General features: G+C 36.3%; 1 protein-coding gene across 2 annotated transcripts; it reads left to right on the top strand.

Moving 5' to 3' along the window:
- The first annotated feature begins 22,763 nt into the window (after positions 1–22,763).
- Positions 22,764–71,243, top strand: FAM169A (family with sequence similarity 169 member A). 2 transcript variants are annotated; one of them, XM_063088197.1, is made up of 12 exons: positions 22,764–22,895; positions 23,957–24,056; positions 24,372–24,457; positions 28,224–28,395; positions 47,832–48,011; positions 59,090–59,218; positions 59,723–59,835; positions 62,791–62,830; positions 63,350–63,500; positions 67,045–67,201; positions 69,570–69,773; positions 70,695–71,243. In XM_063088197.1, the coding sequence occupies exons 1-12, from the start codon at positions 22,764–22,766 to the stop codon at positions 71,241–71,243; spliced, it is 2,013 nt and encodes a 670-aa protein (XP_062944267.1). The 2 variants fall into 2 exon arrangements, with proteins under 2 accessions (XP_062944267.1, XP_062944268.1); XM_063088198.1 differs by lacking the exons at positions 24,372–24,457; positions 28,224–28,395.
- Positions 71,244–72,089: the final 846 nt, after the last annotated feature.

The raw sequence follows: 72,089 nt of genomic DNA, 5'->3' as shown, positions 1-72,089 counted from the left end.
ACTCAATTCCCTCCTTCTCTTGGCTTCTATGATATCTTACTCTCCCTTATCTCTCTGCCCATGTCTGTTTCCCATGCAGGATGTCCTATGGTCCCCATTAGATTTTGGCTGGGCCTGTGGTTTGTTCTCCCATTCACCCTAAGCAAGCTCACTTATTCCATGGCTTCAATTACCATCCCCATGCTGATGACTCATCTATAAAAGATTGTACACCTTAAGTCTAGATATCTCTCCTGAGCTTCGGTCCTAAAAATCTCACTATTTCAGATGTCCCTAGCTGGATGTCTCACAAGCACGTAATGCTCAACACAGACAAAATGGAATTTATAATTTTATTCCCCATATCCTCAGTCTGCAGTGATTCCTATTGCAGTAAATAACGTCACTGTAATGGTTAATTTTAGGTGTCAGCTTGACTAGATTGAGGAATTCATAGAAACCTACCTGGTAAAGCATTATTTTGGGGTGTGTCTATGAGGGTGTTTCCAGAAGTGATTATCACGTGATCCTGAGTGGACTGGGTGGGAAAGGTCTACACTCAGTATGGGTCGGCACCATCCTGTCCTCTGGGGGCCCGGAGAAAACAAAAACAGAGGAAAATGCAAATCTTTCACTCTATTCTTCTGCAGCTGGGATGCACTCTTCTGTCCATGGACATCCAAACTTGAGACTCTCCAGCCTTTGACTTAAGACCAGCAGCACTCCTGGCTTTCAGGCCTTTGGCCTTGGACTAAGAACCACACCATCGGCTTCCCTGGTTCTGAGGTTTCCAGAAATGGACAGAGCCCCGTTACTGGCATCCAGTTTGTAGATGGCCTACGGTGGGACCCCTCACCCTTCATAATTGTGTGAGCTGATTCCCCTAATAAATCCCCTCTCATATATTTACATGCCTATCCTCTTGGTTCTGTCTCTACAGAACATTGACTAACAGGACCGCTATTTTTCCAGTGGCTCAAGCCAGAAACCTGGTGTCTTGCTTGTCTTTTCTATCACATCGCACATTTTGCCAAGTTCTGTTGGTTCTACTTTTCACCTTGGAGCTCTAGAATCTATGTGCTTCTCTTCATCTCACTGTCACCTCTGGACCAGACTGTCATCTCTTTGCTAACACGCCGATGTGGCCCTCTCACTCTGAAACTTAAACTCCTTAAATGGTTACCGATTGCCTTTGGGATTGGGTCCATGCTCCTTACCATGGCTGACCAGGACTTTTTAAAAGGCCATCTGGACCTGCCTGTTTCTCTAGCTTCATTTCTTGACACCCCATGCTCTGCAACAAGCCACTGTTCCACAAGCCAACTTCTTGTTGGTTCTACCTGTCACATTTTTCACATTATCCCATCACAGGATCTGTCTAACCCAGTGTCTGGAATAACAGTCATTTCAAAAGACATGTTGAGTTAATTAATGCATAAATATTGGCTAAGAGGGTGTTAATATAAATATTTTCCTGAAGCTGGATACATACTGATTTAGAGAGAATATAGTTAAGTCTATAGTCTACTCTCTAGAGTAATTCAGAACAAAGGTCAAATTCCTGCTGCACAACCTTGGGTCAATTTTTTCACTTCTGTAAACCTCAGTTTCCTCATCTGTGAAATGAAGATAATAATATCTACCTCCCATAGGTATTATGAGGATTAAATAACTTAAGTACAATGTCTGGCATATAAGTGTTTGATAAACGTAATACAGTGGCAATGACGATCGTGATCATGACCTCCAGATAGGCAGTTCCACTTTACACGCCAGACCATTACAGAGTGTGTAGCTGTTTCAATAAGCTTGCCAGTTGCTATTAGCAATTTTTAAAAATGTCCCTTGTTGCCTGCAATAATATAGGTAAAAAATTTGAATTTCTTTAACTAATATCAATATACCTATTATTAGACATTCATGGTATTTGTACATTTTGGCTTCCTTTAAAAGCATGTTTCAGTGACATCTTCCTACATGTAACTTTTTTCTGCTTCTTAAAGGATTCCTTTGGATAAACTTCCTGGAGTGGCATTATGGGTTACGCATTCACATTTTCATCACTTTTGATATGTATTGCCAGGTTGTTGTCTATGAATTAGACTACATATTCTAATTTTAGGATCTCTCTCTACATCATGATTCTTTTGTTTTTAATTAAAAATGAAAGACATAATTACATTTTTCTGTCTGTTCTTTATGTGCTTTGTGTGGTGATAACTTTGGCCGGTAACTTGTTTCTAGACTACTACAGCCACTTGTCATCCTTTACCACAGTGATATTAGAGACTTACTGAGGTAATGTGTAAGATGTATAAAATCAAATGGGCAATATGAATAAATATAAGATTTTTTTCATAGTCAGGAATTGGTGTGCCTTCTTTATCAAATACTAGGTAGGTAATTTTAGGTCCCTGGAACTGAAAACCTGACTTCTAGAAAGCCCCCACTCTTTGGTTTTGTTTCTCTAAGTTTTGTTTCTCTAAGTTTCTATCTCCCTAAGTCTCTGTTCCCATGAACAGGCAGTGGAGTGGAACATTGTGACCGTCATCCTAGGCTAGGCCAGATGCCAATCTTAACTCTATAAAAGAAGACACCCAATTGCCTCTTGGCGCTGACGCTATTTTTTGGCTCAGCCCAGCAGGTCTGCTTGCCGCTTGCTGATAAAATCCTCTTTTCCTCCTTTACCTGGCTAGTAGTGTCTCCTTCCTCAGTGACCTTACAGGTAAGCCACGAAGAGCACTAATTTTTCAAAGGGCAGTTACCTCACATAGCAGCAGAATCAAAGGATGGTGTGTGTTTATATATATATATATATATATATTTGGTATAGTACGTACATTATGGAAGTATTTCTTTTTTTCTAGCTATATCAAAGAAACAGCTTTTAACTTTGAATATCAGTTAGGATTGCGTTTGTTGGCAGGTAACAGAGAAGACTGGAGGCAGGCAGTCTGGAATTGCTATAGCAGCTCCATGACATCGTCTTTGTCCCAGGTTTTCATCTCTTGGATTCAGCATATTTAATACATGGATTTCATTTGCATGGTCAGCTCATGGTTATGAGGTGGCTACTCTACTCCCAGACTTAAGTCCTCCTTCCAGGCAGGAAGAAGGAAAAAGTACAAGTGGCAAAAGTCAAAAGTATACATGCCAGTTTAGTCTCCCTTTTCTATCAGAAAAACAAAGGCTTCCTTGGAAGCCATACCTAATGATCTCCTGCTGACGTCTCATTGACCAAAATGACCATATGGCCATTCCAGCTCCAACAAGAGCCTGGGGGAGGAAAATTGTTTTAGCTGGGCACATTGCCAGCCTGAACAAAACTGGGTCTGCCTGAAGAAAGGGAAGAATGGATAGTGACTAGGCAACTTGCAGTATCTACCATAGATGTAAGTATGTAATTTTTCATTAGTAATCTGAAAAGTTCCACATTATTTCTCTAAACCCAAATTAAACTTACCAAATACATTGTTCTTAAACTTCTACCTCATATTAAACCAAATCAAACCAGATAACAAATGTAACTGGATTTCTCAAACCTGGTGTTTCTCTTGTTCTTCACGTTTGTTTTTTTTTCCCCCAGTGCATAGCATCACTTGGGAATTTGAAATCTGCAGATATTAGTAGTATTTGACAAAGAAAACCCAACCAAAGTACTGCTTTTAATCCTAAGAGCATTCCTGTGACTTTTTTTTTTTTTTTTTTTTTAGAAATAAAGCTTTCTAAGATAGGGAGTCCCTTTTCTTCTTTTGGTGCCAGTAGGGAAGACTGCCTTCTCCTTTTTCCATTGCCACGGCTCACATTATTAGCTAACACATTAACTGATTGGCTGATATTTTAGATCTAAAAGTCCCTGGGCTGCCTCAGTCATTAAAACCTTCTCACTGTGATTTTACAAATTTAAAACATATATGATGGATCCTAATTTTACCTACTTAAGTCTTAATAGAGGGTCAGAGATGATAAATCTTTTCTGAGGAAATGAGTTTTTTCCATTCACTAAATAAATATAAATAAAACTTGTAATTATGCCCTGGAACCTGAAAAAAAACAAACTTAAAAAACTTAGAGAGCAATTACCCTTAAAAGATGTGAAAAAAATGTGTGTTTCAAAAACTAATAGATTACAAAAATTTGGTTAATATGTATCAGAGAAAGTCTTACAAGTTTTCTTCCTAAGAGTTTAATTCTCTCTTCATGTCCAGGAAAATACTTCTGAAATTATTTACATGTGAAGGTACCAGGTATTCAAAAGCAAAGTCCAATCCTATGGCATAGGATTTTGTGCACATTAAAGGCCCTATAAAATTTTGATGAAGGCAGTGTGCTCTTGGGCCAATGCACCAGGATTACTAGCTGTGTGACAATGGACAAATTTACTTATCTTCTATGTGTGCCTCACTCTCCCCTTAGGGAAACTGGGGATAACATTAATATATACTGTAGGGAAAATATAGGAAAATGGTCAAAGACCCTTAGATGTTCAGAATCTTGCCAAGCATTTGATGTAAATATGCACGTGTGCCCAGGTGTTCCTTGGTTATTGTCTAATGTAATTGCACATGTGCACCCAGATGTTCTGGGTTATGGACTTAAGTATAAAAGGATGAGTGGCTCTGTTTCACAGTACCTCCCCCCACCCCCCAGGATGTCCTGGGGGACCATGGGGAGGCTGCTACTGCTGCTGGAGGCTGTTGCTGCAAGCTATTGCTGCCAGGGCCCCCGGGACCCTCTCAGAGGGCACTGCTGCTGCTGTTGCTGAGGAAGCTGAGAACGGAGCTCGTATCATCTGCCAACAGCTCCCTGGATCTTTCCCAATTATCTAGCATGGACCTGTGTGTGAGGGCTCTGCTGACCCAGCCGGGCATGTGAGAGGTCTGGTGATCCAGTCTGTACAATGAGTTTGAAGGGTCTGTGGGTCCTAACCCCTAGTCCTGACAATACAAATGGAAAACTTAGTGTAACTAAAATAATGAAACATTTTGGCTTTAGTTATGAATTGCCTAGCCATGAAATTGGCTAGTCACTTAGAAATACAATTGGCTACACTGGCAGGATTCCGACAATAACCCCAAATAGACATTAGTGTAGCTATTGCTGTGACCCGACATGTACCCAGAACGATGGGTATGAAGATGAAATGAATCAGTTTCCACAAAGAAGTTAGTTGAGTGCCTGGCAATTTGTTAGCAGTCTAAAACATTTAGCCATGATTTTAGCCATTAGGAATTCTTCTTTTCCATTGTGATTTAAAGGCTCTTTTTTGGGTCATTGGTATCAGCAATCTTCAAAATCAGTGTTGTGGCAAGCTTCTCTTAAGATAGTTCCACTCCCCTTTAAATAACAAGGGTACTTCAAAAGATTCATGGAAAGATTTGTATTATCTTTTAATTCCATTTTTCCATGAAGTTTTTGAAGTACCCTTATATACTAAAAATGCAATGAGAACTCAATCTGTTTCCTTCTGTTTATAACATAAAATAATTAAAGCAAGCATACGCAACACAAAAGCCAAAGCAATAATCCTTTTATTCTCTAAAAATGTTTCAGACAAGAGACTCAAAGCATATTTCGAAATATTTTGGTAGCTTTTTACAGCATGTTTTGATCTGATACTCATGTCCACTAAGATAAGCAAGATTTAATGTATGTCAGCCAAAGATAGAAGTAAATGGTGATTTTTTTTTTTTTTTTTAAATAAAAACTCTTGCAGAGAGAAAGAGTCAAGCCAGAATGTCCTCATGGAAGCTGGATCCTTCTTTCCTCATTCACATAGGTAAGAAATAGTACTTTTTGAGTAAGTCTCAGCAGACAGGATCCTTGCCACTGGAAGAGGGCTGGGTTTAGCTGCCTGGAGGGTGGCCATTGGACCCTCTCTTTTAAGGGGTGGATTGAGTGTACTTCTGACATCTACCAGAGTGGCCAGGCATTTGGGAGCCAGGCCTCCCAGGCACAGTACCCACAGACTTTTACAATAATAGCTAAAAGCCAATCACACTCAGGCATTTCAAACATTGTAAACAAGTTGCATTGGTTAGCTTTACTCTGAGGCCCGAGGCTTCAACACCTGTAGGGGATAGTCTGATAGACAAATAAAGAATATCTTCCCAGAGTGGCATTGTTTGTTATTACCCTGGGGACTCTTACTTACATACAGCTCTAAAAATACAAACTCAAAGTTATATAACTTCATTCATTTATGACTGGCTATTCAAAATTACTCTTCAATTAAATCTAGTTCATTAAGTTCCACTAAAAATGGTAAATGTTTGATATGTAACACTCAAGATTTCTAATTATGTATTACAAATTCAACACAACAGATGTGAGGTTGATTCTTATGTGCAACTCGAGGCAGAAAAGCCTACTTGCAAAAATGAAAAAAGATCTGGGTCAAATATATCTCTATCAACAAGTATTCTTTGAAGTATTTATTGATCTTGATGTTTATTACTAAATTCGTGAACGGTTGGTATTGTGATTGCTAAATATTCCCCAGGAATGAAAGAAGCAATTTCAAATTTATCTGGATGGGCTGAAAATAACCCCACGGCTGGCTCTTGGATGATGAGTTTATTTTCCAGAATTTATGTATAAAGGGAAGTCTTAAAATTACTTAAATACAATACTGTTTCTCAATACATTTTATTAAGTACATTTAAACTATGGTGTGCACTACTTTAAAGGAAATTTTACCATGCTTTAAATGCTTGAAAGCTTATTTTTCGTCAGTGGGAATGTAGTTAGCAAAAGGGCCCTGGGCCCTAAGGCTGATGAAGTGAGTTGGGAGGAGAAGGGAGGAGGGGAGGGTGGAACCCGTCGTCCAGAGTCAGGGTTAGTTTGAATACGTTAGATTCTGAAAGAGAAAAAGGTCAGCGTAGGAATTTGGTGGTTCCTTGTCCGGGCTCTCGGGCTTCTCCGGATTGTGAAAGGAGCCCGCGATTTCCCTTCTCCCTTGCATGTTCCTAGGTGGCAGGAGCACAACCCTTAGGAGGGAGGTGGCGGGGCGGAGACCCGCGGTCCTCGGCCGCGCCCTCTGCATCCCTGTTTGGAGGCAGGTATGGCCGCGCCCACCCTAAGTAAATTTCCGGAGGGCCTACGCCGGCTGGAGGAGAGCTCCGATGGGGTGTGCAAATGCATCCTGCGAAGGTTCATATTAAAGGGACACTCAAATTCTGCGTCGTAGCCCCCGCGGCTTATCCGCATCTATTTTTATATCTAAGCCAAGGTCACTCTTTAATACCGGGGCGCAGCGCTGCCGGGTGACGGCGGCCGGGACACAGAGAGGGGCGCGGTGGCGAGGCGGGGGCCTCGCGGCGCCCCCCGGCTGGCAGATCCCGCACCTGCCGGGCGGGCAACTGACTGCCGGGCGCGGAGGGAGGCAGGGAGGCTTCCCCGGCGCCGAGGAGGGGCCGCGCCGCGCGGGCGGGCGGGCGGGGGGATCCGCGGTGGGCGCGGGCGCAGCGCGGCTGCAAAGGCTGGAGGCGCTGCGGCGCGAGTGCGTCACGCCGGCGGAGGGCACGGTGGGCTGCGGCCGACCCGCGGCGAGGAGCCGCGCGTCCGAGGCAGGGGGAGGCGATCGCACGCCCCTGGCAGTCGCGAGCCGCGCGGCCCGGGACCGGCCGGGGGTCGCCAGCGAGCAGCCGCCGGCTCCATTCATTCGCGCGGCTCCGCCTCCTTTCCAGGGCTCCGGCGGCTCCCGGGGCGCGTCCGAGGTGAGTGCGCTTGTCTGTCCCGGGCGGGGGCCGCGGCGTGAGGCCGAGGCTGCAGCGCCGGGCCCCGCGCCGCTCGGGTGGCGTTGCGGGCCGCCAGCAGCGGGAAGATCCCGCGGACTCGGCCCGGCCCGCATGAGCCGCCCGGGCCCGGGGCGCGCGTCCAGCTGGCGGCGGCCTGCGGGAGTCCGCAGGGACGTGTGGCGCCCCCAGGTGCGCCGGCCTCGCTCCAGCGCCACCATTTTGTGTGAGGGAATGCCTCCTTCTTCCTTCGCTCGCCTCTGACTGCGTTCCGTGTCGCAGCTGCTGCCGCCAGCCCCCTCCCCTCCCCCGTCCCCACCTGGAGCCTCTGTGTCGTTGCTGATTGCCTTGGCTCGGTGATCGGCGGACCCGGCGAGGAGTGGAACTGAAGCGTTTAGACTCGGGTTCAGCCAGCCAGGTGGCCTCCAGGGATGCACTGACCACCTCCCTTACCTTTAACTACTTTTTGAATAGGTATCGTATAGACTCTCCCTCCTCTAGAATTCATGTCATTGCAATCTCGTTCTAATTTTGTTCTCAGCTGTCCATTATGAAATTTTTCAAGAGGCCTGTGCCTCAGGAGATCGAAGGATGAAGGCTCAGGGGTCTGGATTACGTTTACTCCCGTTATTGTCCTTGGGGAGAGATGATGAAGCATCTCACTTGCTTTTCAGCTTCTGGAAATTGATGTGGGTATTTCATTAGGAGTAGATTCTAAGATAACCACCTGATGCAGGTCCCCCTTACCCTTTGGGAGATCCTTTCCAACCCTAAATTAAAACGCTCCTGTGCGAGGATTTTTGAGGGGGTTGGGACAGAAGGGACATGTTGCTAAAACATTACTCGAAGGAAAAGTTTGAATTGTGATTTCCTCAGAATTGTAACATAATTTGTCATTTTCAAGGTTCCTGAGAATTTGGTAATCCTTGTTTTAATTTGTTGTCTCTGGTTTACCGAGTGGATTATACCCATGCTATTTGTATTTTATCACTGCATCACAGACGGGGATTAAAATCTGGAATGGTGGCTGTTGCATAATACATACATTCGGGCCCTGGAGAGAATTCACCAAAATGGATCTGGTTTTGGTATGCTATGCGTTTTTATCAAAAAAAAAAAAAAAATTTTTTTTTTTTTGCACATCATGGGATGTACAGGTAGCCTTTGCAAACTATATCTTGTCCTATTATGAAGTATTGACAAGAGGAATGACTTTTAGTGACTAATATGGACCAGACTAAAAAAAAAAATTTTTTTTAAACTTTTGCTTGTTTTGGGAAGTGGAGGGTGGGCAGGAAATGAGATGGTGAGAGGCATCTGGGAAAAGTCCGTTTATAAGACTTCAAGTAGAAACAAAGTAAACATGATAGTTTTTCACGTAGCTGTCGTAGTGGACTCTTCTCTTTAAATTCATGATGAGGATTAGTTTGGGGAACTTCGAAACACCTTATGTGAGTAGCAACATCGACCTTCCACGTGAGTGATCATAAATTAAAGTGTTTTAGCTGTGGATTTTAGGTTCTAAAAGGCTTCAGATTAGTCTGAACTTTGAAATAGTATTCAGATAATTACAAATGGTATCATTTCTTTAATAAGGATGGACAAAGGATTTAACTCTGATTTGGAAAAAACAAAATATTTAGGTGCTTTGGAAATTAAAATTTCCATGTCATCCTCCTTGTTAAATTAATCTAAACTTTTTTTCTGTTGAAGAATTTCCCCTTAATTCTTTCTACAAACAAGTGATTCCATATTGTGTACCATACCTGGCAGAAATATCATACTTCCCATTTTTGATGTGTTTGTAGGGAGAATTACGGAGGTGAAAGGGACCTTGGACATTTAGAGATGAGTGTTGGTTTAGGGAATTTAAGTAAGCAAAGATTGCTTGCTGAGGATTGCAGGTGACCTGTCTGGACCTATCCTAGGCCCACAGGGAATGAGGTTGTTTTCTTCTGGCAAATTCAACACTGAGTCAAACACAACTTTACATTGTTTCTGTTTTTTTCCATTAGGTCCTACCTAAATAGCCCTTTTTGAGCCTTACATTTTAAAAAGCAATTAGGATATTAAGGGAATTGAGTATTCGGGCAGAGGTTTGAAAAATATCTGTTAAGGATTCTGTAGAAGGGATCGTTGGTTGGGTAGGAAGTTAGAACCTTGATGTTCCTTTCTATTTCTAAGATTTTATGTTTCTAGGTGGAAAAAAGGATGTGCGTGATCATTGTGTTTAAGACGATGTTCTCTTCATACATTATTAGGCTTCTGATCCTTTCTATATTTAACTCTAAAATTTAAGTTCTAAATTTGGTATGCCTCATTCATATTTAGAGGTATTTCACATTTCTTTTGATGCGGCAACAACAAAATTACTCAAGGTAGAATTTATTAAGGAAATGGTGTGATGATTTAAAGATAATCAAGGAAAAGCTGATAATTCACTAAAGACACCGTAAAATAATTATAAGACTCATGGAGTTTTAGAGCTGGTATATGATACCTTAAGGTTTATGTGCTTTGTACAGGGAACTACTCATCTAACCTAACCTATTTTTTTGGCCTATAAAGTTTGTGACTTACCTAGGTTCACTTTTTTTTTTTTTTTAGGAATATCACTTGCTTACTAGCTGTTCCAATAAGATATTTGTTTTAGATTAAACCAAAGGTAGCTTTCATTTGTTCAACAAACATTGAGTATCATATGTTGTAGGGCACAAAGAAACAGATACCCTCATGGAGTCTACGGTTTAGTGAAATATTGTGGATTAAAATTTTAAAGTTTCCTTAAAATCTAAATTCACAAGATATGAATTGGGAATAAACCAATTTAGTAATTTGCATTTTTAAAAATGCCAAATTTCATGTTGTCACACTTTATTTGTAACTTCTGAGGTATGAAAATAGTTCAATTTAGAAAATTCATTCCAGTAAGTACTTATAATGTGAGTCAGGCACTGTTAGGCTGGAGGCAAAAACATGAATGTGCATAGTAATCTGGAAATTCAGTCTCATAGGTGAGACAGGTGGACATTAAAGAGATAATTCTATCCTGTGAGTGAACTGAACAGAGTGATGTGGGGCATGCAGAGGAGGGTACATTAATTCTGTCTGAGTGAGTCCGGAAGGGCTTTATAGAGGCAATGACAGTTGAACTTGGTCTTGAACAATGGATGAATGAGAATTAGCCAGATGTTTTTGGGGGTGTGCGACATGATGAGAAACAGTCCTAGCAAATGCTAAAGCACAGAGTGATAACTGGTCCCGTTCTGAAAACAGTGATGTTAGTTGAGCTGGTGGGTTGGGGCCTGATTATGAATGTTTGTGTATGAGTTTTGCTCCATGGTGATGGGGGACCCTTAATCATTTTAGAAGGAGAGAGTTGACAGGATGGCTTTTTTTGTTTTGTTTTTCTTTTGTTTTCTTAAGGAAGATCATTCAATAGCTGTTTAAAGGCTAGATTGGAGTGAAGAAACCAGTTAGGAGCCCTTGTGATAATCTTTGCAAGGCTCTGAAGCAAGGCAGTGGCAAGGGAGGTAACAAAGGAAGATCTAGATTTGAGACACATTTGCTCAAGTAAAAAGGCAATGTGTTTGGGGTGGAAAGAGATGTGCTTTGGTGCCAGACTGATTGGGTTCAAATCAGGGAATCAGGGCCCTGCTACTTGTGGTCGTGTAAACTTGGGACAGTGACTTAAACTTTTCTGAGGTTTGGCTTTTTTTTTTTTTTTTTTTTTAGCTGTAAAATGAGTATAAGACATACGCTGCATGCTTATTGAAATCTCTCTCTCTGGCGAGAGATCTAGGTTGATAATACAGATTTGGAGGCTACCAGTGTATGTAGCTGGTAAATGGAGCCACTTGAGAGGGTAAGATTCCTAAGTAAGAGCATGTGGAGTGGCCAAAGCTTATAATTAGGTGAAATGGATTAAAATGTTAAAGGTGTCTTAAAGTCTAAATGTACAAAGATATTCGAAAACATGATTTGGGAACAAATCAATTTAGTAGATTGCATTTTTCAGAAAAAGTGCCAGATTGCATGTGAGGGAACCCCCGTGTTTATGGGTGTTCAGAGGAGAGGGTTCAGTTGCTGAAAGAAACTGAGGAGGAAAAGAAACTAAGAAGAATTGAAAGAGAGTATTGGGTGTCAAGGAAGGAGAGAAACAAATTTTAAGTGGCAGATGGTGGTCAGTTGGGAATGGTCTGTCATAAGGTCAAGGGGCGTGAGAATGAAAATAATCAATTGAATTCGGGAGTTGGAAGGTTATTGGAGGCCTTAAAAGAGGAGTAATTTTTTTTGGCTGGCCGGTAAGGGGATCCGAACTGTTGACGTTGGTGTTATCTGCACTACACCCTAACCGAGTGAGCTAACTGGCCAGCCAAAAAGAAGAGTAATATTAATACAATGGTAAGGACAGAAGCCACCTTAGTAATGAATAGGAGCAGAGAAAAAGTCAATGAGTTTGACTTGTTGCTGTACAATGATGGATAAGTAATAGCCTTTACTAATCAGGAATTTTACATTCTAAAATCTTTTATACATATATGCTAGTGCTTTCAAGTTTGGATTGGTCCCTGATATACCCGATGAACTTCTTCTGATACTTAACTGTAGTTATTACTTAGTATGGTTCTACAATTTAAGCCAAATAGGTTTAGGTTTGAATCCTCCTTTGCTGTTTCTAGCTGCCTGTCTTTTGTTAAGATACTTAATCTCTCTGGGCCTCAGTTTCTTCATCTATAAAAGAGTAAACAGAACCTATCTCAAAATGTTGTTGACAGAATTAAATATGACGTATCTAAAGGTGAGCTATCAGTACTATCATCAATGAAATTAGGATAGTTTTTAGTATGTAGTTCAGTGATCATCACCCTCTTTTCCCTCTTGGTATCTCCCTACACCCACCCCATGTATGAGACTTTGTTGAGGTACATTTCAAAGCAATAATTTACCTTATCATTTAAAAAATTAATTGTGATTTATCTACACCACTTATCAATCAGCAATTTTGATCTGCATGAGATAAAGTATAACCGCAATGAGTTGAGTTGATAGATTTCTAGTTAAAAATTAAGAAAACCTTCAGTTTTTGTTAGTTTTTGTATTAATATAGGGGAAATATACACTCTTTGAAAAATTGAAAATAATCCATATAAGCTTTCTTTATAGCTTTTGTGGATCCCAGACTAAGAGCCTACCTTCTTCTTTTTTTTTTTTTTTTTTTATCTTTTTCGTGACCTGCACTCAGCTAGTGAGTGCACCGGCCATTCCCATATAGGATCCGAACCCGCGGCGGGAGCGTCACCGCGCTCCCAGCGCCGCACTCTCCCGAGTGCGCCACGGGCTCGGCCCTAAGAGCCTACCTTCTAATTTTAGATCTGGTCCTGTTTTCTTTTAAATTATTAATACTCACAAGTGGAAAATATAGCTAAATTTAGCTAAAAGCCCCCAAATTTTAGATATATTAATGTTTGGCTTTGGAACATAGTACATATCTAAAGATACTTGAAATTAATTTCAAACTGGGAAGACATAAATTGAAGTGATTCTGAATAAATTTTGTTTGGAGAATACTAAATTAACTTTTGTATTTAAGTAGCTTCTAAGAATGGGAAAAAAGGCATAATTTTACATACAATTTCATATAAAAATGGGCACTCAATTGAAGTCTATGAACTCTCAGCCCTCCTTTCCAGAATTCTCTGATTCTGACTTGGATGGAGCCAAGGGAAGTTCTTGTGCCTTGTGAGAGTTCTTAAGAGTGGGGCAGAGAGAGGTTTCTTCTATCCCTAGTTGGAAACTTACCAGCTGTAACTAACAGTTTTCTTTGACCTGCCAGTTAGCTGGTCCTTGTTTTCATGCAGTGTAATTCATTTGGGGATAGAATTTGTTGTTGGAAAGTCCTGGTTGTTTTTGCTCTTTAGCGATACGCAGAATAAGTCTATTTTTATCAGCCTATTAATTTTTCAAATATTTGAAGGGCACCTTTCTTGCCTCCCTTCCCCACTGAGAATTATTTCTCCTGATTTCTGTTCCTTGTCTATTGTACCACGGTTTCAAGATCCTTTGCCATCATGGTGTTCTCCACTGAAAGCATTCCAGTTTTTCAGTGTGATTTTTCTTAAAATGTGTCCACTGGAATGGAATAAAATACTGCAGATGCTGTCTGATCCATGAAGAGTGCAGGGATACTTTTCCATCCCTGGATCTGGACAGTCATAACCCTGATAATGAAGTCCTATTCTGGAGTTATTTTGCCTTAACTTTTAAAAAAACATGGTTATAGTTCGTAGAGAATTTAGTGTCATCTAAATCTCAAGGTCTTATTTGTCTATGTCTTTCAGCAGTGGATAATTAAACTATAATGCAACTTAGTGAATTTCATTTTTTCCTTAGCTCTCTCTGTTTTGGAGTAACTCATTTACAAAATATTTGGTAAGCATTTTACTTTGTCAGTTTTTATGTTTCCCTTTTATTTATTTTTTAACTTCAGCTTTCAACTTTGTTTTTATAGTGTAGTAATCATTTAAAAATTCAGAAGAAGAGGGATCATAGTGATTAGAATAGACATAGAAAATCTGAAGAAACTATATTGCAAGGCTTTAAAAATCTAACTCTTAAGGGAATGACTGAACAGTATTATATTTTATAATAATTGTATTACACTTAGATACATCATGGTTATATTGGCCTTTTGTCTTGACCTGGGAACTTGGTCACCAGGTTAAACCCCTCTGGAGAGACAGATTGCGCACATTTAAGAGCCTGACTCTGCCACTTCCTGGCTGTGTGAACTTGGGCAGCTTACTTAACCTCTAGTCCTGAGGCCCCTCATTTGGTAAATGTGTATAGGGTTACCTGTGACATAGGGTCATTCAGAGGAATAAATGAGATAGTATGTGTAGGGTGTTTAGAACAATGCCTGGGGCAAGGTAAGCAGCCAGTAAAATGGTGGTTCTCTTATCATAATCATCAGAAAATGCATTCTGAATTTAAAAAATGGTTATAAATGAAATTTTGAGGATACAACCCCCTTTGTAAATTAACACCTTTCTTACTAGCTTTTCTTTCCAAGTAAGTTGTAAGTGCTTTGAAGGAAAGTAATCAAGTGTACATTGTTAATTAGAAGGGACATCGGGGATCTTTTGACCTGTTCTTACTGTTCACATGTGTGGAGAAAATGGATTCTGCCTCCCTGAAGTTCTGAGCCTAGTAGGATAGACAGATGTAGAAAAGTCAATCACATTGTTATATATGTTCTGTATTGTTACGTAATAAACATATTAAAAGAAGTGTGCACAAGGTGCTTACCATAACAGTCCCCCAACTTGTCTCCCTTCAGTTCTTCTGATCAATCCATTATACACATAGCTGTGGGATAAGTTGCTTAAAGCATAGCCTTGAATATCTCTTCCCTGCTCAAGGTCCTTTAATGGCCTTTTGCTTCTATACCAAATAAAGTCCAAACTCTTTAGTCTGGTATTCTTGGCCTGCTATGTTCTGTCCTCCATTTATTTTCCTAGTATTTCTACCACCAGTTGTCTTCATGTACCTTCACTCCGTCAGTAAATCCAACTACTTGCCATTCTCAGTATGTTTTCTGGCTTACATTTAGCATATTCCCTCTTTTCAGAGGGCCCTCTCCTTGATCTCTGCCTGTTGGAAGACTAACTATTGCTTTCGTCTCGTGGCATGTTTTTGAGTGTTCACCTGTGGCAGTTCTTCCTCCTAGCGCCAGTGTGTGATTTAATTATACAAACTTTATGTTTTGAAGTTAGATAGGAAGCCTACTGCTATCTGTTAGCCTGCTGCTAAGGGAGGTAAGAAAAGAATTTTACTTAATCTGGGTAAATAAGCCCACCTGAGTTAGCAAGAGAGTAGCAAGAGCAGGTGTAGCAGGTCATGGCTCCAAGTGCAGGGTTGGAGAGGGCTGGAAAAGAAAGAGAAATGGCTAGCCTGTGGTTCAGAGGCTGCGTTTTTGCAAATTGGTGTGATACTCTGCAGATAGTGGCAATCCTTGGTTACATTTCTTAGTTGTCTAATGAAAACATTGGGAATGGGGCTGGGTTGGTGGTAGTGATTGTGACTCAGCAGAATATTTCTTAAATAATATGCCAAAATTTAAGCACCAGGTTTTGTTTTGCTTTTTCTTTTGTTGTGAGCTAGATGTTTTCCTTTAAAATGAAAATATCAGTTTTCATGGTTCTAAATGAGGCAAACCTCTGTGATATTTTATCTTAAAGATGCATACAACAATGGGCACATGGTTTAGACTCCTGTTTAAAAAAATTATATCCTTGAGGTTTACTATGCCAAACCCTAGCCTACTTTTATAAAGCCCTGTAAAGTCAGATATATTATATGGTAAAAAAGCCAGGTATAAAGAATTTTAGATTGTCTCATGTTGAAACGAATAAAATTTTATGGTGTATTTATTTAAATAGTACTCATTTTGTCTTTCCTGAGCTTTGCAAATTGCTTCTGTGAGATTATAAGCAGTGTTCAGTAATCTGGGTCACGAGGTACTAGATTTGCTGACATGTTCTAGAGGCAGGTGTATTATTTTCTTTACTTCAGTATAGTAGGTAGTAGGGTCAGATGGAAGCTTCAGTTACAAGCCCATTTCTATTTCTTTCTCAAATATCACCTATTAATTTATTGTTAGACTTTTGAAATGTATATCCTGTTCTTAGTGTATAAAGAGTAAGATAAGGATTTATCATCCATTCCTGAGTGTGGAGATTTAGCATATATTTTGTGTTCTGTCAGGCACCTTTCAGACATCTTTGTTCATGAGTCTCATTTCAGCCTTATGAGTCCTGCTTTGCCTCCCCAAGTTAGAACCCCCCAAATTCATTCTTTCTCCCTCGGAGTTAGGATGTAGGTATGTAACCTACACTTTGTGTATCAGATGTATCCATGAGAGGCTGTAATACAAAGGGAGCTACTGGAGGAAGGAGGCTCTGAATGGAATCTACTTTCTTTCCCTTGTGTCTCCTCCCTTGGGGCTCTCTCCCTTCTTCCTTCAACGGGAATAACTACTGTGAACAATATAATGTGTGTTCTTCCAGACTTTCAGTACAAACATATAAATATATACCAGTATTATTTATCAATTAGTTTGTTTAAAATATATGAAAGTAGACTTAAAAAAATAGTTGAGCATTTTTATGTTTGTTTTCCTGTTTTATGAATTGTCTATGACCTTTGCTTATTTATTTGTATCTTTGTTTTAAAAAACCATTGCATTATTTGTCTGTATTAAGGTATTAGTGTGTGTGGGTCAGACTGGTTATAATATGCCTCTGATTTTTTTTTAGATGCAAAACCTTTGATATGTGTTTGGTTATTAGTTGCAATTTATTCCTTCCTCAACCAGAGATTATTTTCTTCTGTATGTTCAAGTAATTTGTCTATGGTCACACAACTAGTAATCGTGTCAGTTTTTCCCAAAAGCATATTTACTTAACGAGTATTTTGTACCACCCTTCACACACACACGAAATCTTATGCCATATAACTGGATTTTGCTTTTGAAGCCCCAAACATACCAAATACCCCGAACCTTCATGTTTTAATGATTTCGTATCTAGGAGTATTTTCCTGGACATTAAGAAAGAATTAAACTTTTAGTTGGAAAGAACACTTGTAAAACTTCCTCTGGTATGTAATAAGCAATCTTTAACCACCTTAGGACTGCCTAAGATGCTGTGCTTGCAGACATGGTTGTGATCGAAAGAATAGGTATTGGAGTCAGACTGCCTGGGTTTAATCAGTAGCTCTGCCACGTACTAGTACTGTGCCCTGGAACAAGTTACTCAACTGCTTTGTGTCTTAGTTTCCTCATCTGCCAGGTGATGATAATTAAAGTTCCCACCTCATAGGTTTGTGGTAGAAGGTCTATCAGGGAGTACATGTGACCTGTTTAGAATAGACCATTATTGGATTAGCAGTTACCACTTCCAAAAGATTGTTTTGCTTCCTATTTGAAATAAAAAGAGGCAACAGGTGTGAACCCAATTTACCTTCCTGCTCCATTACCTACAAACTTGTAGGCAGTCTTCACCCATATATAACTAAATCTTTTTCCTTTCCCAGAGGACAGAAAAGCATTGCTGAGCAGTGTTGAGGCCGACCTGATGTTTTGATAGTTGTAGCAGTCTGTTCAGTTTTTCATATTTGTCATACTGCAACACTCAGCTCTCAGAGTGGAAGTGAGCAAGTGTTTGGATGAATCTAGGATTTAGTGCCTTGTGTAGGGCAGGAGGGATGGAAGAAAAAGAGGTAAGTAAGGTAAAGAGATTAGCTGAGTTGATGTAGTGCAGGGCATAGGTTTGTTAGGGAAGGAAATGATTTTAAGGACAAAAGAGAAAAGGGAGGAATCAAGAGAAGAATCATAACAAGGCTCAGAAACAGGCTTTCTGTGTAAAAGGTTGAGAGCATTGCAGATTATGTTGCCTGGATACCTAACCTATTCTTGGTATTGGAGAATCAATTGTGAGATGGAGGATCATGACTTGGATTGGTTGAGATAATTATTTTTTCTCTGAGAACTCTTTCAGCTCTAAAATGTTCATACATTTTTCTTTGATCTGCCCCTTCCCTCAAAGCCCCCAAACAGTACCAATAACCTATAAGAATCATGAAATAATTTAGGATCTGAACTAGTGGGATATGTTTCCCCCTTTTTAGAGTATAGTTGACATCCAGTAATCAACACTAAGTAGGGAAAAATCACAATAATAGGAATTTCTAAATTCTTTTTAATATTTTTCTTGTTAAGAGCATTCATTGTTTCAAATAGTTATATAACTTTTTTGGAAAAAGTGAAATTATTAAAAGATGAATCCAATGTAGCTGATGCTGATTGGCATCTTATGTAAGAGGTCTGGGTACTATGTTTTTATACAGGTTAGCCAGGATTAATGAGCATACCATTTGCTTAATTTATAAATTAATTTAGACACTTTTTATACTTCGCTGTCCATTCTCAGTCAATTTTTTGATGAGTTCGCTTAAGGCTACATTAAGCTTTCTCATTCATGTAGAATCTAGTTAGGCCTTTTGGTTTATCTCATGGGCAGAGCGTAAAGTACTTGACAAAATTTGATCTGACAGCTTTACAGTTATGTAACCTAGAACAGAAGCTTAAAAACAACAAAAAAGAGGGAGAAGTGAGGGATTTATCATAGCAACCTATATTTCTCTCTGGAACATTACTATCCTTCCCCTGTCTCTCTAAACTCGCAGAACTACCAAAAGGCTAGTAATTTACATAGTCGTAAGGTAACCAAGATTAAAAAAAACCAAAACAGTTATAAGCAGTTAGAGGTGAAAGGTCTTTAGGATTACCCTGTCCAATTGTATCACGTTACCAATGAAAATACAGAAGCCTAAAGAGGGTAAGTAACTTGCCTACGGTCATGGAGCTAATTAGTAGCAGAGCTGATCCAGGAACCAAAGTCACAGGATTTCAATGCCAGTGCTCTTTCTGGTGTAATATGTGAATAGAATATTTAATAATAAGGTAATTATTACAGTCTTTTACAAAGGGAAATTTTATATAACTATGACAAATGCTATGATATTTGACTTTACATATTAAATAAAAATAATTGTATTGGAAGGAATATCTGATTGACTGCTTCTTTAAGCGCTACTAGCGGTATGATGTTAGTCAAGCCTCTTAAACGCTAGAGCATTGTTTCCTTATGTATAAAATGAGGCTGATAGAAGTACCTTGTTATATATTAAATGTGACAGTCTCTTTAAAGCCTTGCATATGGACACTTTTCAGTAAATGTTACCTTCTGCTGTTACTGATTTATAATAATTTCTAGTTCTTTCATCTTGATATTCTAATAAAATTTAGCATTGACAGAGACTTCTAATAAAAGTAATGGATTTAAGGGCAGATTTATAAACAAAAATATTTTAGAAAGGGTGTGTGTGTGTGTGTGTGGCCTTTGGAATTAGGGAAATATTTTCTAATATTTTTAAATATTAAAAACTGTGATGGATATAGTTGTTATCAAACTGTATTCAGAAATCACAACTTCTAACTAAGCTTTTTTTCCCTCAGTGCTCTTGTGTATGTGAATTTGAATTTGAGGGTATCTAAATTGTCAGACTCAGGGAAACATGATTGTTTTGTATTTAAATAAAATTTTTTGTAAGTAAAGTAATAATCTTTGACTAATAAAAATAAACCCAGAAGTTATTATTTTTCTACAAGGGGTCTTCAAAAAGCTTATGGAAAGATTTGTATTTTTTAATTTCATTTTTCCATGAACTTTTTTGAAGTACCCTTTTATTTAAAAACCTCAATCTAAAAAGATTTAAGAATGAAGGATAATGAATTTCTGGTTTCACACTTTAATTTGGTTATGGTCTTCTTGCCTTTGACCTAGAGCAGTATCTTCTTGTGATAAAGAACCCCTTACGTACAGTGCAGTCTTTTTTAACGTGTGCTGATGTACTGCTAATGATTTAGGGGATATTTGTAGATGGTATTCAGGTGAACATTTAAATTATGATAGGAATTTTAATGCTGATTAGGGAAATGTATAATCTAACATATCAAATTGACGGGTTCACAGGTTTTAATAGCTTATGGTGAATACAATGTTTCTAAAAAGTGAGTTGAGATACTGAAACAGGGCTCTAGCAGGGATTAACCTTGAAACCATTATGCAAAGTGAAATAAGACAGACACAAAAGAACAATTATTGTACCATTCCACTTATGAGGTTCCTAGAGTAGTCAAATTTATAGAGACAGAAAGTAAAATAAAGGTTACCCCAGGGGCTGGGGGAAAGAGAGGAATGGGGAATTATTGTTTAATGGGTATAGCTTTTCTGTTTGGGATGATGAAATGTTCTGGAAATGGATAGTGGTGTTGATTGTACAACAGTGTGAATGTGTGTACTGCCACTGAATAGTACACTTAAAAATGGTTAAAATGGGAAATTTTATGATATGTATATTTTAACCACAATTTTAAAAAGGGGGGCAGGAATGGAGTGAGAGGAGTGTGTGTGTGTGTGTGTGTGTGTGTGTAGATTAAAAAAAAAGTGAATTGAGAAAAATATTAAATAGTGGTATAGGCACTTGGCACATGGAAAAATGTTGATGGTGGTATACAAATTATTGAGGTTTGGGCAACACTGGAACAGAGGAAAGATCAGTGGACTACGGAGACATGGCCTGTATTCCATTCTCACCTCTGCCATGATCTAGTAGGTGGGTTTGTACATGACTCTTACCTAAGCATATTAGATTAGAAACCAAGACTTCTAAGACTATTTGCTATGCTAAAGTTCTCCAATTTAGTGTTGTACCATTGGGTTCTTTAATCAGGTGACCTAGTTTGCCTATTTAATAGAATTTTCTCCTTTCAGTGATAAAACTAAAAAAGAGAAAATGCATATTTAGAAATTTAAACATGACATTAGCATTTAAAATCATTTAAGAACCATAATATCATAATAACAGTAGATGAAAAGGAAAAAAAAATCACCCGTAAACTTGCTGGTCTAGCAAACTCTTTTTTTATATGTCTGTTATGTATTCTTTGTCTAGACTGCCATATTAGTTTTGTGTAGTTGTAATCAGTTTTGCTTTTATAGATCAGTTTTTTGGCAGCAGTCTTCAAATATTAATTTACATTTCATCCTTTAGATTATGATTACTCTTAGCAAATGAAATTTGCATTAGCATGTATTTCTGCATCTTGTTTTATTTATCTGTCCATGTGCCTGTATCACATTGTTTTAGTGATAGAAGTTTTATAAGATGTTTTAATATCTGATAGGACTAGCACTTTCTCCCAATCATTGCTCTGCCTTTTTAGGGTTTTTCTATCTATTTTTGCTTGTTTATTCTTTCAAATTAACTTTCTAATCAACTTGTCTTGCTTCAGGAAAAAATAAAAGCCTAAAGGTATTTTTGTTAGGATTGCATTAAATTAATTATCTTAGGGAGAACCAGTACTTTTATATGTTGATGCTTCCTTTCCATGAACATGATTTGTCTTTCCTGTTGTTCACTTCACTTATTTCAGGAATGTTTTATAGTTTTCCTTATACAGGTTTTATAATGTTTTTGTTGTTAAATTAAGCCTATTTTAATTTTTGCTATTGTAAATGAGGTCTTCTTTTCTATTTTTGCTCTCTTTTTTCCATTCATTATTTCTTCGTACTGTTGTTGTATATGTGAAGACTTGATTTCTATCTGTTAATTTTATATACTGCTGTTTTACTAAATTTTCTTATTGTTTGGAATAGTTTTTCCATGGATTCTTTTGGGTTTTTCAATTAAGTATATTATTTGCAAATAATAGCAATAGTCTCTCCCACCCTGCTGGTATCCCCACTTGTTATTCCTCTCATTGCTTTCTCTTGTCTAATTGCATTGGCCAATACCTACATAAAGTTAAATAGTAATGGAGACCTTATTTTTCTTGACTTTATTTTGAAAAGCCTTTAGTGTTTTCCCATTAAAGTGTTGGCTTTTTAAAAAAAACAGATACATATATGTAAAGATGGAATTTATATGCCGCAGCACTCACCCACTACAACTATACAATTCAATTATTTTTTTTCTTTAGTAAATTTATAGGGTTGTGCAGTCATCACCACAATTTAGTTGTAGAACATTTCCATCATTCCATAAAGTTCCCCTGTGTCCTTTTACAGTGACTTTTATGTATATGAGAGTATATTTATACATATATTTGTGTGTGTATGTGCATATATGTATGTCCTACACCTGTATAAATATATGTATATATTTTATCGTTTAAGGAAGTATTCATTAATTCCTATTTTGTTGGCTGTTTTTAATACAAATGAATAGTGTTTGAAAGTTTTCTTTTTGACAGTGCATACATGGCTAAATCAGAAGCTCAGGTTGTAGTCTTTATATAGTGAAATAGAAAATCTTGTTACAGTAAAATATGGCAATATTGAAAAAACATTTTTATCCTAAGAGGAAAGGAAGATGGCATTTCTTATTCTGAAACGTTTGGTTCCATGTTGTTTGTTAAAGAATATGGCATTCCCTGTGGATATGCTGGATAATTGCAGTCATGAGGAATTGGAAAATTCTGCTGAAGATTACATGTCAGATTTAAGGTGTGGGGACCCTGAAAATCCAGAGTGTTTTTCTCTTCTCAATATTACGGTAAGATGTCTGTGTGATTTTTATCCATCTCTTTGGTCTAGTTTACATGTGAAATTATTATCCTTTAAAAAAAATCATTTTAAATTATTAACTGTTCACTTGAAATCTTCATCGGAAATCTGTTCATTAAACTGGGTAAATATTGGTTGATTAGTAGACCAGCATTTTGATCAGTTTTTAGAAAGACAAGCTCTACAGGTTATTGCTTAATAATTGTCTTTATGCCTTTAAAATTATGAGTAAGAAGTTTGCCAGTTTTGCTAAGACTGGTTGCCATATTTGAGCTAACTCAAATTTACAATAGATTGGAATTTGTGAGTTTAGAAAATTTTTTAATTAAGAAAAATCATGCAAAACATGACATTTCTTTTCTTATTATAAAATAGTGAAATCAAATTTTTTAGTTAGTAAGTCATGATATATTGTGATAGAAAGTTCATTAGAGTTAGAATCATTCGTGTTCCACTGTGAACTGAGATGGGCAAATTCTTCTAACCATTCTAGGCCTCAGATAATCTGGAAATGATGTTGATTTAAAGGATTTTTAAAAGTTTTGCCCAGCACCAATATTTTATAATCCTCTGGATTGTAATATTACCTCTACATAGTGAATTAGTGTTGGATTAATGAAGGCAGAGAAATCTTAAAGTATTGCATGTATCTTGCCAGAAAAATAAATTTACCTAACTGGTTTCTTTCCAAGAAAATGGAATATGTTCCCTTTAATTAGTCTAACAGATGATAAACCATAATTTTTTTTTTAATGACTTTATGGGCCCCATATCATGGCTTTTGTTTTTATTCAGATGTGTGGCTAGAACACAGTAATATTTATTGAAATAAATTTTCATTTTTTTCCTAATAAAATTCTTCCAAAAGGGAAGTCTGTCTTATTTATTCTTTCTTTTGAAGCTAGAAATATCATCTCCTATGAAATTAAGTTATATAATTAAAATTAATGTGGGAAAAGTTTAATACTTTGGTAAAAGATTGGTGTTTTTCTCATGTGTTTTCTCAACAGTCTAGACTGTTCACTAATCTTTAATCAATTGTCATTGCAGATTCCTATTAGCCTGTCAAATGTAGGCTTTGTACCTCTTTATGGTGGCGATCAGACCCGGAAAGTTCTTGCTCTTTTTGCACCTGAGGACTCACTCACAGGTCTTTTCTTTGCTTCATTTTTGTAAACTGAGAAATTTTTCTCCAAACTGTTAGAAATTTATTGAAAAGGTAGCTATGAAGGAATTTGTTTTTTTTGCAAAACTTCTTTCAAATTCTAATTCTAAGAAAATGTAATTCTCAGATGCTTGTAATTAAATGTTTAATGGATGAAATAAAATAAAAATGGTATAAATGATACCACATAATATTATAAAGTATGCGTATATTTAAGAGTATTTACGTAAACCTTACCAAATAGTGATATGGCGTATTTTATGAAGACTTAAATGTTAATGATCATTTATTCTGTTTTAGCTGTAGCTCTTTACCTTGCTGATCAGTGGTGGGCTATTGATGATATTGTGAAAACATCTACCCCTTCTAGAGAGGGGCTTAAGCAGGTAACAAGATCTTGTTATTTTGGAAGTGTTTCTAATAAGACCATTTCACAGTGTTTCCTATATTTCATTTATTTGTTTGTTTACAATGTTTCCTATAAACAGTGGTGGTTTTTGAAATTATCGAGCTGTTCCCAGTCTTTATATTATCAGATTATATTAAACCCCTAGAGTTTAATTCTTATGATGAAACTGGCACTCAGGTTGGGCTTCCTCAGTTTTATGTGATTCTGAAAGTATCTGAGAATTGGGTGAGGAAGAATGAATACCTGTGGGTTAGGTGAGCTGTGGCTATCTTTATACACTTTAGCTTCTGATTTTTCTTTTTCTTTCATTTTTTTTGCAGCTGATGTGATTTTTTTTTTTTTATTTGGTAGAGGAAAAGCTAGTTTTCTCAGTGTGGCTGCTTAGCTTCTCTGTTTCTAGGAAAGACTGAATAGGAAATCTTCTTATTAGTAGGACCTCCTTGGGTGGTCTGTACTGTATTCTAAACAGTGGACTTCTCCAGGTTCGGGAGAAAGCAAGCTTTCAGCCTATGCAGGGTTATAGTAGAAGCCAACTGACTGAAGCAGGTTGCTGGAGGGAAGCCGTTTTTCATGCTAGAGGTGAAAGGGTTTAAGAGGACATTTCTGGTGCTCTGGTTATTAGAGGATAAATAGAACAGGATGGGGAAAATGCATAGAAACCAAGATGTAAAATATTTGAGGAGGCAGAGCAGAATAAAAAGTGTTGAAATCTTTGGTGTCTGGAAGAGTGTGATTTACAATACAAATGCAGAGTTAGGAAAACTTTTCCTTGGTAGAGGTTCACTGGACTCTTTTTAAGGAGACTACTGACTTTTTGGAGAAGTACTGCTATTCACTAATAGTTGCAGGGATCCTTGTTAATTATTCTAAGAGGAAGAGACCTTTGCTGAGGGGAATGGAATTAACAGAAGTATATACATATCCTGATGTTCTTCCTTTAGACTGTTTCCAAGACAGGCCAATCTGTAAAAACTTATCAAATCTGCAGGGTGCCAGCTACTTCTGTTCATTTTTGTGGGGCAATTGAACCAATTAGAAAAACAAGGAAAGCATGTCAAGAAACTTTGAAATCCAGTATAGGAAAGTGAGAAACTTGCAGGTTACTGGGTTCTTTTTTCCTTCCCTTTGAGTTTGGAACTTTGAAAGACATAGGAGGATATGAGAATAATACATTTAGTATTGCTACTTCTGCATATTGCGTTAATTCTCAAATGTGTGCTGAGATTCCAGAGTGGTGGGTCCATCTGAAAAAGTATACCTGGATATCTGCCAGTCTGATAAAGAATTTTGAACAAAAAATAAAGGGGAAGAAGGGCTGGCCAGTTAGCTCACTCTGTTAGAACAGGGTGCTGATAACACCATGGTCAAGGGTTTAGATTCCCCTAGTGGCCAGCTGTCCCCCCCCCCGCAAAAAAAAAAATTAAAAAGAAAAAAAAATGGGAGGGAATTAAAAACCAGGATAAAGCTGTAAAACTGGAGGAGTAGATAGCAATAGCAGAGTGTAACTTGTTCTCAGGAACAGTTCTGGTACCAAAGGGAAATATGTACATAAAGAAAATAAACATCCTGAGGTGTTTAAACGACTGAAGTTTGGCACATTATAGAGGACATTTGGAAGTGAAGGTTAAAGGGTGGAGAAAGAGAAATCATCTTATGAAAAATATAGTGTAGCCTTTACTATTCAAGTGAAGAATCTAAGAAATCTCCAGATATGGATTGGAAAGAGAGGAGCTGTCAAAATAAAAATAAGATTGTAACTATCTGGACTCCTATGATAGGTTTTCTCAAGCCTTAATTACCTGTGTGACAACATCACCTCTTGAGAAGTAGAGAAAATCGGTGAAGAGGGACTGCTATTTTAGTCAAATCCTGGCCAATAAGGAAAAATTGGTTGGTAAAGTTACAGGAGAGAGTAACCATTCTTCTTAACAAACACATGATTTTGAGCAAGTGGCTTTATTTTTATAAGCCTTATTTCCTCTGTCTCATATGTAGTGGTGAAAATTAAATGAGATAATAAAGATCATAACCCTGTGCCTGAAACCTAGTGCTCAAATATATGGAAGGGAGATCCTCAATAGCATAATGCAAAATTTTGTTCTTTTTCTCTGTCCTGTTTACCATTTTCTCTGTTACTTAGAGGAAGGCATAGATGACATACTTATCAATTCTGCATGTTATAATGCAGAATGGGGGAACTAATCTGTGCAAGGCAGAATTAAGAAACAAAGAGAGGGATCGAACATGATGAAATTAAATAGAGTTAAATGTAAAATAATACCTGTAGGTTCCAAAAAATTAATTGTACATGTACACCACGAAAAGCAAACCAACAGCACATGCGAAAAAGAGTGGGGCTTTAGTTAATTAGAAGTAAAATCGAGGTAAGCAAAAAAAAAACCTAACAAACATTTTTATAAAACGTTTTTATTTTATAGTGTATAAAAAAGCCTCATTGTCTCAGCAGTGTCCTCAGTGTTTGTAATATCTATGTGCCAAACATGAAGACGGATGTTAGGGACCTGGAGCATTTTCAGGGAGGACTGGAATGGCCAAGTACCCCAAATTCCGTCAGATTAGCCTTTTCCTTCAATTGTTCCTATATCTGGCCATGGTATGGAATTTTAGGGGAATGTCATGGCTGTCTTCAAATATTTATAGGCTGTGTGGCTGCAGAATATCAAAGTATGGTCCTTGGGAAATACATTTCAGATCAGTGTGAAGAAGAATTTTGGTTGGTCCAGGAAAGAATGGGTTGCCTTGTGAATGAGTGCTTGTCAGCTCTTTGTCATCATCGCCTGTGTGGTTTGGTATGGGAGATTCCCTGCCAGGGATATTTTTGAGAGTAGTGTGTGTATACGATTAATCCTTTCTCTCTCTACTCAACTAATTAGAGGATGGACTTGTTTTCCTTTAAGGTGACTTGGGGGAAAGTAGACTTTATGTACAGAACTCTTGTTTTTTAGAGTGAAAGGTGTCTATGGGGAAAACTATTTGATGTCATGAAGTGGGTGTTGGTGGGGTCCTTGTGTCCATGTGTAGGAAGTGAGTCTCTGTTTTCATTCTATTATTGCCCCATATGTGTTTTCACTAGATTTCCCTGGTGTCACTGTCCTCTCTCATCTGGTCTGGGAGAGGGTGTGTTGGGGTGGGGGGATATTCCTTATAGTTAGACAGCATAGACAGGGCTGTTAAATGAACATCTTACCTGGAAAAGATGAGACAGATTCTTTTCCCAAGAGCATAGTTATGGCTTCCCCATCAGATGACGTAATTGTTCTTAAAGTCTTCAGGGGATATCAGGAAACTTTTCTTCCCCCCCCCCTTTTTTTTAAAATGTGGAAGCTGGAATGGGGTGAAAAAGAGTTAAAGCAGTACATGTAGTGGGGCTGCATCTAGGTTTGGGGAAACCCTGGATCTGGGCAGCTGGAAGCAGAAAGAAAATACCAAGTGCTAAAAGTGATGTGGGGGGATTGGTACATTGGGAACCTGTTTTGCCTGTTTTAGAATTTTGCTGAGAGGCAGTATTTCATGCAAAATATGTGCCCATGAAAATGGGTTGTTATTGCTACAAACAATTAGTCTCATCTCTGTGATAATAAAATGTTTTACAAATCATCTTGACTGTGTTCAGAGTGCTTCGAATGCCAGTATGAGCTACGGGAGCAGGGAGCAAGGTAAATAGCATCTCCTCGTTCATGCCTGTTGTAACTGTTGTGCCTGGTGTTTGACTCTCTTTGTAGGTGAGCACTCTTGGGGAGAGAGTGGTTCTGTATGTTCTGAATCGAATTATTTATAGAAAACAGGAAATGGAGAGAAATGAGATCCCATTCCTGTGTCATAGCAGTACTGATTATGCTAAGATTCTGTGGAAGAAAGGAGAGGCCATTGGGTTTTATTCAGTTAAGCCTACAGGTGAGTCTTTAAAAGTTATTTAAACTACATGTTTTGGAAATCTCCATTGTTGACCCCCAAATGTATCACTATCTTTGTTAAATTAATCTCTAGAGTACAAATTAAGTTGGTGGTACTTAGTATTTCTTGGGAATACTTTCATTCTCCTATCCTATGAAAGTGAGGACGGTTAGGAACATCTTTTGAAACAAAAATAAAGTAAAAATAAACATTTGATACAGAGGAAGATTTCTCCACACATGTGCGAGAGAGTTGTGCATTGAACCTCAAATGTATCTTTCTCTTTATTTAAACTTCTTTCCTTTTATTTAAAAGTTGCTGTTTACTTTGGTTCTTGCTGCTGTTACTGGCTCCTTCTAAAACCCCAGTCCACCTGTGGCCCAAATGCCTAGACCGTTTCTGATTAGCACAGCTGGTTCAGCCTGACATATTAAAGAGCAACTTGGCTAACTCCCAGGAAAACTAAAAAGCTTTAATATATTGAGGAAATGCAAACAGCTTTGAAATTGTTAATCTAAAGTTTGGATTTCTGACCCTAAGACCCAACTATACCCCTGCCTTGATAGACTAGCGAGCTTTATCCTTGCTTCATCTGTCCTCCCATTCATTCAGCTTCCTAGAGCTACTGTGAGAGCCGGGAAGATCTAACCTACTTGCTCTGTGCGTATGCAACACCCTGTACCTTGTTACCACCAAATAAAGCCTGCCTTGCTCTGTACCTTGACCAAAGACCTTTCACTGAGAGTACACATTAGTTCCTTTTTTCCACTTCAGATCTTCCAAACTTTGTTCTTCTGGTCAGATCCAGTCTAATGATTATGCCAAATTCACTCCTGATTAGAACAATTGTGACTGACACCTTAATCTCATAATGAGTACACATCTGTGATGAGAATTAGTGGATATAGTCAATAAAAGGAAGGTCATTTTTTCCCAAGAATAAAAAAAACTGATGTGTATAGTTCAAAATGGTTTTGCTTTATAGTAAATACTTTGGGTCTCCTTTAATGTGCTATTTTATTCTTGTATAAATTTGAAATGGAACCAATAATTTGTGTAACTTCAGAAAGATATTGATTATACCTGGAGAGTAAAAGAATGTTCAGTGGAAGTTTAGTGCTGCATTGCATAACAGTCATCCCTTTATTGTTTTTAAATGTTTTAATGTTTGGAGTTGGAGTCTGATTTGATAATGCCTTATTTTATACAAGGTAATTCCTATGGGAATTGGAGGCTTTTTGTTTCTCACACTGGCTCCAGAGGAGTTTCCTACCTGAAATTAGCCCATAGACATTTGGAGCATGCATTAGTGTATACCTTTTTATTAAGGGCTTGCTTAATACGAAAGACACAATTCAGAGGCATAGCATACCCTTTTGGTAGTTCTAATCAGTGTTTGACTCCAGGAGTGTGCTCCTTTTTCTTTTATGTGCATCTTGGGCTTCTCCTCCTCTGGGACCTGGTCTCTAATTTTGCTTTTCTGGTAGTTAACTATTTTATATCCTAGAGCATCCACATGCTACTGTACTTTCCACTTTTAGCATGTTCCATTCTTCTCTACTAATTGTTTTACATCCTTACTATTTATTTTAGTTCTTTCCCTTTTTAAGCTCTCTCATCTGCCAGTGGAATTAACAATGGAATTAAGTGTTCTTATATACTAGCCTTGAATCAGTAGCCATTTAATTCAGTTTGAAAGTACTTTTTCTACAAAGGAAATCCAAACATAATAGAATATTTTGGAGAAATTGTCCAAAACAAATACTTAAAGTGATAGAAGTGTTCCTTTCATATATATACATTGTATACACTGATCAGGAAAAAAAACAAAACTGCACTGGTAGCCAAAAGATAAAATCTTTATTAAGCAAATTTGTAGTTGAATGAGTCTTGTGAAATCATTGATTATTTATGACTTTTAAATTAAATAGCAAATCAGTTTTGGGGGGGTCTTAGGACATAAAAATAGCTTTGATATGTAAAAGGAGGTATTGTTTATTCGGTCAAATTCTATTACAGTACAATGAAATTTAAGAAGCTATGTAAATTCTTTTTTTTGTTTTGAAATAAGTAGATCACTGTGAGGGGCTTATAGTTTCCTTGTTTTTTGGGTGAGGTAGTTTTGTTATTAAAGATATTTGTGGGTTTTTTTGTGTTTTTTTTTCTACTGTTGTTTTAATGTAATGAGTTTGTTTATTTGTTACTTTATGGTATATTTCATCTTTGTCCTTGTTATTTATGTGACCTTTTATACTTGCAAAAAACTCTCCCAAAACACCAAACGTTTTAAACTGGTCTTTTAAATAAAGTGAATTTTTTTTCCCCCCCAAATAATGTAATGTTTATTTTGCAGTTGAAAGAGGGCTTCAGGAAATAGTTGCTTGGGGTTCCTGAATTTATTTTAATGTATTGGTAAAATAATTTTTCACTCCTTTGGTCAGTAATTGTTTACTTAATGTAACTGATTCTTTTATCAATTTTTGAAAAAGAACATAAGAGTGGGATTGAAGTTATTGTCACTGTTTTCAAGCAACAGGTAATTCTTGAGATCTGCTCATATCTTGTAATGTCTTCGGTTATGATGGTTGATTCAAATCTGCGGTTAAGTTCTAGGGAGGGGTGGGGAGCAAAGAGAAGAGAAGTATGATGATCTGTAACCTAAACAAGTACCACATGCCCCACAAGTCCAGGAAAATGAAAGGATTCATAAGAAATTTGAAAATATACCTGATTTATTCTCTATTCTTTTCCGTTTACATAACCCGAGACTGGTGATGAGTTTGAGCTTGAATAAATTATTAATGAAATAGTTGGAACAACTTATACAACCAGGTCAATTTATTGTTTGCAAACCACTACTCTTCAGTCTACAACTCAGAAATTATCTCTTTTAAAAGATTAAGACATAATGTGATATATAGAAGACTTGATTACTATCCAAGACATTTTGGGTTTAGTTATAGTATTTCCACTAACCTGTAAGTTGTGTAACAGTTTCTTTGTTTTTTACTTTTCTTCTTTAAAATGTGGGAGTTTGGCTTGACCAGATGATCACTGAGACTTTTTCTGACTCTGAAGTTTTCTGAATCTGAAGTTAGAAGTTGGAGTATCCATGGGCAGAAATCCATGGTCTCAGGGATGGCTTTAAATGAGAAAGTTGAATTTCAGGGAAACATAGACCAGACCTTAAAGTTGAAAGACCATGACAGTAAAGGAAGTTATTTTTTACAGCCTTGTGAAGAGAAAGCTCACTAAGAGTACATGCACGTAGAGCGTTTTATCATCAAAGCCCCAGTGCATGACCGTGAGAGAGGTGAGAGAGGTTATGCTATGTACTAAGGGTATGAAGCTTATTTCTCCATAGGCAAAATTATGAAAGCAGTCTCAGAACTCTTTAGCTACTCACTTGTATACTGATATTTATAGTCAAATGCTTTTTATGACTTATTTCAATCGTTGTATTTCATTGTCAGTGTATTAAACTCATTCTCAGAAGTTATCTATGGTTTTAAGTTTGGACATTGTCTTGCTTGTTACTCTCTATATACTAACTGTACAAAGTGTGAATTTCCTGACTTTTAAAAAGGAATAAAATATGAGATGTCTATATATAGTAGATATATAGTGTATGATCATGGTTATTGGTACAGTCTATATCAAACTGAGATATATACAGTTTTTTTGAATAAATTTTCTAAGGTTAGGATTACTTAATTACTTAATGTTATTTAATTATTATTTCCTAATAATAAACAGCTCTTTTCGTGTACTTCTCATAATCTTCCATGTCTATTGGCACTTCCCTCACAATATTTGGGTAGTATTTCTTTCTGTAGCTGACATTATCGCTTATTGGGATAGATAACATTGTCTCAGGATCCGTTAGTTATCAGTCCCCTCTGGTTGTCAAGTTTGGTTTTCATTATACTTGTCAATTTTTTTGGCTTCCCGCAACAGATCATGAATAGTAATAAAATATATTTATTTGGCACATCATGCAAGGCATTGGGAGTTGTAGTTTATTTCTCTCTTTTTCTATAATATGGTTAGTTTTATAGTGATCTGTAAACTTAAAGTCAAGTTACACTATACCCACTCCCATCATCTTTTTCTCTCTTCTCATGTTATTCTGTCAGGGAATCTTATCTTGGTAAATGGAATTACTTAATTTTTCTGATCCTGTGCTTTTTGCCTTTTCCTGATGACCCAGTAGATTAACAAGTTGATACAATATTTACTCCTGGTAGTAGAACACTCACAATGCTGCCTCCTCAGGGATTAAACACTAAGTGATCTTTATTTTATTTCCATATTTCTTAAGGCTGTCTATATAATTCAGCCTGTATAATTCCAAAGGGGCCAATTCCTTTTTCTTTCTGGTATCAGCAATAAATTTTAATACATAATTTACTCAGTAACAAGAGAAGATTGCTGTAGTAGTATTGGAGCAATGACTGACCAGCTTATTCAGGGTCTTTCTATGTTTGGCTCTTTTAGACTGATTTAAATAAAGTTAACAGTGGTGTGGAAGCTATGGTGCCGTAGTACCCCACCATCTTATATGGTTATGAAATTTTTGTTGAAAGCACGTTCTGTTTCATCACCTCCCAGTTCCTGAGCCAGCTCAAGATAAGTGTTTATTATCAGTGTTAAACCCAACACTGTTGAGTCCTTTTGTCTTAGAATAGGTTCTGAAAGGGGTCTCTTCAACATTAACTCATAGGATTTTCCTTAAAACTGGCAGGTAGAAGGACCAATTTCATTACCAATCACAGACTGATTTTACATGGCAAGTTATATTTGATGTATGGCAATTGACTAGGAAAATTTATGTGTTATCTGCAGACTTGTGGTTCTAGATATCTCAGGTAGATTTCAGTTTTCTAAAACTGAAACTGGGTAGAGGGATTGTCCTAGTAATCTTGGGCTGAAGTTTAATGATCTTATTTGAAAGCTTTTATTTTTAGCCACTTATTGTCAATGTAAGTATATTGGGAAATTATTATATTGAAACTTAAATTGTATTTTATAATCCTAAATTTTTAGAAACCTATCTCCTCCAAGAGAATAGTGTAGCTATATGCTCAGGCCTTCTACTTATTAAATAATAATTTAAGCAATAATAATAATATTTCAGGGCATATATGTTGCCATTATGGTGAATGGTTTAATTTCCTGAATTTCTGTGTGTTTCACATTATAAACATCTTTGACTTTTTTGTTCAGAAAATAATATTTTTTTGGTCACAATCTGTTCATTTAGTCAGTCTCTTAATGTAATTCCAAATTATGTCTGTAAGTAGTTTACTTTTGTAAGTTACAATTCCAAATTTTTGTCAGCACCACGCTCACCCAGTGAGCAAACCGGCCATCCCTATATGGGATCCGAACCCGCGGCCTCGGCGCTCCCAGCGCCACACTCTCCCGAGTGAGCCACGGGCTCGGCCCTACAATTCCAAATTTTTGAAAGTCATCTATTTACAATAAAAATTGTTCCTAAGGAGCAACCAGGAATTTAATTTAGAATTATCAAAAACCAATAAGAATTGATTTAGAAAAAAAAACAATACGAGTTAAATTAGTTTCTGATAACTGAGGCCATTTCTTAAGTTAGAAAAATATACTACACCTTTATTCACTCCATTTTCCTTCTTCTGAGGATGTAGAAAGGAAAATAGCATATCTCTTCTTAAAATATTGGTAGCAACATTTCAGTGGAAATTTAGGAAGATAAATATGTAAAAATGAAAAATAAACTAAGAAAATTGCTTGTAGTGGATTTGGCTTTGTTTTCTCAAATGTAAAAGTACTTGAAAACTGTACCTAGCACAATTTGCTCCCTTAATTCCTTTATTGTAAGGATTGTTGTTTCAAATTAAAAAAAAAAAAGTTTGGTACACAAGAACTTACTGATTTCATTTTTCTTTTATTACAGAATTACTCAACCAGCTCTTTATCACTGTGAAGATTTCAATCTTTAATCTTTAATTAGTAAACTGTAAATGTAGGAATATATTATAGTCATTGTGTTATCAGTCAATTGTGGGGCTCTCAAATAGAATAGAATTATAATTATTTCTTTTGTTCTTTAAACAAAAGAAAACAAGTGGACTGCTCCTGTGTGGCAATTTACTATGGAAAGATGTCTGACAATATCTCTTTCTTTTTTAGAGATAAGTATATTAGTTAACATCTTCCAAGTTTCAAAATTTTACATATTGAAATATCCTGTTAAGTAAGAAGAGACACCCCCCTCCCCACCTCCAGAAAAAATTGTTTCCAGGTGAAAAGCAACAAAACTTTGTTTTCTGCATTTCAAATTAAGTTCTCGAATCAAGTCCTATGATTGTTGGAAAAAAAAAAGTACATCAGACTAACTTAAGCTCTTATCCTAGCTATCTTTTTTTCCCTAGTTATCTTTAATATGACAATTTTTGTGATGTTTCATGCATCTTTAAAAACATTCCACTGCAAAATTTTAGCAATGTTTACATTCCAAGAAGCTGCATTATCTATTTACTCTGGCTTCATGTCTTCTCCAGATGCCTACAAGATCGTATTTAGACTGTTTTGAGGGACAATGACTTTTCCTTTAGATCCCTAACAAGTTTGTTTTATGGTTATCTTTTAGAGGGTCATTTTAGTCTCCTGTTTGAGGGGGAGAATCTCACTATTACTTTCCATTGCACCTATGGTATACAACTTAATTCATAAAATGTGGACTTGGCAACAAACAGAGAACAGATTGGTGTCTTAGGAAAATTACAAATTACTGCCTGTTTTGGACATGCATGGTCCCTTGTGTTTGCACGAAACTATAGATGCTAAATCCATAAATACCTTTGTGTTATGACATATCACTAAAACTTGAAGGAAAACACTTGATGAAAGAATTGAAAATGTTCATTGTTGCAAAATCAGATGTTTTGTAGTTTTCCATTTGGATACTCTATAGGTACCAGAAATTTATCTGTAAAAATAGCTTACAAGAGGGCGAAAATGGCAGAAAAAGACTTCTTATGACAAAGATTATAGTCTAACAGAAGAATTGTTCTAGACCACGGGTTTTACAATAATTGTTATACTGAGTATCATATAACATTTTTAGTTATGATACCATTCTGAATTCATTCGCCTCAGGCACAGAATTTTGGATTCAAAGTCTTCATTTCCGAGTTTGTTCATAACAGGGGATCACATTCTTTTGCATACTCTTCTCAGAGTTTCATACTTAAAATTTGGATGGCCTGTAGAGGAGCCTAAATTGGCAGGGGTTAGGTTGGGGTATAACTACAGTGCTGATGCTTTGGTTAAAGATGGTGGGCTGAGCACATGCAGCCTCCATTCCCACTTGCAACACCACAAAAATGACAGCAAAGATATTTTTAAAAAGCAAAAATCCAAAATGACAAAGTGAATAGAGGGGAGGTGTAACAGCAACAGAGTTTTGTAATCTGGGAAAAGGGTAGACGTGGTAACTGAATCCTGAGGTGCCAATGCTGAAGGCAGGAAGCAACCACATTTATATTGTAGAACCTTCAAAAGGTTCAGTTATTGTAACACCAGGTACTTTATGAGAGGTAGAGCTAAAAAGAGAAGGTTGACTGAAAAGTTTCTTCCCTGATGCAGCACAGCTGGACAGTTGCCCCAAACTTGCCCTGAGAAAAGACACATGCTCCTGGGGGTACCTGAAGACTTTCAGACATGGTAGCGAAGTTTGTTTTAAGGGAATAAATTACCTTCGTTTCCCACCAAGCTTAATCTTACCATGATTGTAATGTACAGCTAATCTGGAATTGTAAAAGTTTGTGGAAGTCCAAGCAAAAAAAAAGAAGAAGGAAAAGGAGGTGGGGAGGGGAATCTAAGTAGTTTTGTAGTGGTGGAGAAAGTGATTGAATGTAAAGAATAGATAATTTCCTTTTGCACGTCAGGTGGTTTCTATTTCTTTGTTTTCAACAATAATGAAAGAGGATTTAATTGAGTTGTCAGATTATTGAAAATATTTTTTACAAAAGATGTGGTGCATAACAAAGGGTGCTCACAGAATTGAGTAACATTGTATAACAAAAGGTTTTCTGGGGCTGACTTTAGCTCACTGGGTAGAGTGTGGTGCTGATAACACCAAGGTCAAGAGTTTGGATTCCCCTACCTGCCAGCTGCCAAAAAAAAAAAAACAAAAACGTTTTTTGGTCCCTTATTTATTTGAACAAGATACTTGAACACTTACATCTGTAAAAATAAAAAATAGGAATAGAATTAATGCTGAGCCCTGTCTTATTCTGGTAGTAGGTAATTCATGGCCTCATAAGCCAATTAAAAAAATGAAGCTTCATCTGTTTCATTAAGAAATGTATTTTAAGCAAAAACTTTGTTTGCTTAAAAATTAGTTTTTCAAATGTATAATTGTGTTTTGATTCATTGTGTATTAATATTAATGATAATGATAATCCAAAAATTCTTTTGGATTGATACTCAGAACCTTATGGTCACAAGAAATTTTTAAAGTGTATGTTTATATACAGATATATTCTTGCAGAGAAGAACGATTGGATAATCAATAAACTTCGAAGCATGAAAATGTATTACATCAGGGTAACATTCTATAAGATAAATAGAAGTAGAAGCAAGGAGAAAAAGGAATAGTGTTAAACTTTGAGTGCTCAGGAAGTTTGTTCAGTGGATGGTGGCAGTTATCACATCGATTATCGCTTTTAGAGTATTCGATGCATTTAAAAGAGTGATATAATAATTTTTGACTTTCTTTAAGTCAATATTGTTTGTTAATTGTAAAGAGAAAAATAATAAATCTACATAGAGAAACCTGGTAGACACCTTGTTAACCAACAGATCATTGTTAACATCACCAGTAATAAGATATATCGACATCATGTACTGTGTGATGTATGATGTACTGAGAAGGGCACAGTTTCATTTCTGTGAAATTTTTTGCCAAAAATGCATAATCTCAATTATGTGAAAACATTAGACGAAGCCAAATTGAGAGTGATTTTATAAAATAACTGACCAGTAATGTCTAGTAGTGTCAAGGTCATGAAAGACAAGGGAACATGGAAGAATTATCAAAGACCAAAGTTTAAGGTTATGGAATCCTGGATTGGATTCTGAAAAACAGAAAGAGACATTAGTGGAAAAATTGGTAAAATTTGAATGAAGTCTGTAGTTTAGCTAATAGTATTATATGAATGTTAATTTTCTGGTTTTAATAATACTTTGGCTATGTAAGATGTTAACATTAGGAGAAGGTGCAGGTATATGGGAGCTCTTTGTAATATTTTTGCAACTTTTCTGTAAGTCTAAAATTACTTTTAAAATAAATAGTTTTTAAAAAGTCAATATTGGGCTGGCCAGTTAGCTCACTTTGTTAGAGTGTGGTGCTGATAACACTAATGTCAAGGGTTCAGATCCCTATACTGTACAGCCCCTCTCCCTCCAAGAAAAAAATCAGTATTGACAATATTCCAGAAATTACATTCTTTGTAATTATTGAAACTGAGATGAAAATTTTAGATATCAGCAAAATGTGTGAATACATGGTATTTCAAAATTATTTTAAGTTATATGAGTATGGAAGTTTCCTTTGAGGAATTTGACTAGGCCAATGGGGGAAAAAAAATCTAAAAATACCAATGCAAATTGTTACCATGGGAAGGCCCCAGCCAGATCATCCTTCTGTGAAGTTTATTTGTCAGCAAGCCCCTCCATGCACACAGAACTTCTAATTGGCTTTTTAATGTTTTATTCTTAACTATGAACAGATAGCCATAGTAAAGAAAGTCACTGATATGGAAGATGGAGATCAAAACAAAAATAAAAGATTTGGAGAAGACTGCAAAAAAGTGGCCCTTCATATTTTTGGAAAGGTTAGAGTAGTCATTGCATTCATGAAATGAGAACAAGATATATTAAAAGACTGTTCATAGAGCTCTTAGACATTAAAATTTCAATACAAGGAAGATGAAGTTGATCACAAAGGAGAACAAAAATAAAAACAAAAAACACTAAATGATGGAAAATAGGAAAGAAAAGATAAAATTAGAGAAAGCCTCTAAATAATAGATGTTTCAGAATGAGAGAACAGAGAAACTGGAGGGGAAGAAATCACCAATGAAATAACTTAAGAAAATTTCTCAGAACTATAGAACATGCTTTTCCTGATTAAAAGGCCTGTTGAGAATCCATCAAAATGAATTAAAATAGACCCATACCAAGATAGATTATTGTGAAATTTCAGAACATCTGGAATAGAGAAAAGACTTTGTAATCCTCCAGAGAGTGAGAGAATGATTGAGACAAAGGATCATAGCAACACTGAACGCTGGAAGTGGAACGATGCCTTTAAGATACTGAGGGAAAATGATTTCCATTGTAATTCTTTGGCCAGTCAGATTATTAGTGAAGTATGAGAGTAAAAGAAGGAAATTTCTGATGTTCAGTCTCAAAACAATTTACATCTCATTGTACCCTTTTTCAGGAATTGAATAGAGTTTGTGCTCTACTAAAATAAAATGATCCAGAAAGAAAGATACTGGGTCAGGAAACTAAGGACAGAAAGGAGATCCACAAATCACAGCGATGTCATCTCCAGTGTGGTCACCACCAGCTTTATGTGGCTATTTTAATTAAATAACATTTTAAAATTCGTTTTCTCGGTCTTACTGGTCACATTTTAAGTGCTCGATAACCACATGTGCCCAGTGGCTAATGCACTGGACAAAGAAGATAGAGAACATTTCCATCTTTGCAGAAAGTTCTTTTGGACAACACTTTTCGAGAGATTGATCTAGATTGGAGCAGGTCAGAAAACTCTGGCACATTGATTCAAGAAGATGGAATTGATAGAATACCTGATGTTTTTGAACTTACCAAAATAGGATTCACAGAGTTATGGGAGACTTTGGGTAATAGGTTAGCAATAAATAATAAATCATTAGTATTAAGGCAAATCAAAAAGCAGTACAGGAAAGAAGCAGTCATGATATATTACATGGCTCAGTTGTCAAAAGCATTTATATAGTCATTATGTAAATACCAAAATTGATCTAACCCCCCCAAAAGACAAATTACTATTTTGGGGTAATTGAGTGTGTATGTGTATAGGAAATGTGTTTATGGTGGAGTTGGGATTGGGGTGTGTGAATGTATGTAAGAGCTAAATTTTCATCATCCACAGTGAGAAGTTAGTTAATTATGCCTTAAGTGGAAAAATCAAGAAGTAAATATCAAGATGTAGTAAGTTATTTAGAGATATGGAAGTAAATACCAAAAAGATCAGTTAAGTGATTTCAAACTAGTTGCCTCTGGGATGTGGAAAGTGTGTGTGTGTGTGTGTGTGTGTGTGTGTGTGTGTGTGTGTGTGTGTGTGTGTGAAAAAATGGTCACAGCACTGCTTTTTTCTCAAGTCCTATAGGACTATTGTACTCTAAACTACATACATGTATAACTTTGATTAAAACCAAAACGTAAACATTTAAAAAAAATGGAACTATTCCTGGAGTCTAATCTGTGCCTTCCACAAAATTAGCTGTTTTATAAAATTTCATGGGGTTTGTAATACTCAGGGCATCTGTTAAAAAGGCTATGCTAAATAGAAAACAAATGAAAAAGGCTCAAACAGTTATTACAAATGAAAAAACCCAAAACACCACTGGTTGTTTCAGTGAAAATTTTGTGGCTTTTTGGCCTACGTCAAGAAATATATAAAGATACGAATTCATATAAACCAGATACCACATTTTAATGTAGACAAGCTGAGGAAGAAACTGAGGGTGCTATCACTAGCTGCCGTTTTGGAAATACCTGTTATTATTTGGTTTCAACTGTGAGTCGCCTTGTTCCAGATTGAAGATTCATATTTTGAGGTAGGACAGTCTGGTCAACAACTATTGTAAATCAATTTAACTCAGGACTAAAGGGACTTGTGAGTAATACTAGAGGATGTATTTTTCATTTTGGTAATCTCCGTTTGAAATAATTTGTATCCTGTCTTCATTTGCTAGTCAGCTTTCCTTACGACTTTCAGACCTTTACTGGGAGCTATGTCCATGATCTTGCCCTACTTTTTTGGACAGATAACTCACTTCTTGTTCACGAAAATTCAGGTTTCTGGCCCTTCTCTTTTAAGATTATTTTAAGGGATAACAAACTGTGATATAAAATGATAAGGATTGATAGCATAGCTAAAGGCAAAACAGCTGAAGTTTGTATTGGAGGATTGCAGTTATATTTTAGGGACTTGAGTCTGTCTGGGTATGAAACTTTTCTTAGGGAAATGAGCAAAGGCCTGTGAGAATCTCATACTATTCTGTGGCTACCTGAAATTTGTATCGGAAATGAAATGCCTGGTTTGGTCAGGTGAAGTTCTAGCTATCCAAAAATCACGTGCTTTCCAATAAAGGTTCTGTTTATTGGGGAGATAGGGCTGACTTAGTCGAGACACAAAGATTCAGCCATCAAAAATCTAGTGGGTGAGACAAAAAACAATAGTTGGTAAACATCTGATCATAATTCACTTTGATAAGTAATGTACAAGGATACTTCAAAAACTTTGTGGAAAAATAGAATTAAAAGACACTGAATCTTTCTGTGAATTTTTTGAAGTACCCTCATATGTGCAGATCAATAATAGCAGTCATTGAAGAGTGAGTAGTTAATTTTGCATGGTGGAAGGTGTCACTGAGAAAGTGATATTTAAAAGTAGCTTTGAAGGGTAAGCAGGGAAAGAACATTTGTAGTAAGTATACAAATGGAAAGTAAATATATGAAAGAAGGCTCAGAGTCATGAAAGTTCAGGGTGTATTTGGAACTCCACCCTGAATAAACGGGTGGGATTAAAAATAAGAGGGGTGAAGATGGAGGTCCGATTGCGAAGAGTCTTAAATGCCATGTGTTTTATTGCCCAGGAAGCTTTCAAAGAATTTATGTAGGAGTAACATGATTAAATATTTTAGGGACATAATTTTTGCAGCACTTGGATGCTGGGTAGGAAGATTGTATTTTGAAGTCAGCAAAGTTAATTAAAAGGGCTATTTTAGTAGTCCAGGTGAAAGAAGGACCAAAAGAAAAAAAAAAGCGAAAAAAGGAAAGAGGCAGTAAGAATGGAGAAGGAAAAGGATTTGAGGGAGATTTTTAGGAAGACAGTGTGATGACTCCATTTCCTGCGTTGTAGGGACAGAGGGGAGCATCCCGTGATGAATCTGGGTGGTTTGGCAGGTGTACCTAGGTATTGGTGCAAGGCTGTTAACTAAGATTGGGAATACCGAAGAGGGAGTAGATTTGGTAATGCTTCAGTTCAAATTGACGTGGGAAGTTCAGTGTTCCTGTGGGCTGTGTAAGTAGAGATGGATAGTTAGAAATGTAAGCACGTGGAAGAGGTGTGGGTATTCATGTGGGCCCCAGATGTCGATGTCATTTTACAGTGTGGATGAGATCCGCCCGAACTGTCGTGTAAAGTGGGTATGTGTAAGTGTTTATCGCTGTGAGCATACGTTACTGTAAACAGCCTGAGGTAACCAAATGTAACTGTCGGCAGAATGCCAGCAAAAGGTACCCTCTCCTGAGATGTGATCATTGATTTCCTGAAAGTTAAAAAAACGAAATGTTAATCTGCTGGGAGATGAGAGGAAGAGGAAGGTTACGTGAGGCTACTCGCTGTCCACCAGATATTTGTGCTTCCTTTTCTGTAGTCTAATCATTGGCCAGCTGCTGTCCAGTCAGATTATATTTTCCAGTTACTCTCACAACTATGACAAAGTAGTGAAAGAAATGACGTGAGTGACTTTGGGTCAAAGTGCTTAAGATGCATTCTTTTTCCACATCTGTGGGCTGAATGAAGAGGAAGGATTTTGGAGACATAGGGGATGGGGCAGCCATGAGATAGAAGACATGTGGGTTCCTGTGGTAGTCTCTTTCTTTGGTGGCCCCCTGTGAACCACGCTTCCTGGTGCTTACATCCTCCTATAGCCTGCTTGAATCTGGGCTGGCCCTGTAACGTGCTTTAACAAGAAGGCAGGACACATAACACTGTGCTGAACCTTAAGAAGGCTGGCAGTTTGCACTCTGGCACTCTTACTCTTAGGAGCTAGTAACCATGTAAGAAATATGACTCCCTCAAGACCACTGCGTGGTGAGGGAGCCTAGACAGCTCCGTTGAAGGGAACTGAGGCTCTGGCTGACAAGCCCAGCTGTGCTCTCAGTTGGCAGCCACCACAGCTGCCTGCTATGGGAGTGAGGCTGTGCGGACCTTTAGCCTTTCCAGTGCCCTAGGTGATACCACGTGAGCATTGTGACAAATAGTAAATAAACTTGTTTTATTTTAAACCCATACATTTTGGGCTGTTTTGTAAGGCAGCAATAGGTAACTGAAACAGTTCCTGGATGATTGGGAGGCAGAAAGCCATCTACTCCCGAGGAACACCTATGTGGGATGTTCTGTAAGCAAAAATGGAACTTTTATTATGTTAAGCTTTCCAGGTTTGGTTTGTTATAACAGCTAGCATTACCTTAACTGATCTATAAAGTATGAAGACTATAGTGAGGTTGTACTATCTAGTGGTATATGACAAGATCTCTCATCTATAGATAATCACATTATTTGTTTGCCATTCACTTTATGTGTCTTCTGTGGAGACAGTCACACACTGATGCCTTCATCAGGTGTTGAGCTGGGTTTCACGAAGGTGAGGAAAGACTTTCCCGGGTAGACAAAGAAGAAGTAAGTAGTGATTGCATGAGAAGAGGAAGCCACTGAATTGTGGCAGAATATCTGCTCTTGAATTCTGTACATCGCTCCTGAGTGGTATCATTGAAATGTATGTATTTATTCAGAAGTTACTTTTAAGTGCCATATGGAGAGGGAAGGTGGGAGGAGTAAGGGAAGAGAGTAGGAGAAACAGCAAGAGGGAGAGTAACAACAATTTTGTAAGCTCCATCCTCATGGAACTTACATTTTAGAGGAAGAGATAGCAGTGAATAGACAAGAAGAGATGCTGTTAGGTGCTATGAAGAAAACTAAAGTAGATTAAAAGAACAGAGTGTGTGTATGGGGGGAGGACTATTTTAAATAGAACGGTTAGGGGAAACCTCTCTGAACAAAGTGGTGAAATAATGCAATATATGTGGAGTTTGAGGAGAAGAGATTTTCAGACAAAGAACTGAAAATGCAGAAACCCTGAGGCAGAAACAAGCTTGGGATGTTTGGGACACAGCAAGAAAGCCGGTGTGGCTAGAGCAGAGGGAGTGATATGGGTTTGGAGAGAGGCAGGGGCTGTACACTGAAAGGTCTTGTAGGCCAAAGAAAGGTTGAATTTTATTCTTTGGGTGATGACAAACCGTTGAAGGGTTTTGAAGATGAGAGTAAAATGATTTGATTTGCCTTTTAAAAAGATAACTGACAGCTGTGTGGAAAACTGGGTGCAGGGGTGCTGGAGAGATGGCAGGGTTAAGAGTTAATTCAGCGGTTTATATTATGTTCACGTAGTTGTGCAACCATCATCATTCTCTAATTCCAGAACATTTTTATCACCACATAAAGAATCCCTAAACTCATTAGTAGTCACTTCCCATTTCCTTTACCCCACAGCCCCTGGAATCCACTAATTTACTCTGTGTGGGTTCTTTTTCTTTTTGAGTTGTAAGAGTTCTTTGTATATTTTGGATACAAGTCCCTTATCAGATATACAATTTGGAAATATTTTCTCCCATTCTGTGGGTTGTCTTCATTTTCTCGATGGTGTCCTTTGAAGTACAGAAGTGTTTAATTTTGATGAAGACCAGTTTATCTACTTTTTCTTTTGTCACTTGTGCTTTTGGTGTTTTAAGAAAGCTTTGCCTAACCCAAGTTGATAAAGTTTTATGCCTGTATTCTAAGAGTATTATAATTTTAGCTCGTGCATTTAGGTTTCTGACCCATTTGCAGTTAACTTTTGTACATGATGTGAAGTAGAGGCCCAACATCCTTCTTGCATATGTGTCTCAGCACCATTCACTGAAAAGACTATTTTTTCCCCGTAGAATTTTCTTGCCACCCCTGTTGAAAATCATTTAACCATAAATATGAGGGTTTGTTTCTAGACCCTCAGTTCTATTCCAGTGATTTCTTTTATCTGTTCTCATGCCAATACCATGCTCTCTTGATTACTGTAGCTGTGTAGTGTTTTGAAATTGGGAAGTGTGAGTCCTCCAACATATTTCTTTGTCAAAAATATTTTAGCTATTTGGGGTCCTTTTCATTTTCATATAAATTTTAGGATCAGCTTGTGAATTTCTGCAAAAAATCCAGCTGGGATTTGGAATCTGTAGGTCAGTTTTGGGAGTATTGACATCTTAACAGTGCTTGTATTAAGTCTTCACATCCACAAGCATGAGATGTCTTTCTACTTATTTAGGTGCTTTTAAATTTCATTTAGCAATGTTTGTAGTTTTTAATGTACAAGTTTTGCATTTCTTTTTTTTTTTTTTTTTTGTCGTTTTTTCGTGACCGGCACTCAGCCAGTGAGTACACCGGTCAGTCCTATATAGGATCCGAACCCGCGGCGGGAGCGTCGCCGCGCTGCCAGCGCAGCACTCTACCAAGTGCGCCACGGGCTCGGCCCCAAGTTTTGCATTTCTTATGTTAAATTTATTCCTAAGTGTTTTCTTGTTTTTTGCTGCTATTTTAAATGAAATTTTTTCTTAATTTTATTTTTGGATTGTTCATTGCTGATACATAGAAATACAATTGATTTTTGTATGTTAATCTTTTATTCTTGCTGAATTTCTTTATTAGTTTTAATAGTTTTTTAGTGGATTCCTTAAGATCTTCCATATGCAAGTCAGGTCATTTGCAAATAGAGATAGTTTTACATCTTGCTTTCCTATCTGGATGCTTTTTATTTCTTTTTCTTGCCTATTTGCCCTGGCTAGAATCTCCAGCGCGATGTTGAATAGAACTGGTGAGAGTGAACATCCTTGTTCCTGATCTTAGGGGAAATGTACAGTCCTTCATCATTAAATATAATACTGGCTGTTGGTTTTTGTAGATGCTCTTTATCAGGTTGAGGAAGTTGAGTATTTTTATCATGAAAGGTATGGATTTTGTCAAATGCTTTTTCTCTGACTATTGAGATAATCATGTGGCTTTTGGTTTATTTACATTTATATGAACTCTTCCAGTCTTAATCTTACTCTCATGTGTTACAGAAGTTAAAGGTAGACATTAGTGGTCAACAGCATTTGGATAAATGGCAGAAGCCTTGGGAGTAGATAAGATTACCCAGAGAAAGCATATAGAAAGAGAATAAGGCCAAAGATGAAAACTTTGAGGAATGTAAACATGCAATCTGCCATGTGCAATGCTGAATTTGATCACTTTGAGTTAATAAGTTTAGTGAAAACTTCACCTAAGGCAGCAAGTTGTGGTTTTTGCTTTACTATGTAATTATGCTGCTGTGTGCAGCTATTGATGTATCTTAAGAATCTCTGGTAACATGGGAACCTTTTCTGTCCTTTATTTGATCCCATTTGTATACAAGTCACACCCTGGAGAGTAGAAGTATTTAAGGTGTATGCAAAAGAAGAGAACCAGTATGATATTTTAAAATGAACATATACATAGCAGGTAAATAGTAGAACTTTAAACTTCACGAACAGTACTTTTAACATTGCTTTTAGGTGCTGGAATTTCCCTTTTCTCTACTAGAAAGAATGTTTCTGTGAGAACAGAAGAAATTCAATTCATGGGAAATTTCCTTCATATAATTAGTATTGTTTAGTAAGGCACCTGAAGCATGCACAATAGTAAATGACCATAGATCCTCAGACTTCATATTGAGAATTAGAGCTGATAGTGCTTTCTCTTCTGATTCATTTTTGCTTTGTACTTCAAACTTGAACTGCCACCACTTATGTTTCTTTTAATTTCATAATCATGTCTATAGTTACTATGAGAAAACCCAGATTTCAAGGTATTAGAAACTGATAATGCTCACATTAGCTTGTTGGTTAGACTACTTGTTAGATTCACAAGAAAATTAGACCCTTAGAAATATCCTAACTGCATGTCAGTAATCAAGATCTAAGTATATAATAAAGTGTATTACCTACTCTAAATTTAAATTGGTTGATAGTCTTGGAGACTACTGCAAAAAGTTACTGAAGTTCTCCAATTAAGTCATAAATAATTCATATTATTTGGTTAAACTGGAAAAAAGCCTTTGTTATATTGATGAACTCATTAAATGATATGATTGATAGAAGTTGACTTGTGAGATGTTTGTTATCTGAAAGTTGGTTTCTTGTTTGAACTGTATTATGAGGGGGTCTTCAAAAATTTCGTGGGAGGATTTGTATTATCTTTTAATAACATTTTTCCATGAACCTTTTGTTTTTTGTTTTTTTGTTTTTGATAGCTGGCAGGTATGGGTCTCCAAACTCACGATCTTGGTGTTATAAGACTGCGCTCTAACCAGCTGAGCTAACCAGCTAGTCCTCCGTGAACTTTTTAACGTGCCCTCATATTAGATTTATCCAAAATCATATGGGTGATCTTAAAAATAATAAATTATTTTGAAGCAAAAAAAGGTAGAATATTGATTGATAAGTATGAATTGACTCTAAAGTTAATAGAAAGTGGGAAACCCTACCATGTGCTCTCAACTTGTAAACTATCTTAAGACATGTTAAAGGAGCTAATACATCTGTGTGGGTGGCCAGAACCCAGATATACAGCAGGCTTCTTAAAAACCAAATCAGCATAGCTGCATAATAAGTTGAGACATATTTAGACACTATAAATTATTTCTCCTGTTCAACCTTACACATATAAGATATATTTAGAATCATATCACAGCAAAGAAGTTTGCTGACTTAGTCATTTCTAAGACAAATGTTTCCAATTAGTCTTTAAAAATTTGGAGAACAATTTCACTTCTTTACCATCAAGTCAGTAAAAATGTACTCACTAAGTACTCACTGAGACTTAGTACTCACTAAGAAAAAAGTCAAGGGAAAAGATGAATGTTCAGGTACTAAGGTTGGAATTACATACTTCATGTATTACAAACTATATGTAGTCATCAAATATTATTTGAATTTGAAATTTTGATAGTTGAGTTTTCAAGTTGTATAAGCCTATAGACAGTGATAGTATATGTAGTCAGGTATATATTTCAGAAAATGGTAATGAACTGTTTGTCCTCCATTAGATGATATTGTTGGCAAACATAAAATACATAGCTCTTCTTGTTATCACATGTATACATTATGTCATGTAATAGCAGCTGGAAAACACTTTATATTATAGAATTTATACATTTCTTTAACACTCTTCTTGTTGTAGGAAACGAACTAAACATTTTCAGAAAGACCATTAACTCATGTTTGCTAAACGTGTATATATTTTAGTGTGAAAAACGGTTGGGTTTCTGTTCTTATTACTACAGGAAGCCTATGTGCCTCATTTCTTACCCAAAGTTACCAACTGCCGGTTCTTGACACAATGTTTGTAAGAAAGAAATATCGAGGCAAAGATTTTGGGCTTCATATGCTGGAGGACTTTGTTGATTCCTTTACGGAAGATGCACTTGGCTTGCGGTATCCTCTGTCTTCTCTCATGTACACAGGTAAATGGACTAAGTTAAAAAAATGTTAAACTTGTCTCAGTGTCACTTCTGATTTTGTTTTTCTAGAAAATTGTAAGTGTGTGTGTGTCTGTGTGTGTGTGTGTGTATATATATATATCGATATTTAATAAATTTGGAATCTTAGCTGTTTAGGGTTCAGTTTTGTAAATGTGCCCTTACCTCATGTATATGGCTTTTTTAGGGGGTGTGGTAGCCTTTAAAAAAATTTTTGATATAATTCACCGATACCATAAAGTTTGCTTTGTTAAAGTGTATAATTTAGTTGTTTTTAGTATGTTCATAGTTATGCAACTATAACCACTACTTCCAGAACATTCCCATTACCCCCAAAAGAAATCTTGTACCAGTTAGCAGTCACTCTCCATTTCTCCCTTCCTCCATCCTCTGGCAACCACTAATCTATTTTATGTCTCTATAGATTTACCCATTCTGGACATTTCATATAAATGGAAGTATACCGAATGTGGCCGTTTGTGTCTGACTTCTTTCACTTAGCATAATGTTTTTAAGGTTCATCCCTGTTGCAGCACAAATTAATACTCCATTTCTTTTTATGACTGAATAATATTCCATCGTATGGATATAACACATGTTGTTCCAAAGTGATTGCACCATTTTACATTCCCATAAGCAATGTGTGAAAGTTGCAGTTTCTCTACATCTTCGCCAATGTTTGTTATTATCTGTATTTTTGATTATAGCCATCTTAGTGGATGCAATGTGGCATCTCATTGTAGTTTTGATCTGTGTTTTATGTTAAGCATCTTTTCATGTGCTTATTGGCCATTCGTGTATCTTCTTTGGAGAAACATCTATGCAGATCCTTTGACAATTTTTTCTTTGGGTTGTCTTTTAAGTTAAAAAGAAGAAAGAAATTTCAGACATACAAAAAAGTATAAAGAATAATATAAATACTCAGGTACCGTCCCTGAGAAATGGATCGTTGTCAATACATTTGAAGCCTCCTGTGTACTACAACCCACTTTAGACTCACTCCCTTCCCAGAGATATGTACTGTCCTCAATTTGGCATTTATGTTTACCATGCATTTATTAGACTTTTAGTACATATGTATGTATTCTCAAACTATATTGTTTTATATATTTGGAAACTATATGTACTATATGAATTCTTCTGCATTTTACTTTCGTTATTCATCTTTAGGTTTATGAAATTCATTCGTGTGGATTCATGTAGCTCTATTCATTTTCATTGCTGTTTAGTATTCCATTGTATGGCTATACCATTTGGTGATGTTTAAAAAACCTTTAGAGGATTTATTTTTGCATTTGTGTAAAGCCCATACAACTACTTTTTTCTTGATGAAGTAAGATTTAATCCCAGAAAGTAATTAATTTGGAAACTTATAAAATATAATTTACTATCGATTTCAGTCTAACACTAGATGTTTATTTTCACTGAAAATGTATTTTTATTCTGAGTTCTCCTCCCTTTAATATCAAAAGTGATCCAGAAAACAGGAACCAAGTTCAGTTTTGCGTACCCACATTGAATCATATTTTCTCTGTAGACCCATACATGAGAGTGAGATGGATATTGCATGCCCTTGGATAATCCTAAAATGGATTACCCTAGTTACTGCTTTACTGCATTTGGCAAAGAATGCAAAGACATCCACTGTCGGCAGAATCCCTTAATACTTACCCTTTTCTAGGATTCTAATGATAAATAAATTGAATACCAAATGAATTACAGATGAGTATCAGCTAATTTCTGTCTCCGTATAAAGTTTTGGTGGGCTTGAACTCTATTTTTCCTTCATTTCAGGTGGGGGATTCCCTGAAAATTTTTTACTGATGTCATCTGTATAATTTTGTGAATAAGACTCTCTGAAATGTGAAAATAATTGAAGGAATATATTGAGAACAGAAATTTTTGTAGTCCTATTTCAGACTACGTGGCCTCTCCATCACTTTGTTTCTGGCTATCACCTGACTCTCCTGAAAGTGTGCAGTGCTTATTAGATTTGAAGGGCTTGGATTTTCATTGATTTTTCTCCTTCAAATCAGTTAATAGTTCTCTGATGACCTTTACTTGTTTCCAATAATGTTTTTGAATATTTCAGGAAAGACTGTAGTGTTTTACATTGCAAGCTTTAAAAAAAAGATAATTTGTTCATTCCAAAATGCATAATGAGTACCAAGTATAGAAGGTCTTGGTCTCAGGCTAGAGTAGATGATTACTAAGTATAGGAAGTTGTTTTACACAGTACTATAGCATGCATACCTAGAGACATGGTATAAAAAAGGCCCATGTTCTCTTTAACTCATTTATTGTGTAATTTTGCATGGTGAATGATTTCTGCCTCAAAACAGAGTCCCTGACTTTTCACCAGTTTAAAAAAAAAAATTTTGTGAATGCCTGCTACGATTACTAACTTAAATTTTATCTTGAATGATATGGTGCAAGTTGAAACAGGTGTTAACAGAAAATGGGGGCACTTTGCATAAGTGAGCGTCAGTAAAGCTAAAATATTCTTGTCACATGTCCAGAACCTACCTTTGTTTATCTACCATATCCATCTTATTTTTAATTTAATAATAACTTGTTTTATATTCATTTTTAAAAATTTAAAATGTAATGATACTATTAAATGACAACATAATAAATAAATATAATAAATATTTATAATAATTATTATTTTAATTTTAATATTTTAAAAATATTTATTTTGGTTACATTTTGGTATTATTAATACAGAATTATTTCCAGTGAACAGGTAGTACAATCACAAAATTCAAAAGATATAGAAAAGTTTCAGTAAGAAATCTCCCATTTTGTCCCCTCAGCCAGTTTCTATTCCTGAGGCAAATAATGTTATCAGTTTATTATATATCATTCCAGACATAGTATATGTTTATGCAAACAAAATGTATATATTTTCTTTTTTCTTCCTTTTCTGTACAAATGTTATACTTTATACATTAAATCATTTTACTCACTTAATATATTTTATTCCACATCAATGTATACAGAGCTTTCTTATTTTTTTTTAAACATGATATGGGCCATTCCTTTTTTTTTTTTTTTTTTTAACATAGTATGGTTCAAATGGTTATACCATAACTATTGATGGATGTTGTCTCTAGTCTATTGTTATTTCTGCCAGAAGAGGCTAGGGTACAGTGAAAAAAAAAAAAACAACTGTTTTTTCTCTCCACTGTCCCACCACTCAGCACAACAATTCTGACACTACACATGTGGGGGTTTTTCCCCACACACTAAGCAAGCAATTCTCTATTGGACACCAGCTTGGTATCTTCTAATTCAATTCAATTCTGACACTATCTACCTGGAGATCCCACAGGTTTAGGGCTCAGTTCCACAGGCTGCCCCCACATTAGATGCCAATCACAAGTAGTAGGTTGTCAGCTATACATCTGACTCACTGGCTATAAGTCGGGGCTCCCATTACACCCTCCTGAGGTTCAATTAATTTGCTAGAGTGACTCTCAGAATTCAGGGAAACATTTTACTTCTGTTTACTGGTTTATTAATAAAGATTATAGTAAAGGATACAGATGAACAGTCAGATGAAGAGATTCATAGGGTGAGGTCTGGAAGGATCCTGAGGTCGGAGTTCCCCATTGGAGTTGGGGTGTACCACCTTCCTGGCACTTGGATGTGTTCATCAGTCTGGAAGTTGTCTGAACCCCATAGTTAAGGGATTTTTATGAAATGTCATCACATAGGCATGATTGATTATTAACTCAGTCTTCAGCTGCCCTCCCATCTCCAGAGAATGGGGGTTGGGACAGAAAGGTCCAAGCTTATGATCATGGTTTGATCTGTCTGTGACCAGCCCCATTCAGTAGCCCACCAAGAGTCACCTCATTAGAACAAAAGACACTACTGTCACTCAGGAAATTCAAAGGGAATTAGGAGCTGTGTTAGGAATTGGGGTCAAAGACCAAATATTAGAACAAAAGATGCTCCTGGCATTCCTGTCTAGAAGGGTGTTAGGAGATCTGTGTCAGGAACCTGGGCAGAGACCAAACACCAGAACAAAAAAATTCTCCTGGCATCTCTACCACTGAGGAAATGACAGAGATTATAGGAGCTCTGTGCCTGGGACTGGGGGCAGAGACCATACGTATATTAATTAATATCGCCAGCTTTTGTCATATGCTATGGTAAAACAGCAGCAACAACAACAACAAAAACTTAGTGGCTTAAAATCACAGATTGATTTCTCCCTCGTGCCACATGTCTATCAGTGACCATCTTTGTCATGCTCCCTCCACCCCGGCTCACTGAGCAGCTACTCCACAACAGTGCCAGTGACCATGCATAGGTGTGTGTGTGAGCTAACCTGACTTAGAAGTCCTGTCACCCCATGGGAACTTCTTTTCTTGTAACAAGCCAAGGGCATAGCTTTGTGGTTTGAAAAGGGGAACAGGAAAATGCCCAGCTACAAGTCATGCTGAACTTGAGGAGGCCCACAAATATGCATTTCCACTAGATATTTGTAATTTGTTCATATTTCACAGTTCAGAGGCAGTTTACCAGTCAATGGTCCTTTTTACCATAAGTCATGTTACCTACCAGTGTAGCTTACATTCCATTTTTATCAGGTTTGTGCGAAAAGAGTGATAGAAGCAAGGTCTTTCTCCCATGGAGTTTACCCTTTACTCACATAAGTACAGTAGTCTCCCTTATCTGTGGTTTTGCTTTCTGCAGTTTCAGTTACCCGTGGTCAACCATGGTCTGAAAATATTAAACGGAAAATTCCAGAAATAAACAATTGATAAATTTTAAATTATGCGCCCTTCTGAGTAGCATGATGAAATCTCCCACCATCCTTCTTTGTCCCGGGACGTGAATGATCCTTTTGTCCAGTGGATCCACAATGTAGATGCTCCCACCTGTTAGTCACTTAGTAGCCATGTCAGTCATCAGATCGACTGTCATGGTGCAGTGCTTGTGCTTAAGTGACCCTTTTTTTACTTAATAATGGCCCAAAGCACAATAGGAGTGATGCTGGCAATTCAGATATGCCAAAGAGAAGCTGTAAAGTGCTTCCTTTCAATGAAAAGGTGAAAATTCTCAGCTTCATAAGGAAAGAAAAAAAATTGTATGCTGAGGTTGCTAAGATTTATAGTAAGAACAAATCTTATATCCTGAAATTGTGAAGGGGGAAACAGAAATTTGTGCTAGTTTTGCTGTTGTACCTCAGACTGCAAAAGTTATGGCCACAGTGATAATTGCTTAGTTTAGATGGAAAAGGCATTACATTTGTGGGTGAAAGACATGAACAGCATGATGCATGGCAGTTGGGTTCAATACTATCCGAGGTTTCAGGCATCCACTGAGGGCCTTGAAATGTATCTTCTGTGGATAAGGGGTGACTACTGTATATCTAAAGGGATAAAGTCTTCAAAGTGGAATTGCTGGTTAAATTACTTGTGCATTTGTAAGTTTAATAGCTATTGCTAAATTGCCTCCCATAGAAGTTGTACCAATTTACAGTTCTACCAGCAATGTTTGAAATGCATGTTTTCTCACATCTTAGCAACACAGTTCATCACATATTTTTGATATTTCTTAATATGGTGGGTAAAAAATTTTATCAGGATAGCTTTTTAAAAATCCACTTTATTGACAACCTACAGAGTGGGAGAAAATTTTTGCCAACTATGTATCTGACAAGAGACTAATACCCAGAATATACATAGAACTCAAGCAATTATACAGTAAAAAAATAAATGATCCAATTAAAAAATGGGCAAAGGAGTTGAATAGACATTTTTCAAAGGAAGACATACAAATGGCCAACAGATACATGAAAAAATGCTCAACATCACTAGTCATCAGGGAAATGCAAATTAAAACCACATTGAGATACCACCTCACTCCAGTTAGACTGGCTATGATCAAAAAGACAGTGAATAACAAATGCTGACGAGGGTGTGGAGAGAAGGGAACATTACTGCACTGTTGGTGGGAATGTAAGTTAGTACAACCACTTTAGAAAACAATTTGGAGGTTTCTCAAACAACTACAGATAGATCTTCCATAGGATCCAGCAATCCCTCTTCTGGATATATATCCAGAGGAATGGAAATCATCATGTCGGGCTGAGCCCGTGGCGCACTCGGGAGAGTGCGGCGCTGGGAGCGCAGCGACGCTCCCGCCGCAGGTTCGGATCCTATATGGGAATGGCCGGTGCACTCACTGGCTGAGTGCCAGTCACGAAAAAGACAAAAAAAAAAAAAAAAAAAAAAGAAATCATGTCGAAGAGCTATCTGCACTCCCATGTTTATTGCAGCTCTGTTTACAATAGCCAAGATATGGAACCAACCTAAATGTCCATCAATAGATGATTAGATAAGGAAACTGTGTTATATACAGTATGGAATACTACCCTGCCATAAAAAAGAATGAAATACTCCCATTTGCAACAACATGGATGAACCTGGAAAAACTTATGTTGAGTGAAACAAGCAAATCACAGAGCAATAAATACCACATGTGCTCACTCATATGTGGGAACTAAGAGAGAAAGGAATGCAGGAAAGAAAGACCACAGTAGTCCCATGATCCAACAGAGGGAGGGAACATTCCTAGGGCTACAAACTGGAGTTGAGAAGAGAGGAGGAAGGGGAGTGGTTGGGGGATAATTGTAAGGGGACAAAGGGTACAAAAGTAATTTCTGGTAACGGGTATGCCCCCAATATGAATCTGCCCCCCACATCATAGGCAGGAGGGGGGACAATCAGCTTTGTATCTCATGAATATTTGAAATAAAAAAGTGATAATTTTATACAGTAACATATACCTGTTTTTAGTGTACATTTTGATGACTTTTGACAACCCTTGGTACAACATAATCTAGATGTACAATATTTGTATTGTTCCCAGAAGTTCACTTTGTCAATCTCCTAGCCTCCTCTGCCTTCAAACTCCTGGCTCCAGGCAAGCACTGATCTGCTCTCTGTCCATCTAGATTAGACTTTCTTTTCTAGAATTTCTTAAAAAATGGATGCATATGTCTTATATACTTCCGTGTCTGGTGTCTTATTTTTGAGATCATCAATATTGTTGTCTCATTACTTCATTCCTTTTTTATTGCCCTCTATTTCTGTGGGTTCTGATCTGTGGATTCAATCAACTGTGGATTGAAAATATTCAGAAAAAAAATGCGTCTGTGGAACATGTACAGACTTTTTTCATTATCATTATTTGCTAAATAATGCAGTATAACAACTATTTGCATAGCATATACAATGTATTAGGTATTATGTACATAAGTAATCTAGAGATGATATGGGAAGATTTGTATCAGTTGTATGTAAACACTGTGCAGTTTTATACCAGAGAAGTGAGCATTCTCAGATTTTGGTATCTGCAGTAGGAACTTGGAACTAAGCCCCCATGGATACTGAGGGGCAGTTGTATTTCTTGTTTGTATTATCATACCACAATTTGTTTATCCATTTGCTTATAGACATTTGGTTTTTTTCTGCTTTTTGGCTATTATTAATAAAGCTGCATGAAAATGTCTTTGTATGGACATATATTTTCATTTCTTTGGAGCAAGTACCTAACTGTGGGATTACTGGGCTTTATAATTGTGTGTTTAGTTGAGAAGTTGCCAAACTATAAGTGGTTATACCATTTTGCATTCCCATTAACAATGCGTGGAAGTTCCAGTTGCTCTGCATAGTCACCAGTACTAGATGTTGTCAGACTCTTTAATTTAGATCATTTCTAATAATGAGTGAGCAGTGATATCTCATTGTAGTTTTAATTGCATTTTTCTGAAGACTAAAGATGTTGAGCATTTTTATGTAATTACTGGACAATCATATACCCTAAAAAAGAGTACAAAAATTGGAGTGTTTGTCCACATCTTTTGCCCATGTTTGTATTGAAATGCTTGTCATCTTATTGAATTATGAGTTCTTAATCCCAGATACAAGTCCTTTGTTAAATATATGTACTAAGAATTATTTCTCATGGCCTTTTCATTTTCTTAATGTTGTTTTTAGTATATTCGCATTTGCTGCTGTAATTAATTTTTGATATTATTGAGCTTAAATCTCCCATCCTGTTAATTACTTGTTCCATTTGTTCTTTATTTGTTTTTTCTTTGGGAAGTATTTATCAGTTTTCTCTCTCCACAATTGGTTTATTAGCCATACCTTCTTGTTTTGTTTTGTGTCCTGTTGTGATGGTTTCCTCCAGTGTTTTCCTTCCTTGTAGGTTTGGAAACTAAAACTAGGAAACATGAGAAATATTTTCAAATATATGGAAATATACATTCAAAAATGATAAAATAGTATCCCAGTGTTCACATACCACTATCCAGATTTAACAAAGTTAAGATTTTGCCATATTTGTTTTAGTTTAGTTTTGGGTAGAATTAAGTGCAGTGTTTATTGTAGATATGGCTGACGTTCTCTTGAACCCCTCTCTAATCCCATTCCCCTTTTTCCGTTCCTCCCCAGAGATAATTGCACTTATGAAGTTCGTGTATATCCTTCCTGCCCATGGTTTCATATTTACATGTCTGTAAACATTATAGAGTATTGTTTAGTGTGCATTTTTTTATTGTTTTAATCTTTTCACAAAGTTTTTATTGTGATAAATAATCTATAACATAATATTTATTATGTGTAGGTGAACAATTCAGTGGCCATTATACACAATGTTGTGTACCCATCACCACTATCTATACCCCACATTTTTTCATCATCCCCAACATAAACTAAGCAATAACTTCCCCCTTTCCCCTCTCCTCATCTTCTAGTAACATCTTTTCTGTTTTCTGTCCCTATGAATTTGCCTATCCTAGGTCTTCATCTAAGTGGAATCATACAATATTTGTCCTTCTGTGTCTGGTGTATTTCACTAAATATAACATTTTTAAGGTCCATCATTTTGTAGCATATATCAAAATTTCATTCTTTTTTATGGCTGAGTAGTATTCCATTGTGTGAGTGTAATGTATTTTGCTTATCCATTCATCTGTTGATGGACACTTGTATTGTTTCCTTCTTTTGTCTATTGTGAATAATGCTGCTATGAACGTTGGTGAAAAGATATCTGTTTGAGTTAATGCTTTCAATTCTTTTGGATATATGCCTGAGAGTGGAATTGCTGGGTCACATGGTAATTCTATGTTTAACTTTTAAAAGAACTGCCAAAACTGTTTTGTTTAGTGTGTTTTTAAACTTTATATGTGTCATCATTTTGTACATATACTGACTCACTTTTTTACTGAGCAGTTTTTTGGTTTTTGTTTTCGTTTTTTTCAGATTTACCAGTGTTGATACAGGTAGCTATAGTTCATTTGTTTTAATTGTTGTATAGTATTTTATTGTATACATATTGTAATTTATTCATATATCCCCCTGTTGATGGGCACTTAGGTTGTGCTCTTCCACCCCATTTGACAAACAGTCCTGTAATGAACATTATAAATATCTTCTGTGCATATGTATAAGGCATTAGGTTATATACCTAGGAGTAGAATTGAATCATAAAATATGTCCCTTCAACTTTATTAATTGTTGCAAAACGTTCTCTCACCAGCAGACTGTGGGAGTTTCCATTTCCCTTATTCTTCCTGATGCTTGTTATTGTCCCATGGGTGTGAAAATATCTTGTTGTTTTATCTTATATTTCCTTGGTAGCTAGTGAGGTTTATCATCTTTATCTTTATTGACCATTCACATTTAATATGTGTAAATTTCCTGTTCATAGCCTCTGCCAGTTTTTGTTTGGGATCATTCTGTCTTTTGAATTCAATTTTAGCAATTCTTCATATTCTCAGAGTACCAATCCTTTGTTTTATTCTAAGTGTCTCCTTGTCTGTATCTTTATGGCATCACTTTCATACAACACTGTGCAGTCCAATACTGTGGTTACACTATTGTAGGCCACAGTATTGGACTGCACAGTTTAAATTAAATATAAGTTTAAGTTAATCAAAATTAAATAAAATTGTAAATTCAGTTCCTCAGTAGCCACATGTGGCTAGTGTCTACTGTATTGGACAGAGCTGATACAGGACATTTCCATCATCACAGTGTTTTTTTGCACAGTCCTGATATAAAATGTTTTAAATCTTAACAGTCAGGTTTATCATAATTTTTCATAATGTACTATGATTTTTGTGTCTATTATAAGAAATCCGTCAAAACCCTAATGTCCAAATGGTATTTTCCTATGTTTTCTTTTAAACATTTTGCTTTTAACGTTAGATCTTAGAATCCTTCTAGAACTTATTTTTATGAGTGATGTTGATGTGAGATCAAGATCTGACTTTTTTTCTATATGGATTTTTATTTCAGCATCATTATTTTGATAGTTTATCCATTCTCTGCTGAAACGTAATGCCTCCTTTGTCATTTGCCAAGTTTTAGTGTATGTGCGGTTCTTTCCTGGTGAGGTGTTTTTGGTTTTTTTTCCTGATATTTTTCTTCTCCTTCTCTCTTCCTCCCCTTGGTATAAACAGCCTTATGTCAATACCTGGTTGTTTTAATTACTGTGGCTTTATAATTATTCTTGATATCTGCTTGGAAAAGTTCCTATCCTTATTTTCCTTCTTCAGAATTTACCTAAATATTTTTTTCTTAACCCTTTGTTCTTTTGTTTTGAATTTGGGATCAAGTTTTGTCAAAACAAAACGAAACAAAAACGATTGGGATTTCGTTTGTTTTGCATGGAATTCACAGATTAATTTGGTGAGAATTGGTGATTTTATGCTATTGATCGAGTCTGACAATCCTTTTATTCAGTTCTTTTATGTCTCCCAGTAACACATAATTTTCTCCTTAAAGGTGAAGCACATTTCTGTTAGGATTTTTATTATTTGGTCATGTTAAAATTTTTATTTGGGATTTTATTTAGGATTTTACTTATAAAGTGAAACAGTTGTATATTTTTCTTGAGTTGCCTTAGTGGTGTTTTGGTATCAAGGTTATGCTAGCCCCATTATGTGAGTTGGGTAGCTTACTTTCCATCTTCTTTCTGTTTTCCAAAACAGTTGATATTTGGGATTTTTAGAAAAATCTAAATGTGTTTTTCAGCTTGCAAGCAGTACTTTGAAAAGTATCCAGGAGACCATGAACTCCTTTGGGAAGTGGAAGGTGTTGGACACTGGTACCAGCGAATACCAGTCACCAGAGCATTACAGAGAGAAACACTTAAAATTCCTGGTAAGAATGTGTTCAGTTTGAACACAAGTGCAGTTTAAAAAGCAGTACCTAATAATGGTTGTGTCTTACAGTCCAGAGCAGTGGTGTGATGTGATTTTTTTAATAACAGACCCTTTTGTCGAAAGTTTGCGTTTTTATTATTTATTAACTTTTGAGTCACTAATTATAAGGGGACCTAGAATTAGCCCACCTGAATGTAATATCCCAGTAGGAATTGGTGGGTAAGAAATAAACACAGATTACTGAAAGAGCGTAGAATAAGCATCAGGGGATCAAAAGTAGCCCCTAATCTCATGCATCTCTACTCAACATCACTAAATACTAAAGATGACTGTTTAATACTCTTTAAAATGGCAAGCTTTCATTGTAAAATATTGAAGGGAATATCTTACACCTAGATTTTCAGTACCCTTCAGTCCAGGCTGCCCTTCAGAGCTTTTATGAAAATGTTACAGTTAAAAGCAAATACTGATTGGGTTACAATTTTAAAAATTCTACACACAGCATTTTCTCAAAATGAAGCTAAAAGACCTATGTCTGGAGAATATGGTCCTGCATCTGTTCCAGAATATGAAGCAGGAAGTGAGGACAATCAGTCTAGTGAGATGCAGCTAACTGTAGGTACACTGTATGTTTATTGTAGGAAATAATACTTTTTCTCTGTTTTTAAAAAGTAGATTCAGTTTATATTTAAGTTTTAAATGTTCATTCAACAAACTTATATTGTGTTACTTTTCTTGGCATCTTCTGTTAATTGATTACTAAGGACTTAATTTTCTTTGAGAAATAATTTTAATGATGTTAATAGTATTTATTATAAGCGAATTAGAGATAATTTAGAATATACATAAAATAATATTGAAAATAAGAATCTGTAATCTTACTACTAAGATATAGCCACTGTTAAATATTTTGAATATGTATATTATATAACATTATAATTATAATAATTAGAACATTAATAATTATAATTATAGTATATTATAATATATATTATAATGCATGTATCTGTACACATTTTTTAAAATTTTCTTATGCTGCCTCTAACTGCTTTTCTCCATTAATGAAATATTGTAAGCGTTTTATATGGCATTATTATTTTAAAACATGATTGTTAAATAGCAGCACACTATTCTATTATCTATTCTATTATATGTAAATACCATCATTTATTTCCTTAAGTTTTTTATATTTTTAAGTGGCCCAGGAACAAACATGAGTCTTTGGGCATATGTAATTATTTCCCTGCACATATGAATTTCTAGTAGTGGTTGTAGTAGTAGGTCAAAGATTATGAAGTTATTGTGGAAAGCTTGAGGCTATATATGCTAGGTCTTTATAGAATATAATGTACTCTGCAAATATTAAGTATCCCAAAAGTGCAAAGACAGATCCCATTACTGAACTCCATGGGATTTAACAGGTCTTTTTCTAGAAAGGTCCTTTTTGTGGTATTTGATATTACTTAAAATACAGGTTCTTTGAGGAGAATCTAGAAGTCTATTTTTATGCAAAACTTTGTTGTGATATTTATTAGTCATATTTTTGCACATGAATATCTGAGTATATTTTTAGTGGATATTGAATATATCTATGTAAATGCATATGTATTTCAGTGACAAGTGGTTTGAAGAATTATTTATGCTTCTAATTTCCTGTCTTAATTAGCATAAGAGCCGGATAGACTTGAATGAAAAAGTTTTAAATGTTTTTAAGGGTGACATAAATAACTATATATAAGGAGTTAGATTTTTTGTTTTTATTTTTCTATACCTGGATCTTCCAACTTCAGAATAAGCCCGTTTGATTATATTGCAGTTTAAATTTCTCAGATATACACAGATTTATTTGGGCAGATATCATGAAATCAAGGAAAGTAGAAAATCTTCTCTTTCATAAATGTAATGAGGGCAATGATTCACTTTAATATGAAGACAGATAATTTTAAATGTGTCATTTGAGTGAGTGTATATCATAGTGGCACCATGTCATAAGGTTGGTAGCATAAATTAGAGAATTGATATGATTCATATTACTTTAATATTTTAATTAGTTCAGAGAAAATGTTTACCTCTCATATTAAACTATTTGTCTCTTTTCATCAGTAACCACACAGGGATGTAGTTTTGTTTGTTATGTCAACTACATGATTTATTCTTTAAGTGATGTTGGTGTTTTTATTTGCTTTTTTCTATTTTTGTATGTAAAAAATTACATATATTTTTCTTATACTTTTTGTAACTTTTATTTATTCACCTTTATCTATATATTTTTCTAGTTGAACTGCAGGCTTCTTGAAGACCAGATTTTTATCTCATTGTCACATTTACTCCCTTGTTTGTGTTCTGTAAACAGACCCTCTTAAAGTCTATGTGCCTACCATGTTGTAGGATTTCAGTGTGTGATGGATGGATGAATGGATGGTGGTTTATGTAATGAAGTGAGTACTGTGGCAAACACTGAATACACAAAGATGTGGTTTTTTTCTTTGCATGGGAGATCTAGATGGCCCACTGTTGGGAACAGATAGCAAATATACTACAGGATAATAATTACCTTAATTATAGCACGTGATTGGAGGTACTTTGCAAAGGGTGACTTTTAAAGGTTGGGTAGAAGTTCTGACAAGGTTGTTAGGGCATTCCGGAAGGTAGCATGTAAAAATCACACAAAGGTATGAGAGGAAATGGCATGCTTGACATGGGAGAGGTATTTGGTATGGAAGAGGCTGAGAGTTTGTATTCTAGGCAATGATAAACCACTAAAGGTTTTCCTTTTCTTTTAAGCAAAGGAGTGGCACAATTTGTGATTTGGAAGCATCAGTCTGTCATCAGGGTGAAAGGGATTAGGCAGGATATGATTAGAATGAGAGCTACCAGCGAGGAGGCTGTAATAGCTGAGGTGAAAGATAGTAAAGGCCTGAACGGAAACAATGGTAGTACAAAGGACAGGGCAGTTTTGAGAGATTCTTCAGTTTAAATTGATGGGCTTTGCAATTGATAGAATGAAGGATAGGAGGAAATCATTACTGCCTCCCAGGTTTATGGCTAGAACCACTGGCTGAATTGTTATTGCCATTATCCCAGACAGGGAATACTATTGCGGAAAGATATGGTTCATTTTGGGATAAGGTGCATGTGAAGTTGGATGGAACCTCCGCTGTGAGATATTTCATTGGAAATAGAGCTTTGGAAGTCAAGAAGGAAGCTGGGGAGCCCAAGTTGTATATTTGGAATTATCAGAAAATTGATGTTGAAGTAAAGACAGTAGGTCAAAAATTGAAGGCAGAGTATATAGACTGAGAAGAAAAGGTGGCTGAGGACAGAATACAGGGAAATTCCACTGTAACGTATTAGATGGCTTGCCTGAGTTCTTAGGCTCATAATAAACTGAGGCTGGAACATAACCTTTTTATTTTTTAAGTTAATTTTCTTAACCAAAAGTTCTATTTGAAAAATCTTTTAAAAGCTTCTCTGTGTGTGTGTGTGTTTTTCTCTGAAGCTATGAATGAAACAAATTTATAGGGGAAAAAATGGTCTAAAATTTTGGGTTTTAATCTATCCCTATTTTAGATTGATTCTCTAAAAGATGCCTTTGCAAGCACTTCTGAAGGTAAGAAATTCAACTGATCTATCAGTAAGTATTTGAGACACTTAGGATTATATGTGTGTGTGTATGTGTGCATGTGCTAGAAAAAGTGAAGACTTACCCAGCTCTAAGATCAAGATCTGGGTTCTAATACCAGCCCTGCCACTCACTTTGCTGTGTGAACACTGAGTACGCTATTGTAACTCTCTTTTCCTCATTTCCTTATCTGTAAATTAGGGACGGTAATGTCTACATTGTTCATTTCCCAAGATTATTAGGAGAGAATATAAGTGAAAATGCAAAAACACTTTACAAAGCTCAAGATAACATGGAAATGTGAGGAATGAGTATTGACAAAGTTATTTTATAATTTAGAAAAAGACACTGACATTGTTTTTAGCCTGATGTAAATGAGGGAAGGGCAAACCTGTCTAATGGTGGGGACGTAGGTAAACTAGCATAGTTCCTATATTTCCATGTATTTTAACAGGTAATCTTTTGGATACATAGTCAATTAAGTGCACTTTTGCTACTTTTCCTCAGGTCATGATAAAACACCTGTTTCCACTCGAACTCGGAGTAGTCAGCTGAAGCGGCCAAAGATTGGAAAACGGTTTCAGGATTCTGAATTTAGTAGTTCTCAAGGTGAAGATGAAAAGACTCCCCAGACTTCACCTACAGCTTCAATAAACAAGTAAGAATTGTTTATTTTATTCTTATTATTTTGTTTATTCTCATTTTCATATTATTGGTATTTAGTCATTAAGTTAGAGCCTATTATCACATTGTGTTTGTAGCAAATGACCTTGGTGTAGGAGTTTGTATATGAATTTTTCTATAAGATTATTGATTATGCTTACTAGATAGGTGTTATAGGAAGAAGTTGCTAGTAAGAGAGTGGAATAAACTCACTATTTAATCTCTGATGTGTGGAAGTCCAGGAGATAGTCTAGTGATTATATTATCCCAAATGAGTCCTTATCACCAACTTATAGTTTGATGGCATAGGGTTTAGTAATGCTGAGGTTTAGTCTATTTAAAAAAATCTCCAGTGTTTCTTTTTTAACTGATTCATTGTACTGGACTGTTGGATATAATTTATAAATTACTGATAACCATAAATAGTACAGTCAGGTCCTAGCCAGAGCAATTAGGCAAGAGAAAGAAATAAAGGGCATCCAAATTGGGAAAGATAAAGTCATATTGTCCCTGTTTGGAGATGACATTCTATTATTTATAGAAAACACTAAAAGCACAACCAAAAACCCAGTAGGTACATGAAAAAAAAAGTTCAACATCGCTAATCATCAGGGCAATGCAAATCAAAATCACAGTGAGATATCTCACTCTAGTTAGAATGGCTATTATCAAAAAAGACAGAAAATAACAAATGTTAGGATGTAGAGAAAGGGAACTCTTACACACAGTTGGTGGGAATGTGAATTAGTACAGCAATTTATGGAACAGTGTGGAGGGTCTTCAAAAAATTAAAAACAGAACTACCATATGATCGAGCATCTCACTACTGGGTGTATATCCAAAGGAAAGGAAACCAGTATATCAAAGAGATATTTGCACTCCCGTGTTTATTGCAGCACTATTCACAATAGCCAAGGAGTGGAGAGCTGGCCAGTTAGTCGGTTGGTTAGAGCACGGTGTTGATAACACCGAGGTCCAGGGTCTGGATCCCCGTAGTGGCCAGCCACCAAAAAGAAACCAACATGAGTGTTTATCAGCAGATGACCAGATAAAGAAAGTGTGGTATGTATACACAATGGAATACTATTAAGTGAAATATGCCAGGAATGGAAAGAGAAATACTGCATAATCTCACTCATATGAAGAAGTTGATTGTGTAGGAATGGAGAGTAGGATGGTGGTTACCTGAGGCTGGGAACGGGGGAGGAGGGATAATGAGAGGTTGGTTAATGGATCCAAAATTACAGTTAGATAGAAGGAATAAGGTCTAGTGTTCTGTAGGACTGTAGCTTGACTATAGTTAACAGTGATTTATTGTATACTTTTAGTTAGCTAGAAGAGAGGAGTTTGAATGTTCCCAGCACAAAGAAGTTATAGATGTTTGAGCTGAAATAAACTGCAAACTAGAGCGTAGTGACAGAAAGCAAAGCAGTGGTTTCAAGGGAAGGAGCAGGAAGGGAGGGAGGGATGACAAAGCGACACCACGTGAGGAAGATGAAGAAACTGGGGAGTGTTGATGTCCATCACCTTGACTGTGGTGGGAGTTTCATGTGTGTGTACAGATGTCAAAACTCATCAGATTGTACACTTTATGTAATTTGCTGTATGTCAATTATACCTTAATAAAACTTCAGAAAAAAAAAAAATAGTACAGTCTTAGTAGCCAGCTGAATCAACAGAACACTTGGGTCCAAAGTTTATCCTCTGTCTTCCTCTCAAATTATTTTACTCAAGCAGAGAATTGTGTAGCTATGCTAACTTCTTTATGTAAATAATTTTAAATTTGGGTAATTAAGTATGTAAATGTTATGTTTTTGTGAAAAAGTCATAATGTTAAAGGCAAATATAAGTACTTAAATCTAGTAATTTGTGAAAAGAATAATAAGAGTTTTGATAGCTAGGGTTTTTTCACTAGTATTTTGACGCAGTACCCTTTTTATCAGGGAATGTAACAATGTATTTTAAATTGAACATTCCAGAATTATTGTGGGATTTTGTTTCTTTTCCATAAACAGAATAGTAACAGTAAGACTAGATGCTTGAATGCTTCCTCTGACATATGAAGAACAAAACTTTACTTTTGCCCTTGAACAAAATTGACTGCCTAGTGGTAAAGGCATGTACAGTTAAGAGCACTGCAAGGTGGATTGTGATAGTTTATTAACAGAAGAACAGAATGCTGTGGATGTAGATGGGGGAATGATTGATTGTAATTGAGAGAATGAAGAGATTTGGCATTTGGGCCAGGGCTTCAAAGATAAGTAGAAACTCAGCAAGCAGAGTTGGGAGAGAAGACTTTCTAGTCTAAGGGTCTACCATGGTCTGCATACCATATTTGGCCTGCCATCTGTTTATGTAAATAAAATTTTATTGTAAGACATCCATGCTCATTAGATTTATTTATTTTTTATTATGGTTGCTCTGGCATTACAGTGGAAGAGTTGAGTAGTTGGGACAGAGACCATGTGGCCCATAAAGCCTAAGGGAAAATTTTGCTGACCCCTGACTTACACCAGGACTGTCCAGTAGAACTTTCTATGATGATGGAAGTGTTCTGCATCTGCACCGCCACCCAATATGGTAGCCACTAGTGAGTGTGTCCCATGAGAACTTGAAGCATGGCTAGTGCAACTGAAGAACTGAATTTTTTATTTCATTTAATTTTTATTAATTTAAATGTAAAATATTGATGTATTTTGTGGCTACCTTACTGGGGCAGATCTAGACTAAAGGAATAACATAGCTAAGGCACAAAGCTAGGAGGAACATTGGTAAGGATAACTGATGGATAAGGTAAATTGCAGCATCTAGGAAATACAAATATAAGGGTCTGGTCATGTTAGGCCTTGAAAGGAAGTACACTTTACTAACTCAGCTTATAGAGAACCATCAGAAGTTTCTGAGCTGGGCTGTCACAGGTACAGGTATGTGTTTTGGAAAGACACTTCTGAAAATCTTGATGAAGAATGTGCTGTAAGTCCAAAGAAGAGTTGGGAAGAAGTTAGAGCAGTGGTCCTGAGAGTATTGGGGCTTGAAGTAGGGCTGTGAAATAGAAAGAATTGGGAATAGAAAGTTAGGGGTATGTTTGAAAGGCATATCAGAGGTAGAACTAACCCATATAATTTATCATCCAAGCTGACATTTTTGAGAATGAAAGGGACATTATTAATAATTATGCCAATATCCATAACTACGGGCAAAAGCTGTAAACTGGGACTGTCCCAGGCAAACTGGGATGTAGTTCATTCTAATAGAATAAGATCCAATGAGAGATGGATAGAATAAAAGAGGGGTCTAGTTTTACATGATTGAAAAGGTGGTGATGTTATTAATTGAACTGGAGAACAAGGTGAGAAAGAGAACAAATTTATAAGAGGATGAAGAGATTGGTTTTGGACCTGCACACAAAATCTGAAGTTGTTGACTGAACCACACTTGGTTGATGTTCTAAAATGTTATCTTATTAAGAAAGCATTTCTGAAATTTTATCTTCATTCTTAATAAAAAAAAAATGAGAATGGTTTTCTTTTATTTTCTAGATTGGAGTCTACTGCACGCACATCAGAGAGCTCAGAAGATTTCCTAGAAGAAGAGCCTGCACAGAGAGTGATTGAATTTGAGGAAGAAAACAGTGAAAAAGATGCGCGGCCAGCACCAGAAACCCAGCCACGACTGGAGAAGCCAGACAGTGAAAAGGTATGAGATCGCTTATGAAATAAAGTGAAAAGAAGGAAATTACATTTTAACTTTCTTAATCATGTATTGTTAGAAAAGTATAACGATATATTTTAGAGTCTTAGAAATTGTGTTTAGTGTGAAAAAGCATATATTAAGCAGGTCAGGTACTAGATTTGGGGAGAGGATAGAGTTACAAATATTTTATATTTCAAACTGAGTTTATAACAGTTTGAGTTATATCAAAGATAAAATAGATGTTTAAGTAATAAGATCCCTTTGTACATTTTAAAAATATAAATTAATTTGTGGAATTAAACACACTTAAGAAGTACGCAAATGATGTGACTAGAAGTCTGCCTTGTAGAACCTATTAGAATGTCTTCAGGTCCAATAAATCTTCAACTGAATCCCCTGTTTTGATGAGAAGGATAGGAATTAGTTATCCAGAAAAAAAAAATATTTGATCACAGTTGATTTTACAAATTCCTGGCAAGATAACTAAATACTAGAAGACAAAGAGGCAAACCCTTTGTTATTCAGTAAAATCTTCACCTGGCTTGATTGCTGCAGCTCCTCAAGTGTTTATCCCTATCTTTTTTTCCCCTCCTCTCTGTCCATTTCCTGCTCTTCTCTTCTTGTTAATATCTTCAACCTTTCCTCTGTACAGATTCCTTATTTCTTCTTTCAAGTTTCTTGAAAAATCTTTTTCCTGTTTGCCAAGTCCAGTATTGTAAGTGAAACTATAATATGGATTTTGTTTTTGTAAGTCATTTCAATTTAGTTCTCGCTTCTTCTACTTCATGAAACTATATTTTTAAATGGCATTTTTCTTCTTGTAGAAAATTTCAGAAGTAAAGAAAAGCACATATGATTAATAATTCTGATTTTCAATATTGATCCAGACTTGTCCCATAATGTCACTTGCCTACTGAATATTGCTGTTTAGACACGTCTTCTATTATCTTAAATTCAAGAAAATCTCTATTCTTATTACTTCTGTACTGAGCCTGTTTTCTTATTTATCTTTCATTCTGTTCTTAAACTTAAACTTGAAGGACTGACCTTTTGACTTCATTGCTTCTCACTTTTAGTTACTCACCTAAATGTACAAATTAACTTATAAATGTAACTTAATACATTTCTCCTACTCTGGTTGGTCCTATTATGAGTTTTATTATAACTACCTTCTGTGTACGATCTATTCTGTATACCATCAGGTATAATAATAAAATACTTTATAACAATAAAAAATATATGATTTTATTATAGAAAATTTTTATTAAATTTATATTTTTAGAACATTTTTTAGAAAGATAATAAGATTTTAGGGAAGGATGTGAATCTGGGTTAATACATAATCTATATATATTTTATTTTATTTCTTTTTTTGGCAGCTTGGCATAACAACACTGCGCTCTAACCAACTGAGATAACTGGCTCACCCCTATATTTTATTTTTAATAAATTGTGAATATATGATCTGTCATTAAGGAAAGGAAAATAAAATAAAAGTCTCTGATTTCAGTATCCCTTTGGAAAATTTTCCTTTATATGTTTTTAGAGGGTCCTATAATCTAGCCAAATCTATTTCTGAACACTTGAGTGCATTTGTTTTCTAATTTTAAAAACGGTAATAAAATTTCCTGTAATTGTTAGAATATCACTAGGATTAAGTAGAGATATTTCACATTAAATAGAAGTAAATTGGTAAACACTTGAAGAAGAATTTCAGATATTGGAGGGTTTGTTATCAGATAGTATTTCTACATTTTAAAAATGTGGTTTGCAAGGAAAAGGATTGTTCAGAGATGACCCTGGGTTGACTGACAATGAGCTAGCTGAGACTGGGGCTCTCTTCTCCCAGCAAGAAGTCTCACCCCAACTCAGCTTCCCATGCGACTGATAGTGCTTCCCCCTCTGGCAAGGTAAACTGTAACTTCCCACAGGCCCCAGTGATTCCAGGTGCTGAACAACTGGTGTTCTGTAAAGAGCTGACATCAAGTCTAGACTTCCTCTGGTGCCCTTTTCCTGAAAAGGTTCCTCCCATGATTGCCCTATAAGAAGGAAGAGCAAGGAGGGGGCAGGGTCTTTTCGCTGAATCCCAGACCCACACTACGTGTCCACAGAGCATCCTGCTCCTGCCCCATCTCTCCATAAGAACAGTGGGAGTATGGGATACTCATGCGTTCTTTTCTTTTACTGACCCTGCCTCATAAGTTTCCCCTTACCCCCAGTAAGACTCTTCTTTAACTCATACCCTATAATGTTGTAAGTCTATCTTCACTCCAGGTGCATGACAGGTAGGGACTGAGAAGGGACCCCGCTTACATTGACAGATAAGTCAGTTTGTAATCATGTTCTGACTTTTTCCCCCCCGATGGTGTAGGAATCTGAATTAGAGCCTATGAATGGTGAAATCATGGATGATACTCTGAAGACCTCACTTATAACTGAAGAGGAAGACTCCACTAGTGAAGCGTTAGATGATGAATTAAAATTGCAGTCTTTTACTTCTAGTGAAGACTCTACAAATCTTGTTCCAGTGACAGTAGAATCTTCAAAACCCCCTGAGGCTGTTGCACCAGATAAGGTAAGAGGGATATAACCTAATTTTTAATAGTTAGAGTTTGCCCATGTTGGTGACATTGGAAGAGAGGAGGTGTAGTACATATATTTTCCTCCACCTTAACATATATAGTCCTTCAGGAAAATTAACTTTTATGCTAGATTTTATATTGTAAGGAAATGTAATCAATAATTCATAAATGCAAATCTTTGTAACATTATTCATATCTGACTTATGGTAAAATGAGTTTTAGTTTGTAGACTTAGGGAAACGCTTAGAAAAATGGACAAAGCATTATTTACCAAATACTTGAGTACCTATTGCTTACATAGTCTTTGACCAATACGGTAAATTTAGTTTGTTTTAATTGGGGAGACCATTTAGGTTAGTGGAAGAAACTTGGAGGAGTATTTTTAAAGAAATTTAATTTTGTTTCTTTTGAATATTTCGATTTAAGGCTAAAAAACTATTGTATAGCATTATCTTATTAGTGTCTCACCTAAATAAGTCCTAAAACTTCCACTGTCTTTACCTATCATCTAATGAAACCATAGTCAAACTTAGTGGGATGACACAGTGTCAAGTCCCACAGGATTCTTGGTTCTGGCTCCAGTAACACCAGGAACTAAAACTTGCGGTTGATTCAGGAATCTGATGTGAAATTTAAAGTGTCTTAAGTACTATTTGAGGTAAAATAACTTTTATTGTAAATAGCTTTTGCTTTTATTTTATCTTTAATAAGAACTTAGTGTATCAAAATCATCACCAGACAATTTTGAAGAAATTGGGTTGTATTCAGAATCTGTACACATGATTAACAAAAGTAATGAGTTCCAAATTCTTTAAAATTGTAGTTCAGCGCCATTGCACATTAGTGTCTGAGAATAATTTATTTTAGAACTGTATTGCAGAAGTTTATTTGTTGACTGGGTCTTTTATTTTCAGACTCCACATATAACCGACTCAGAAATGGTGATAGATGAAAGCCCTTCTGATGAAAAGGGGCACACTGAAGAGAAACTGTCTCTAGTTTCAAGAAAGAAAGCACATTTTGGAGGTTCAGACAATGTTGCTACTATCTCAAATGAAGAACGGTCTGACAGTGGTTTTCCAAACTCTGGGGTAGCTGAATTTTCTGAAGAACCAGTCTCTGAGAATTTATCACCCAACACTACTTCCTCTTTGGAAGACCAGGGTGAGGAGGGGGTACCTGAGACCCAAGAAACATCCACTGCCCTTTCCCAGAGTTCTTTGATAGAGGTTGAACTTGAAGATGTGCCATTTTCACAGAGTGTGGGACAGAAGAACCAGTCAGAGGAGCAGTCTGAAGCATCTTCTGAGCAACTGGATCAGTTTACACCATCAGCAGAAAAAGCTGTGGATAGCAGCTCAGAGGAAATAGAAGTGGAAGTGCCGGTGGTAGACAGGCGGAATTTGAGAAGAAAGGCCAAAGGGCATAAAGGACCTGCTAAGAAGAAGGCCAAGCTGACCTGAATGAAGAAGAAATGCAGATGATAAATCCTCTTCTTTGTAACATAATTATTGTTTTTAAAATATGGCAGTTAATAAATATCATGGGGCACAGGAAAAAAAAATTTCCAAAATTTCAATTGGAACTTATTTACTATGCAGTTTTTCTCTTCCCTTTAGGACCTAGGATTCACTGTTCTTTTTAATTTTTCAGGCTATTTTTTGTAAATGCAATTTTTAATTTTTATTAACCATGTTTCAATTTTGGGAAACCAGATCATATTATCTTTAGCCGTTGAGACATCTGACCATTAATATTTCAAAAAATATAAATTAAACTGTGAAAGTAGTAGGCTTTCCATTACTTGTAAGGATCACAGAAATCTTTTTATACTAAGGATTTTAATAGTAAAACTTGGTGAGGGCTCCAGAAGCTTTATCTTAAATATCAAAACTAATCACCATTTTTAAAAATGTGGGCATAACTAAACAAAAATGTGTCAATAAATTAGAATAAATATAACTTCTATAAATGAGAGCACAAGAACAGAAATGTATGGTCAAAGGTTTATGAAGATGATATTTTGGTTTTGGCCTCTGAATCCGTGTTGTAGATGCAGTTTCTTCCTTTGACTTCAACTTCTGAAAAGTTACACACAAAATCTATTTCCTACTCAATCTGTATCATCTGATATTAACAGTACTGCTAAGGATTAACTGTGGCGTGTGGGTACTAATTATTTAAAATTTCATTTGAAGTATTCGTTTGCTATGAGTTTTAAAATTTCTGCATATTTGCAGATGCTTACAAGCTTAAAGAGTACACTCTTAGGACCGAGCCCGGGGTGCATTCGGGAGAGTGCGGCGCTG

The sequence above is a fragment of the Cynocephalus volans genome, chromosome 2 (assembly GCF_027409185.1).
Source record: "Cynocephalus volans isolate mCynVol1 chromosome 2, mCynVol1.pri, whole genome shotgun sequence".
Lineage (NCBI taxonomy): Eukaryota > Metazoa > Chordata > Mammalia > Dermoptera > Cynocephalidae > Cynocephalus > Cynocephalus volans.
The sequence above is the reverse complement of the archived record's forward strand: the minus strand, read 5'-3'. Positions and strand labels throughout refer to the sequence as shown.

Coding starts and splice junctions, on each gene's coding strand:
- FAM169A (XM_063088197.1), top strand. CDS start 22,764: ATGGCATTCCCTGTGGATATGCTGGATAATTGCAGTCATGAGGAATTG. Junction 28,396..47,831: donor TTATTCAGTTAAGCCTACAG/GTGAGTCTTTAA, acceptor TTATTACTACAG/GAAGCCTATGTGCCTCATTT. Junction 63,501..67,044: donor CCTACAGCTTCAATAAACAA/GTAAGAATTGTT, acceptor TTTATTTTCTAG/ATTGGAGTCTACTGCACGCA.